Raw genomic sequence first — 72,089 nt, forward strand, 5'->3', positions numbered from 1 at the left:
CAGGTACAAGCAGATCCCCATGTTTTCGGAAATCAGTGGGCTTACAACCCAACGATGCAGGTCTGCCCGCACACAAATGTCTATCCCTTTTTTCTTGCGGCTTCCAAAATTATTATCCAATGTTTTAAGCTGCATGCTACTCCATGCTTATGCCCCCTGTTCACATTTTCTTCTTCACGGTCCATGCTTATGCCCCTGTTCTGATATGGAATTTCATCAATCAATGGACCTTTCAAATATATTTGGATTATTGGTAGCAAGACAAACGCACATGAGATAGGATATTTAATTTGGTCCCACTCGTTCAGGGATTCTCTTGCTCATTGTTTTCCAGCCTGATATATTATGATTTCCAACAAATGTGTACAATTATTAATCTCTGTAGCTTATCAAATGTTATTATTACACACATTGAACACCTAAAAAACTACTGTCCTCCCCGTTTTAGCATTTAAAGCTACTAGTGTATAATAAAATGACTGGTGTGACTATATTGCAGGATAATCCAATGCTAAGAACTCCTACGCGAAGAGCAGGGTAGAATATGTTCATTGCTCTAATGTGGCAGTAGAATTTTAGGTATGCTGTCTGTTCCTCCAAATCCATTGTATCAAGCTTTTGACATGTTCTTAATGTAGATGTGAACTTATGATCGTGTCGGGACATCTCTTTTTTTTGCTCCATCTGCTGACACTCAAGAGTTATTCTTGTTTCAGTGACCTACTTATTTCTTTCATGTTTGCTCATACCCATTTACTGTCAGGAATGTTATTTCTTATTTTACTTTGATATGTACATGTAATACTTGTCACCATCCATATATTTTCTTGATAGTGAGTATCTTTCTGTAGATACTAAGTTACATATTTGAAAGACCTTGATTATTGATTTTTGTGTCTGGCTTGGGATTGACAGGGTGGCGACTCTGATGTCTAGATCCCACGCACAATGGAGGTGAAGTGGGGAGCAGAGATGCTTTTAGAGTTTGTGCATCTTCGACTTAGGGTAACAAACTTTACATATTTGAAGGCGGAAGTTCTCCAGGCATAAATCTTGGAATAGCAGCAGGGAAAAAATACATCTGAGAATCAGCATATAACGTGGCAAATCTAGGGAAGTACTCCCTCCGTACCGAATTAGTTGATGTATCTAGACATGTTTTAGCGTTAGATTCATCCGTATCTTGACAAATCTAAGAAAACTAATTTGGGACGGAGGTAATACTACAGAGTACGTGGATACTGGTTAAAAGGAAAAAGAGTATGCGGATGCTAGCATACAACAAACACAACAGACGAGTAGCCGATATTGTGATGGGCACTTCACAGATCTTTTTATTATGTTGCTGTTGCTGCCAGTGCTATCTCTTCTGCTTGCTGGATGGGTTGCCAAGCCCGACCCGCCCTGCAGCGAATGCCACTACAGCTTCTTTCTTCCCAGGGTTGTCCAATACTAAAATCTGGCTCTCGTTTGGTGCTTGGCGTCGGGGTCTGTGATTTTTGTTTCCTTCGGTTGTGATCAAGCATGGTTGCGGTTCCCTTCGATCTTGTGGTCGCTGTGCCTGCTCTCCTTTCTTTGATGTGCCTGTGAATTTGAGTGGTTTCGGTTTTCATTTCGGCCAAAGGATCAAAATATTCACCTTTGCATTCAATAAAAAATCCAACCAAATGTTTCAGTTATTTGGGATATTGTTTTTAAATGTCTGAACTTGTGTGTACTACCGTAATGGCTGAAATATTTTGGTTGAAAGACCAACTGTCTAGGTATCTATTAAAATGACTGAAATTTCATTGAAAGTGATCCATATTCGTGTGCATGTGCAATTTTGGAAGCATTCTTCATTTAGGAGTCGATTGATATTTTTTAGAAACTTTTTTTTTGATGTGTTCAATTTTGTCAAGATTCACAGTTAGGACCTCTTGGGAACAAAAGAATTTTTGGAGGAAAAAGGGAATACCACAGTCCTAAAGAAATCGTACTACACCTGCCCTTTTTTTTTTGGATCCTACACATGCCCTTCGGATCCACGGGCGAATACTGGACAAGGTGGATATGGGCCGATGGCCTGTGGGACTGGGCCGGTAGCGTGGCTCCGCTAGTTAAGGGAGAGAGTGCCCCTCGAAAAAAAAAGCTAAGGAGAGCAGCTTGAGCCGAGCGAGGCATCGAACGAATGAATTGAAGAAATTCGGCTGTCTCCTGACTGCTTCTTCTACCTCTGAACATCTTCCTTTGCCTAAAGTTAAATTCTTGCTTTATGGACACGATTGAACCATCGTCGTTCATGTCCCATTTTATACATAGAATTATGGTTTCTCTCAATCCAAATGTCTTTTTTGCTGAGATCTACTCATATGTCTAAATGTTCTGAAATTTGAAGCGCACCTCACGCATCAAATTATCTATTATTTTTTTTAAATTTTTTGTGATTTTTTTCTTGACCAGGTGTGGATGAGCCTGGACTCAGAAATAGATATTCGATTAAGTTTGATCAAGTCTATTAAAAAAACAAAATCACTATGCAAAAAGTGCACAAAACCGTTAAAATGATTTTGTTTTTTTCTTTGTCCGAGCGAAATTTTGCAAAAGCCTCAACACTTACAAAGTTGAAAAGAGGGTATCAAACAAAATCCAAAAACCCTAGGTGTTTTTGATGTGTCTTTGGTCGCGACCGGTAGGCAGTATATACTAATACCAGAGACGGTATTGTGTCGCGACCACGATCTCCAACTGACTTGCTTTCGTATATCTACCCGACAAGAAACAATAAACTTTTCCGCCAAGACATAAAAAATAAAACGACAAAAGGAGGCCGCACCCCTGCAAGTCCAGGGACCGGATTTCGATGGACCATTCACGCGCCTGCCGCATGCCTGCTCTGCTAGCTAAGGGAGAGAGTGCCCCCCAAAAAAGCTAAGGGAGAGCAATGTCAACCGAGCGAGGCATCGAACGAATGAACTGAAGAAATTTATCTGCCTCCTCACTGCTTCTTCTACCTCTGAACATCTTCTTCCTTTGCCTAAAGTTAAATTATTGCTTTTGTGGACACCATCGAACCATCGCCGTTCTTGTCCCATTTCACATATAGAATTATGGATTCTCTACTCCTAATCATGAAAGCAAAAGTTATGAAAAATGTTATGTGTGACAGCTTCTCTCAATCCCTCCTTAGTCAACATATCACCAATTGTTCTTCATATCTTTCCTACTTACTCCCTCAGCTAAAAAATAATTGAAGTCTAGGTTTTTTCTTACTCACTGCTTCTTCTACCTCTGAACATCTTCTTCCTTTGCCTAAAGTTAAATTATTGCTTTTGTGGACACCATCGAACCATCGCCGTTCTTGTCCCATTTCACATATAGAATTATGGATTCTCTACTCCTAATCATGAAAGCAAAAGTTATGAAAAATGTTATGTGTGACAGCTTCTCTCAATCCCTCCTTAGTCAACATATCACCAATTGTTCTTCATATCTTTCCTACTTACTCCCTCAGCTAAAAAATAATTGAAGTCTAGGTTTTTTCTTACTCACCGCTTCTTCTACCTCTGAACATCTTCTTCCTTTGCCTAAAGTTAAATTATTGCTTTTGTGGACACCATCGAACCATCGCCGTTCTTGTCCCATTTCACATATAGAATTATGGATTCTCTACTCCTAATCATGAAAGCAAAAGTTATGAAAAATGTTATGTGTGACAGCTTCTCTCAATCCCTCCTTAGTAAACATATCACCAATTGTTCTTCATATCTTTCCTACTTACTCCCTCAGCTAAAAAATAATTGAAGTCTAGGTTTTTTCTTAGTCAAACTTGTTTTTTCTTCTCTGTATTATTACTTCTTTATTTCCTTTTCCTTCTGTTCTGCATCTAGTCTTTTGGAAAGAGGGCAAGGAGATAGAGAGGAGAGTGGAAAGGGATGGAGAATAATGGAGAAGGAATGCAGCCGGAAGGGAGAGATATACGAAGGACTGCAAACGTTTGCTACAATATATATTTGACATAGTGTTGTGGGTCTTCAAATATTAACCCAATAAAGTTTGGCAAGTTCTAGACTTAAGAATACTCCCTGTGTAAAGAAATATAAGACTTTTAGATCACTAAAGTAGTGATCTAAAACATCTTATATTTCTTTATAGAGGGAGTATATATTTGGGTTAATTATCCTTTTAATCTTAGTGGTGTTCATGTGCTCAGTTTTGCCCTCAGATGCGAATTGTGCTCAGTTTTGCCCCTAGTCCATGCGCAGCTACTATGACGAGGCCAAACGGCCAGATTTTAGTCCATTCCGTCCGCCGGCGTTAGTGGTTGTGGGTACAGAGCTTACACGTGGGACCGTGTGGACGTGGGTCCGGAGCTGACATGTGGGCCCATGCAACAAAATCCCCAAATCATTCATAGGGTTCTAGCCGACCAAATCAACGCCCACTCTGCCCATCCGCCGGCCGGCTGTCCTGCGCCGCCACTGCCGCCTGCGCCGCAGCTAGCACCTGCCCCGCCACCAGCTGCACGGCCTGCTCTGCCGCTACCGTCCCGCATCGACGTTCCACCGCTACCTGCTCTGCCCGCCACCTTCCTGCGATGCCACGGGTGGGGCGCCCACCACCTGCTCGACCCGCGGCGCGGCCTTCTTCCGTGCGCCCGGCTGGAGCGCTCAAAGGTGGGGGACTGGTGGAGCTGTTTGAACTAGGAGGAAGAACCCCAGGGCAAAATGGCGAGCAGCGGCGACCCCAGAGTATTTGGCGAGGCAGGCATCGGGCCGGAGATCCGCCGCGTCCACGACTAGGTTCCCGAGGGGTAAGTCACGCCTCCTGTTTAGATTGAGCTTAGTTGTGCATTTAAATAGTCGATTCGAGTAGGTTTGCCCGATTAGTGTGCTAATTGCGTCTCTGTTTTTCGTCGGTTAGGATGGAGTTGCGGTTTGCTTTCTTGGTGCACATTAGAAGGGACTGGTACATGTTCAATGCAAAGAATAAGAAGAAATTCCAAGGAGGTTTTGATTATCGGTTGCCAATGGCTAGCAATTGGAGTTTCACACAATTTGGGAAGGTAATTTGTAGCCAATACCCTTGGGGTTTGCTTGATGAAGTGGTATACAAATACTATGATGGGGAAAAGAAATGGGTGACAGTTAGTAATGATGAAGAGCTGGCTACCATGTTTGCTAGGCATAAAGGGAAAGAGAATTTTCATGTGAGGCTGCAAATTGATGTGCTTGAGCAGGCATTTGGACCTAGGATGGCGGGTGCAACATCTCGGGGAGAACCAAATCATCGTAATGGCATCTCTAGCCAAAACAGTTCAGTTAGCGCACGTCGACATGGTGGCTCGACAGGCGTGGACAACGGCAGTAGGGCCCCCCTTGAAGTGGAGCCTGATGATTACAATTCTGGGGTTGATGAAGAGAAGCTATATTATGATGTTGTTCAGAATTTACGATGGGCACCTCGGGCTGAAAACCAAGATGAGGCTCACAATGCAGTCCGTGTGGATGATGACACGGTGGGTGAGGACGAAGACCTTGCAGCTGTTGAATGGGACCCTTTGAACCCTCATATGGAAGAAAGTACCGTTTTTGCATCCATGACCGAGTGTAGAAATGCACTTGTGACATACTGCATCAAGGTAGAACGTACTTTCAAAGTTGACAAGAGCGATCAAGTACGTTACAGAGTGCACTGTCCGACTGAGGGTTGTCCATGGAGAATGCTCGCATCTAAAATGTGAAATAGCACTAATGTTCGGGTCAAAGTGAACCCTTTTAAGCACACATGCCAGGAATCAACCCTTAGGAAGGATACAATCAGTAGAGCCAAGTCAAGATGGGTGGCAGAAGAAGTAAAGAAGTGGGTGAAAGAAACCAGCAAGTGGGTCCAAAGGAATTGTAGAAGAACATCAAAGATAAGTTCAAGATAGATTTACCATACATGAGGTTGTTCAATGGTAAACAACATGCTATGGATTCTATTTATGGTAACTGGCAGGAAAGTTTTCAATTGTTGTATTCATTCAAAGGTGAAGTGGAGAGGACCAACCCAGGTAGTATTGTAGATATTGACCACCACACCGTGGAGTACACATTCAGGGGAGTGACAAAGACCAAGGAATGATTTAGGAGGGTTTTTGTCTGCTTTGAGGCTTGTCGCCGGGGTTTTTTAGCAGGCTGTAGGCCTTATTTGGCAATTGATGTCATTTTTCTCACAGGGAGGTTTAAAGGACAGTTAGTAGCAGCTTGTGCAGTTGATGCACACAATTTTGTATTTCCAGTTGCCTATGGTGTGCTAGACACAGAGTCTGAGGAGAGCCGGACTTGGTTTTTGCATAATCTGCGCCGGGCTATTGCACATCCCAATGGGTTGGTCATTCATACAGATGCCTGCAAAGGTTTAGAAGTGGCCGTGGACAATGTGCTCCCTGGAGTAGAGCATAGGGAATGCATGTGTCACCTTCCTGCAAATTTCATGAAGAAATTCAAAGGAAAGGTATATATCGACAATTTATGGCCAACATCTTTGACTTGCAGTGTGAAGAAGCACAACTACCACTTGAGGCAGTTATACATGAATCCAAAAGTGAAAGAATACTTGGAAACACACCACTCCAAGTTATGGGCCAGAAGCCAATTCAGTGAACTGAGCAAAGTTGACTATGTGCACAATAATCTAGCAGAGTCTTTCAACTCAACTATCCGGAAACTAAAGGGTCATTTTGTGGTGGATTTGCTTGACATGATAAGGATAGAATACATGCAGAAATTTCCTTATCGTGCAGGAATAGCCTTGGCAAAATTCATGGGCCACATTACCATCCCTGCCGTGATGAATGAACATGACTCTTTGCTCGGGTACCACGGCAGAGATATCATATTTGGATAAAGAGAAGAGGGAATGGAGATATCCAATGGATATAGAAGCTAGAACTTGTAGTTGTAGGCAATGGCAGATAACTGGATTGCCATGCATTCACTAGTAGAAAAAGGGCCTGCAGTCCCGGTTCATAAGGGCCTATAGTCCCGGTTCTTGAACCGGGACTAAAGGGTCGGTACTAATGCCCTGACCCTTTAGTCCCGGTTCAAACCAGAACCGGGACTAAAGGCCCTCCACGTGGCTGCTGCCTGGAGGTCCACCTTTAGTCCCGGTTGGTAACACCAACCGGTACTAAAGGTAATTTTCTGATTTTTTTTGAATTTTTTTTTGAAATTTTTTTATTTTCAAATTTCTGATTTATTTTAACCTCTAATCTCTAATCACCTCTCTCATCACTGCTCAATTTAATCTCTAATCACCCCTCATCATTCCAAATCATCTAACTTCCTGGACGGTCACCCATCCTCCCACTCCCCCAGCCTGAGCACGCTTAACTTCCAGGTTCTATTCTCCCTCGTTTCCAAGTCTGCACTCGTTGTTTTCCTGACAATAGTAAGAATGTTAATCCTATTAACCCTCAGGATTTTAGCTTGAGCATGAAGTCACACATTTCACTGTTTGAGTTTGAAACTATTGTTCTAAAAAACAATAATTATTTAGTAACACTAATATTTCTTGAATAAGTAGTTTGACCATTGTTTGACCATAGTTTGACCAGATTTGACCAAAATTCAAAAAAACTGAAATAATTATTTAATAACACTAATATTCTTGAATAATTATTTAGTAACACTAATACTTCTTGAATAAGTAGTTTGACCATAGTTTGACCAGATTTAATGAAAATTTAAAAAAAACTGAAATTTGAGCATAACTTTTTTTCCTTTTGGAATTTGAGGATTCTACAAATTTGCAAACAGGCCATAGGCGGTCTCCATCGGATGTAACTTTTCGAGTAGATGATTTTTCATATAAAAAACTTTTTAATCCAAGTTCGTATGCAAAAGTTATGCCCATTTTTCAAATTCCAGAGAGATTTTGTAAATAAAGTCGAAATTCATATTTGTAAATTTTCCCAACAACTAGACCACATATCACATGGAAAACTTATTTTATTTTATTTTTTTGACATTTCCATCATTTTATTTTGTTTTTTCTAAAACTGAAAAGGCAGTCCGGGGGGGGGGGTTTGAAAATTGGACCTTTAGTACCGGTTCGTGCCATGAACCGGTACTAATGCCTCAAAGGCCATTAGTCCCGGTTGGTGGCACCAACCGGTACTAAAGGTTAGACCTTTAGTCCCAGTTGGTGCCACCAACCGGGACTAATGGGCATCGCACCCTTTAGTCCCGGTTCGTGGCATGAACCGGGACTAAAGGGCCCAGGTGAACCGAGACTAATGCCTTAGCCGCACGAACCGGGACTAATGCACCCATTGGTCCCGGTTCTGGACTGAACCGGGACTAATGGGGTTACCCGGCCTGGACCAAAGCCCCCTTTTTCTACTAGTGATTCATGCCTTATTTTTCATCACTTCTCTCCCAGGTCCAGGAGGGAACCACTACTAGGGAAAAGCTTATAGGCAGATGCTTACTAGTAGCGAGGGTTTATAACCCTCGCTACTGCTACTTACTAGTAGCGCGGGTTTTTACCCCTCGCTACTACTAAGTTGATAGTATTAGCGCGGGTTTTTAACCCTCGCTACTACTAAGCTGTTTCTACCGTGCCCTCGGGGACATTGCCATAGTAGTAGCGAGGGGTATAAACCCGCGCTACTACTAAGTTGATAGTAGTAGAGTGGTTTTATACCCCTTGCTACTACTAAGTATGAGGTAGGTGAAGTCCCCATATCCTCGGCCGAATCCCTCCTCTCTCCCTCACTCTCCCCCCTTTCTCCATAGGCTCTCCCATGGTGCTGCACACCTCCTCCTCCATGGCACCCAACGAGTTCACCTCCTCGCGTCACGTGCCTCATCGTACATGGCGCCAAAAGAGGGAGGCCTCCTCGCGCGGCCGGCGTCCCGGAGCTCGCCGGTCTTCCCCGCATCTCCATGCCACCACGTCGGACCAGCTCACCGCCGGCGACGAGCCCCAGTGCGCCCTCCATCTCATTCCTTTCTTCCTTGTTTGTCCTTTTCCCTCTCCACGCCCCTCCGATTTTACTCACCTCCCATGCCCATGCCTGCGCAGGTCGTCGACATGGCCAACGAGGAGCTCTCTGCCTTGGCCATGAAGAGGACCCTCACACCGTCGTCTTTCTCTCCTCTGCACTGGATCTGGTCCCTCTACAACAGCCGTCGCTGGGTCTAGTCTCCGCTGCCCGTCCGCACCTCCGACGACCTTTGTCATCGCTGGATCGAACCATTGACACCATTGATAGCACGCACGGGGTTGAGAATTTTTTGGTTTTTGAAATTAATAGTAGTAGCGCGGGTCACAGTCACGCGCTACAGATAGTTAGTAGTAGCGCGTGTCGAACCCGCGCTACTACTAACACACGTACTAGTAGCGCGGGATGCACCGCGCTACTACTACTAGTTAGCTGTAGCGCCGTAATAGTAGCGCAGGCACCCGCGCTACCACTAGCTTTTAACCAGTGCTACTACTAGCTTTTAAGTCGCGCTACTACTAGGCTTTTTCCTAGTAGTGAACATACAACAGTATGTGCTTGATTACTACTCTATTGCAAGGTTCAAAGCCACATATGCGTATGCCTTTCCTGCTATGGAGGGAAAACAACAATGGGACATGGTGGACCCTGGATTCAAGCTTTGCGCTCCAGTTCTGAAGAGAGCAGAAGGTAGACCAAGGAAAAGTCGAATCAGACCTCGTTGCGAAGGAGCTGGACTTGGAGCGAGGAAGCGTAAGTGCACAAGGTGTGGTGGGTCTGGTTATTTTGGTAAGTATTTGTTGGAAATATGCCCTAGAGGCAATAATAAATTGGTTATTATTATATTTCCTTATTCATGATAATCGTTTATTATCCATGCTAGAATTGTATTGATAGGAAACTCAGATACATGTGTGGATACATAGACAACACCATGTCCCTAGTAAGCCTCTAGTTGACTAGCTCGTTGATCAATAGATGGTTACGGTTTCCTGACCATGGACATTGGATGTCGTTGATAACGGGATCACATCATTAGGAGAATGATGTGATGGACAAGACCCAATCCTAAGCATAGCACAAGATCGTGTAGTTCGTATGCTAAAGCTTTTCTAATGTCAAGTATCATTTCCTTAGACCATGAGATTGTGCAACTCCCGGATACCGTAGGAATACTTTGGGTGTGCCAAATGTCACAACGTAACTGGGTGACTATAAAGGTACACTACAGGTATCTCCGAAAGTGTCTGTTGGGTTGGCACGAATCGAGACTGGGATTTGTCACTCCGTGTGACGGAGAGGTATCTCTGGGCCCACTCGGTAGGACATCATCATAATGTGCACAATGTGATCAAGGAGTTGATCACGGGATGATGTGTTACGAAACGAGTAAAGAGACTTGCCGGTAACGAGATTGAACAAGGTATCGGGATACCGACGATCGAATCTCGGGCAAGTACAATACCGCTAGACAAAGGGAATTGTATACGGGATTGATCGAATCCTTGACATCGTGGTTCATCCGATGAGATCATCATGGAACATGTGGGAACCAACATGGGTATCCAGATCCCGCTGTTGGTTATTGACCGGAGAACGTCTCGGTCATGTCTGCATGGTTCCCGAACCCGTAGGGTCTACACACTTAAGGTTCGATGGCGCTAGGGTTATAAAGTAAGTTTGTATGTGGTTACCGAATGTTGTTAGGAGTCCCGGATGAGATCCCGGACGTCACGAGGAGTTCCGGAATGGTCCGGAGGTAAAGATTTATATATGGGAAGTCCTGTTTTGGTCACCGGAAAAGTTTCGGGGTTTATCGGTAACGTACCGGGACCACCGGGAGGGTCCCGGGGGTCCACCAAGTGGGGCCACCAGCCCCGGAGGGCTTCATGGGCCAAGTGTGGAAGGGGACCAGCCCCAGGTGGGCTGGTGCGCCCCCCCACAAGGGCCCAAGGCGCAAGGGAGAGGAGAAGGGGGCAAACCCTAGGGCAGATGGGCCCTAAGGCCCATCCTGGTGCGTCTCCCTCTCCCCCTCCCCCTTGGCCACCCCCCTTAGATGGGATCTAGGCTGGCCGCCACCCCTAGGGGTGGAAACCCTAAAGGGGGCGCAGCCCCTCCCCTTCCCCTATATATAGTTGAGGTTTGGGCTGCTCATAACACGCGAGTTCCTCTCCTCTATATGACGCAGCCCTGCATTTCTCCTTCCTCCTCTCCCGCGGTGCTTGGCGAAGCCCTGCGGGATAGCCACGCTCCTCCATCACCACCACGCCGTTGTGCTGCTGCTGGATGGAGTCTTCCTCAACCTCTCCCTCTCTCCTTGCTGGATCAAGGCATGGGAGACGTCGTCGGGCTGTACGTGTGTTGAACGCGGAGGTGCCGTCCGTTCGGCACTAGGATCTCCGGTGATTTGGATCACGACGAGTACGACTCCTTCAACCCCGTTCTCTTGAACGCTTCCGCATAGCGATCTACAAGGGTATGTAGATGCACTCTCCTTCCCCTCGTTGCTGGTTTCTCCATAGATAGATCTTGGTGACACGTAGGAAAATTTTGAATTTCTGCTACGTTACCCAACAGTATTGTGATAACACAGTAGATCCAGCGTCCGGAGAGAGTTTCGATGAAGGCTTTGATGAAAATGTTGGTCAGCAGCCGGTTTCCTCAACATATGATGAAAATTATGGTCAACAACCGGTTGCATCAGATGAGGATTTTGACGAGGTTCCAAATGATGATGGTCAAGAGCCACATGATTTTGACGATGATCCAAAATATCCTCCAAATGATGATTCAAGTGAGGCTCCAAATGGTGATCCAAGTGAGGCTCCAAATGGTGATCCAAGTGAGGCTCCAAATGGTGACCAACCTTCTGTTGTTGTGAGTTCTGCTAGGTATGTAAATCTTGCAAATACTATTGTACATTTATCACTTAACGTGATCTCATTATCTTTTATGTTTTGCATAGCTCTGTGGTAGGTTTGAAGAAGACGAGCAAGGTACCGATAACCAAGAGGAGAAGATAAGAAGCAATGAGCACAAGCTGCACGAGGAGCAAAATGATGGCAAGAAGCTCAAGGAACAGACAGAAGCCCCAACGCTATTTATGAATAATTATGAAACATTATGAATAATATTGTATTTCTGTTGAATGATGTTGGACCTATGTTAGAACTATGTTTGAATGATGTTGGACCTGTGTTAGAACTTCAAATTTGACATGCTATATGGATGTAGGAATTCCTTTTTTTGATTTTTTAAATTTGTTTTGCTCATTTGAATTCTGGTCAAACTTAACTTTGACCAAGATTTAAACAAGTCTAAAACATCAAAAATGAAAAACTAAGCCTGTATCCTTCTTAGTCACTCCAAAATGAAGCTGTGGTGAGGCTTTTGAATTTTTCACGAAAAATGTGCTAAAAAAGAGGGGTCCAAAGGTAGGGTAAACGTCCTCATTTCTAAGCAAGGTTTTTTTTCAACCTTGTCTAAATCAGCCAAATAACTTTCCTACACATATTCTATATATACAGACTAAGTGCAATGGTTTTTCCATTTTTTTGATTTTTTTAATTTGTTTTGGTCATTTGAATTCTAGTCAAACTTAACTTTGACCAAGATTTAAACAAGTCTAAAACATCAAAAATGAAAAACTAAGCCTGGATCCTTCTTAGTCACTCCAAAATGAAGCCATGGTGAGGTTTTTGAAATTTTCATGAAAAATGTGCTAAAAAAGAGGGGTCCAAAGGTAGGGTAAATGGCCTCATTTCTAAGCAAGGTTTTTTTCCGACCTTGTCTAAATCAGCCAAATAACTTTCCTACACATATATTCTATATATACAGACTATGTGCATTGGTTTTTCCATTTTTTGATTTTTTAAATTTGATTTGCTCATTTGAATTCGGGTCAAACTTAACTTTGACCAAGATTTAAACAAGTCTAAAATATCAAAATGAAAAATTAAGCCTGGATCCTTCTTAGTCACTCCAAAATGAAGCTGTGGTGAGTTTTTTGAAATTTTCATGTTCATTTCCTCAAGACACTTCTCTTCACTTCATACAAGAGAGTTTTAGATACTTGAGATATCACATATATAAGACACATGAAATTTTCATTTAAATGTATGTAAACCTTGTTATCAACTTAAATCATTAGTACATGATATAAGAAGACTATGTGCACAGGTTTTTCATTTTTCTGTTTTTTATTTAATTTATTATGCTCATTTCAAATCTGGTCAAACCTATCTTTGACTGCTCCAAACCCCTCCCAAACCCCGCTAACCCTTGCGCTGAACAAGGACTGTCCATCTAACCCTAGCGACGATCAAGGACCGTCGATCTAACCCTTCTAGAATGAATCTGCGGGGAGGAGGTGGCGATCCGCGAGATGCAATCTGATTGGCTGGGAGATTGTCTTTTCTCAACAAGTACCGGGCGCGCTGGATGGACCGTTGGGCTGTCTCGCTGCCCATCGGTCTGAGACTGCAGTTAATAGCCCGCCTCAGCCTTTCCAGGCCTGCATGCATGGGAAGGGCGGTGACGTGGGTTTGCATGCGCGGGAGGCGGACGTGCATGCATGCGAGCGAGGCGAGCTAGGCGAGCTAGGTGGCCATGCATGTATTGATTCAGAGTTAGGCCACTGTTTCAGATTACGGCAGTGGTTCAGATTACGGCAGCAAGTCAGATGCACGCGCCCAGTCAAAGAGCTTTCCTATGCAGTGATTTACACACGCACCCATGCATCGTTTCCGTGCAAAAATTTAAGGGTTCCAAAACGTAACGGATACACACACGTGTCCGGATTCACACACGCACTGTTTTCATCCCTTCTCTCTTCCTCTCCCACCCACAGGCCTATAAATGGGGTGCCTCTCTTTCTCTCCCACTCACCACCCAAAAGCCAGATCCATTCTCTCCAACTTCAAACACCCAAGCGACCGAGCCCTCTCCAAGCGACCAAGTGAAGATGCAGTACAACGGGCCGACCTTCCTTCGTCCGCCTGTCGTGCCGGAGCTGCGCTACCCACTGGGCGTGCTCGTGGAGAGGGAGCTCCGTGTGTGGGCGACTTCAAGGTGGAGGGGGTCCGTCAAGCTCACCCGCGCTTTTCTCAGAGCCGGCTATGCCCACCTCCCACGGGGCTTGCCTAGGATGTTCACCCTCAACGAGGTTCGTGACCGCGGCGGCATCCTCCTACTGCTCATGGTCACCTTCACCAACAAGTTTGACGCGCGCGAGCTTCTCGGCCAAGTCTTTTGGTGGGGCTGCGAGTCCATCTTCTTCACGGTGTACAACATCTTCACCAACTACGAGAGCATCTTCCCCACTCCAGGCCAGATGCACTCCCTTCCCTATGACGACGATGAGGAGGAGGAGATGTGAAGTTGAAGACGGTGTTGAAGGGGCGCGCGGCCAAGGTGGAAGAAGGAGGTCAACATGAAGATGTTCAAGAAGGGGTGCGATCCCGGAGTCAAGCTCGTCATGTTTTAGTTTTATCGTTTTTATTTTGTTGCTTTTCTATGTCGTGTGTGCCGTGCCGTGTCGTGTCGTGTCCGTGAGCTTATTTATGGGTACCCTTCTATGTAAGGGTACAGTGTGTTGCATCTTATCTATCCAAGTTATTATGTGTGTTTAAAAATGTCCATGCCCAAACATATCATTTCTTGCCTAAACCAAGTCATGAACTCATGCAAATTTATTCCCTTTAAATCCTAAACCAAGTGCCACTCTAACCAAAATCATGTGGCAGTGCAAACATACATTTTCAACCCTACAAAATTTCAGTGCAAAACAAAGGAAAACCACTCTCACGCGTGTGCAAACATTCAGTACAAACAAACGGTCTCACTATGTATACATTCCTTCCCTACCCATATCAAAGTCTTTCCATCTGTCCTAGTGGTTACCAGCGCAGCCCTGAACGCCACAAACCCACGCGGTCCTGGGTTTGAGTCCCCAGCCGCACCAAATTTTTGTGCATTTTCCACCCTTCATTTTTAGACAAATTATTTTTTTCTCAATGTAATGCCCTTAAAAAATGTTCATTAATTTTGGCACCAGGTGTAAACCTCTACCGGAGCTGAGGCACATTTTCCATGACATTTTGGTCTTTGATTTAAATCACGGTGTATTTGAATTGGAGTAATTAAATTGCTATTAAATATTTAACAGCTCCAAAAAAATTCTAAAATTAATTGTTTGGCTCTGGAATAATTCAATTACCTTCCACAAAAAGTTTCAACATTATGATTTACCGCCTAAATTAAACCAGAACAGAAAACAAAAAAACACGCAAGAGAACCACCGAATGGGCCTAATTGGATGCAGTTGGCCCATTAGTCTAGCCGACACTCGGCTCTACGCTCTGAATTTGGCCCACGGAGAAACCTTTTTTTGACAGAAAGGCAGAGAAGAGAGTTGCATTTCATTGATCAAAAGTTTCTGAATTCCTCATTTCTTCTCTTTTTTTCAACATATTTAATTGTTGGTCACTTCTTCTCTTTTTTTCAACATTTAAACAACTTTGACCAACATTTAAACTAGGTGAATTTCTCATACAATTTCAAGCTTACAAATTCCTTCATAATTCATGCATTTCCATACATTTTCAACATTACAACCAGTGCGATTACCATACCTACAAATGCCCAAAAGTAATTGCAAATGGGTATTGGTATTTGTGCTTGATCTTCAAGCTTCCTAACCTTCTTCTTCAACATCCTAAGCTCAACAACTAGCTCTCTGTCAGTGCGTGCTTCGCCCTCCATCTCTTCTTCCGAAGCTCGTGCTGCGGCCACTGCCGTTCGTGATAGCATGCGGAACCATTCTTCATGCTCTTCTTGCAGTTCATTCATCAGAGTCTTGGGCAGAGCATCGACCCAAATAAAGAAGCATTTCACCTGCATGAATGCCAAACAGATCAACCCATTGCTCAAAGATCCCGACCATGAAAATGGTGCAATTGCCCCGATTCTTACCCCATTCTCGCTGCACATGTAGAACGGACGATTCTGGTTCCTCGGTGTGTGAGAAACCCTCCGATCAACGCCCGCCCGACACCGCGGACAGACGAAGATAGACATGTCCACACACGCCCGGCTCTGCATCCGCGAGGTGGCGTGGGAGCTTGAGGAAGACATGGAGCTCGGAGCCGAAGGGGATCTCAACGCCGCCGCGCCCTCCACAGCTAGCTTCCCACCACCGTGCTGTCTTTCTCTCTCTCTCTCTCTCGCCGTGGTCACCGACGTGCTCTCTGTCGCCATGGTCACCGCCGCTGTCTTTCGCCCGCTTATATAGCACACCCGCAATGGCTCTCTGCTCAATGGCCCTCTGCTGGGTCCCACAAGCCACACGTGCAACGGTCTGATCGTCTAGGGCATCTCTGCCGCCTGGTCCCACCTGTAAGGGCCGAGTCAAAAGGTTGACCTGACGGAGACGACAGAGTTCACGAAACGAGTTGGTGCGCACGGACTAGGGGCAAAACTGAGCATGATTCGCATCTGAGGGCAAAACTGAGCACATGAACACCACTAAGGGTAAAAGGATAATTAACCCTATATATTTTGTGTGTACCACTTTAAGTTTATTTGCACACTAATCCAAAACATAACATTTATGTAACTTTAGCTTTCGTGATGACGAATGGGGAATCAATGATTCTATGCAGTGGCATGTCTCGAGCATGAGACGAGGTCAAAAGTTATAAAACACGATTGAGGAGGGTAATTAACACACCACCTTGGGTGTGTGCATCTTAGTTATGCAGAGGTCGGGTGAAATGCTTAATTTTTTTTAAGTAATAAAGTGCTCCTTCTCCAAAAAAATTAACAAATCAGCGGACATTCTCGTACCTTTACTACTTACTCCCTCAGATCCAAAATAATTTAATATATTTTTTTGAAAGGAGGATGACCCCCGGCAAATAATTGAATCTATAGGTTCTCTTAACTCAAACATGTTTCTTCTTCCATGTATTCTTTATTTCCTTTTCCTCTTCTTTTCTGTGTTCAGTCTTTTGGAGGAAGGGACGCAGCCGGAAGGGGGAGATTTGTGAAGGGTGAGTCTTTGAGTGAAAGGCAATAAGTTTGATCAAGTCTATTAAAAAACAAAATCGCTGCACAAAACATTTAAAAGCGATTGTGTTTTTTAGCTCCTCAGATGTTATTTTTGGATGGAATTTTGGAAGAGCCTCAAACACTTGATAGAGTTTGATATCGCAAAAATTCAGAGTTTTTGGATTTTGTTTGATACCCTTTTCTCAGCTTTTTTGCTAACTTGGGTGTAGTACACCTGAGAATAGAAAATCGAATCTCGTTAATTAGCCCCCTCAAAAGCGTTGTATGTCTTTTGACCCCATCTAAACTCATGCTCAAGACCTGCCACAACATAGAATCATGGATTCACTATTAGTCGTCTTGAAATCTAATGTTACAAGAAGTCTTATGTGCATTTAATGTTTGGATTAGTGTGCGTATAAACTGAAAGTGTTATACACACAATATATATGTTAGAATATTAGGCAATTTTGTGAATAATTCCAGTAAATAATTCATGACTAGAACACTAATTAGCAGGCAACACCGTAGCATACTAGATGAACATGAAAATATGCACAACATCGCACATGTAACAACAACTACAATTCTAGACATGACTAGATCACGACAGACACACTGTTTGTTAGTAGTGTAGTGTGGCCTAACGATCGGTTGTTGACAGTGTTGAACACAATGAGTAGTGTCGCATGACTTGGACGGAATACGACCCATGGTAATGAACTTGAGCAGTGGCACAGAGCGCTTTTCCTAATTCGTCCTGCAACAACATGCGACCTGGCAACATCTGCACCAGACGAGCTTAGGTCTTGCCGGCGAGGCTCACAGCACCACCTGCAGCTGTGGGCGATCAGATGTGCCTGAGACAAATCGAACCGCCGCCGCCATGGGGGCCCACAACCCAAAACCACCACGCTACCCACCGCTACCGACGCCACAAATGCTCCCACCCTTTCGCTGCAGCACTACTTAGGGGCAGCGTCCCATGCCACTGCCCACCAAACGGTGAGGAGAGGCTACCCCTGCGTAGCCATCACTTATCGGGTTTAGTAGCAACGGGAGGGGACGAGATCGCCGGTGGGTACACCCCCCTCCCGGCCCATCGCTCGTGGGAGCTAGCTGGGGGCGAGGGGGATTTTGTTTTTCCTTTCACCGTCCAATGATCCATATTCATTTTCTCATTTTTGGACCTAAATATAAAATTCTATTATTGTGGTCTACCAAAGATGCCCCCCACTCATGAAGCAAATCCCGATGGAGTACGATCTATTGAGCTCGGTAGTTTGCTACGTCTCTATTGGAGCAATAATTGCCTCCTTATGTTTTGGAGATTGTTGTCATAAACAGTGATGGACTAATGTGTTTGCTAGTGCACAGAGAGTAACAAGTCCCTAAAGTCATCAGGAGTTCAGTACAAACTCCAAAGATAATCTCCTGCCAGGCAGCAAAGATTATCACCAAAGATTATGTATGTCAAAAGTGAACCCCAAAATTGTTTATGTGAAGCAATTGGTTCGGTGCCTATCCAAAGAAATTGATTGCAGCCGGGAAGTTTTGAAGACGAAGCGAAGACGTAGTATCTGTTTCATAGTTCATCTTTCTCTTTCTTGAGTCATAGGACCACCGTATTATTGAGGGGTATAGCATCTGATGCTAAACCCAAATCCTATGTGAGATGAGAGATATCTCTTTGTGTTCCAAATAAATACTTGTCAGCAAAATACAGAGTTCTTCTTCACTACGAGAGATTTGATTCGGACCAAGGAGTTAGCATTACTTGCTCTGCAAGAAATGTTATCGTTGTGCTAAAAAATCCGACAGTTAGATATGTGTCGGTTGGAGATTGGCTTAGTGGTCATGTCCAAAATTCTTTTCCCATCGGAAAGACCGCGACTATAAATAGCCCACCCCATCCAACATGCACAGTTGGTTGCTCTGTGTGATTCTGAGAAGATTGAGTGAGCACCATCTCACCTGAGTGATTTGAGTTTAAAATCCACCGAGATAAAAACCCAGAGCCCAAAAAAATTAGATAGTGTTATAGCATCACTAGAATCTATGTCTAGTACGCTTCACCTATTACTCTTGAGAGTTGCGAACTCTCTAGATGGTTAGGTGTCAAATTCTTCAGTGACCAAGAGTAATTGTGGTTCACGAAGAAGTCTGTAAACATTCAGAGATCATGAGTGATCGACATTGATTGATGAATCAGTTGTCGAGGAGAATAGGACGAAGAGAGTTTATCTTGTTCAATCATGAACACCTTCAACTAGACATAGTCCTTTTGCAGAAGGGCGAACTGGCCTACCAAATTGTCTGTCGCCATCGAGCATCACCGGTTACCTCTAGACTCAATTTACATTTGACTACATGATGCATGTTAAGTTTCGGTTAAGTGTTTGCTTTTGATGCATGCCTCGGTTCTCACTCGCTAGTTAATATTCACTCTCTGTTTACTGTTTATCTGCTGCTGTGTTATGAGAGATTTGAAGTTTTCAAAAAAAAATTAAATCTCCCATTCACCCCCTCCCCATAGACATACTTCGTTCTTACACTCTCCTCCTTCCCTATATCTTTCATCCCTCTCCTCCGCAAGCTCGGTAGGTAGATATCTGTCTTTTCCTTTTCCTTTCCTTCTATATCCTCTCGTTATCTTGGTTTTTCTAATGGAGCAGCCGCCTCCTATATAGGTTATTTTCAGGCAACCACTAGAGGTTCATGTTGACATCTGAGCCGGTGGTATGTGGGGCAATATGTTAGGGCTAACAATTAGCCATGCCGTCGTTGCAAATTGGCACCGATGCTTATTTTGATAATTTTTTTGCGGCTGTGATAGGCAGCACCTTCATGTCCTCCTAATGGAACCCACATCCTAGTAAACTAAAGCAGAAAATCTGATTACATATCCCTAGGATAAAGACACTAACAGCTATACAAAAGTACCATATAAAAGAAAAATATCCGGAAGATTCTTACGGATACTAATTAACTTGATGATGTTTGCCATGGTGTGGTTTACTCTATGTGCTCCACTTAAATTATCTGCCCCGTGCGAAGCGACTTCGTGGATGCCAGCCAGCTAGACCAAAGAAGTAGAAGTCAAAAGCCACTTAAGAATCATCATAAGACCTCTACAATCCGCAGACAACTAATTAACTAATTGACTACAAACTCTCATTTCCTCAATCCCAGCCTGTATATAAAAGCATCCAAAGACCTCTACAATCCACAGACAACTAATTAACTACAACTCTAATAATCATAATGCTAGATTGCATATATAAGCATCCAAAGACCTCTACAATCACAGTAGTTGCACTTTGAGATATGGGCATTTTTGTTCCTCAATACATAGCTTTGTGTGGAGTTACACTTGTGATTGGATGGCTTGTACAGTGGGTATACAAATGGATTAACCCGGTTTGCAACGGGGTTCTTCCTCCTGGCTCCATGGGATTCCCTGTGATTGGTGAGACCTTGGACTTCTTAAAGGCAAGCCCTTCCCTAGACATCCCTGACTTCTACAAACTAAGGATGAAAAGGTACCGCTTGAATGGAGATCGATCCATGTTATACTATTGCTTGTCATGTTTTTTCATTGCAAGAAATCATATGCTCGAAAACAAGTAACTCTGTGGTTACTGCTTGCTCAGGTACGGCCCGATTTTCAAGACAAGCTTGCTGGGGCAGCGTGTGGTTATTTCAACCAACCCGGAGATGAATCGGTTTATCCTCCAGCAGGAAGACACATTGTTCCGTATTTGGTTCCCCCGGGCACTGGCAAAAATATTCGGGGAGAAGAGCCTGGAAGCCTTCCATGGCAAAACCCACAAGTTCATCCGAAGATGCGCCCACACGCTGTTGGGTATCCAGACTCTCAAAGATGTGCTCCTTCCTGAGATGGAGGCCGCTGTGAGAGAGCGCCTTGCCGCATGGGCCACCAAGCCGAGCGTCGATGTGCGCAGCGGTGCGCCCGACGTAAGTGCACACACACATGCCTTGGTTACCATCCCATTTCTTCTTCCTGCCCTACTTGCACGAAATTTTATAAGTTGCTCGATCCTGCATCTACATACCTTGTATGAGAGCAAGTTAATGCTAGCTAGATACTGTCGTCGTTGCAGCTTCTGTTTGAGCTGGTGATGAAGAAGTGCCTTGGTTTTGATTCCACCAAGTCGGGACAACTGCGGAGCACGTTTGATGTGCTTTTCACAGAGCTCTTATCCTTTCCGATATATTTTCCCGGGACATCATTTTACCGATGCATGCAGGTACATACATGCACAAATTAATTTTTGGATTTCGCTAAAAATCTTATGTCAGATTTTCAATCATGTCATGGCAAATTACATGGTCGTGGCATGGCGATTCCCTTCAGCAAGCATGCCAAATTCTTGCCATGTTCAGTTTTTGCTAGGATTTGCCATGCTCGCCGAAAGGAATTCTCATGCCGTAACAACATAATTTGTCATAGAAAATGTTCGATTTGCGATGTTTAAAAATCTGACATCTGAATTTTAACATTCTCATTTCCCCCCTTCCTTTTTCCAAGATCAAGGGCCGGGGCCATTGTCCCTTCACCATAAATTAGAGGGCGGATATATATTTTGAGTTTTGGTTTTGATTGACAAACGTGGATTAAACTGCCCCTAAAGGTAATTAACAGTTGATATGCTTTGCGCGTGCAGGCAAGGAAAATTGTGCAGAAGACAGTCCGGGACACGTTGGCAGAGAGGTTAAGTGCACCAAGGAATAAACATGGCGACCTCCTTGACATAATTATCGAAGAGCTGCGCGCTGAAAGAGACATCACTAAGTGAGAATTTGGCTGTTGATATTGTCTCAGCGTTGTTGTTCGGCAGCGTCTTCACGCTATCAGGAGTCATCGCTGTAGCATTCAAGTCACTCCATGACAACCCAGACGTTGTCCATGCCCTCGAGGTTCGTTGTGTTAATTTCATGGTAGTACTACTATATACTCATTCCGTCTCAAAATAAGTGCTGTATAAATTTATACTAAATCAGCGGCACTTACTTTGGGTCGGAGGGAGTATAATGCATTAGTTTTTGGTTAGCAGATGTAGATGAAAAAAGTTCATGCTATATGATAGCAATTAGCAACGATGATATATAATTTAACGTAAATATCTTTTATGGGAAGATCATGAGAGCAAAAGAATCGAGTGTACCTGGTCAAATCAGCCCACAAATCACAAGTCTAATAAACCAAAATAACATATTAGATTAGCAAGATGGCGTATGTGTTGGACCTGGTTTCAACATTTGTCATTAGTTTTTGGTTAGCAGATGTAGATGAAAAAAGTAGTGATACCATGCATGTGGGCTGCACTTGGCTGACGGCTTTCTTATACTACTGTACAGGCCTACTTTGCAAAGTGGGGACAAGATGGCATAGTTGACCTTAAACATGAACTCGAGCAGGTGCTCATGTTTATCTCAAGTCGGTGCCTACTTGGATATGAGGTTCGAGACATGATGCTGGAAGAAGGATACTCATTATTCCATGACCTTGCAAACGGATTGAACTTTCTCAGTTTCTTGTTCCCATATACTCCAACCCCGAGAAACCGCCGACGAGACTAGGCACACATCAGGCTGAAAGAAAGATTCACTGCAACCATCAGGTCACGTAGAAGCTCCGGCCGAGTCGAGGAGGATACACTGCAGAGGTTGATGAATTCCAAGTATAAAGACGGTCGCTTTACAACCGAAGCAGAAATTTCTGGCATGATCATGGGCCTTGTCGTTGCCGGACACATCTCAAGCACTAGCACTAGTACATGGACCGGAGCTTGCACGTTGAGCAACACCAAGTTCTTAATAGCTCCATGGAGGAGCAAAAACATATCATTAGCATGTACAAGAACCAAATAGGCTACGAAGCCTTGTCGGAGATGGATACCCTGCATAGATGCATCAAGGAGGCAATTAGAATGCACACATCAGCACCAGTTTTAGTTTGCAAGGCACATACGAAATTCGGGGTGCATACCAAGGAAGGCGAGGAATATGACATACCTAGGGGGCATAACATTCTAGTCCCTACTGCACTCAACAATAAGCTAACACACATTTACAGTGACCCTCATTTGTATGACCCGGATTGGTTTGGCCCTGGAAGAGAGGAGGACAAAGTTGGTGGCAAGTACTCTTTCACAACATTTGGTGGTGGAAGGCATGTTTGCCCTGGCATGGCCTTGGCATACCTACAAATTAAGGTGATATGGAGCCATTTGTTAAGAAATTTTGAGCTCAAGCTAATATCTTCATTCCCTAAGGCTGATGGGAGCAAGATGAACCAAGAGCCTAAAGGAAAAGTAATGATAAGTTATGAGCGACATCAGCTTATGTGATGCTAGTTGTTGTTAAAGTAGTAATGTTTATCTACCTATTTTTCTGTTTGCATTCAAGTATTTTTCATGTGCGAATTATGTGTAATCGTTCGCATATATTTTCATGTGTGGCGCCACATACCAGCGAGAGAGGAGACCAAATTTGACATCGCCAAGAGTCGATTGCCCCTAGTTAGTATTAATTTAAAGAATTTGGGTATGGAAAGGTTCGTCCCGAAGAAGGTTTTCCTGCTGTCTCCAAATTCAGTTAGAGTTGTTTCATTTTACTCCAAGTTGTAATTGCTTTATAAGCCATCCCTAGAGTTGTTTCTGATGTGCCCAGGGGAACCTATCCATGACCGGTCATAAATCGCAAATTGCAAATAGATGCGTGCAAGGCAAACTTCCACACCTCGCACGAGGTCCATGGAGAATTATAAGACATATCAAACCGCAAATTATATGAAGAGGTGCTTGGAAACTTATAAGACATTTTAAAATTATCGATAGTCTTTTTCTTTTCTTTTAGTAGCATTCTGACTGCACGGCCACTTGAACCAAATCACATAGGGCATATGTAAATAAACTTTTAGACCAAAGCAGTCTGAAATAGAGGAAGGGAGTAGTTAGTAGTAATATTATAGGGAGTAGATAAACTAGCGGCAGTAGTATTACTCCGAGCCTTTGTGAACAACTTTATGATAGTCTATTAGAAGAATGTATTTTTTTGCGAGAATATCAATGTTTCTTCACTGGCTCTCTGCGATTCACTTTTGCAAATGAATAAAGCTTGCATGGAATGTGCAGGTATCGTCCCAACATCTGCTAGATTTCCACTATTATCTATGGCTGTGTGCATCGTGTGATGCATAACCCGGGGGATACCATCCTTTTCGGAAAAAAGATTTCCACTATTATCTACAACCTAGCTAGGTGTGTGTACCTTGCTCGAATTGGTAACTATGTTCAGAAACCAAAATCATTAATCTATGTCTTCCAAACCTTTTTTCGGGGGAAGGGGAAGCTGGAGAAGTAGCCCATGACCACGACCGACGCCTGTGCCGGCTCCAGCTCCACCCTGAAACTGAGTTCCGCCCGCACGTTGAAGGCCCAGGACACCATGGGGCATCGGCCACCGCCATAAGCCGGAGAGGAAGGATGGCCGAGCTTTCGCCGCCGCCTAGAGACGTCACCAGGGGGATCCGCCCGAGCCGAGCGCCGCTGCCCAGCCGCGAGGGCCCGACTGGGTGGGAGCAGCCCACCACCTCCGCTGCCGCGCCGCCCCCACCAGAGAACCACGGCGAGAGGGCCGCCCGCGACCCGGTCAACCGTGACCCGCGATGCCGGAAGCACCGCCGCCAACGCCACCACCGGCCCGCACCACCACCATGCTGCCCGCCGCTCGGCGCCACGCCACCATCGCCGGCCTGCTCAAGAGCGGCGTCGCGCTGCCACGCCCTGCCGCGAGATCTGACCCGCGACTAACTCCACGTGCGGGGGACGAAGAGGCCCCGCCGCCGCCGGCGACGACCGAGGCGAAGGAGGAGGAGAGGGGGTGCGGCGGTGGCGATCTGAAGCCCTCCCCGACGCCTTCGCGGGTAGCGGCGGGGGAGGGGAGAAGGGGGGTTGTAGATTCCACCGCTATACAGGTATTCGATACTCCCTTTCCTAGATACATTCATTCGAGGGACATATTTTTTTAGACGAAGGAAGTAGTAAAATGTCTATACTTGGTTGATGGTACCGCTTGGGAATTCTTGCAGATTTTAGTTATATCACGCGTAGTTAAAACTTGCCTATTCACAATCCTTCAGCTGCCGCAGATGATGCATGTGTATTGCAATAAATAGGCCAACTATAAACTGAATTGTTGATTAGGTTTTGAGTTTTGAGTTTATTTTGGAACTACTCATTGTGAGGAAAAGGAAGAGAAAAACATGCCAGTTTCATCATGATTAGGCTCTTAGAGCATCTCCAACAGCCGCGCTAAACAAGCACCGCGCCGCAAATTTACTCATTTTAGCGCGCGCGCAACCCGGCGGGTGGCTCCAGCGGACGCGCAATAACTGCGCGCGCAGTATAAGGAGTTGGGCGCGCGGTCGGATTCGCTATCTCGCGAGGTGTATTTGGGGCGCCCGCTTCCGCGCGCCGCACACTCGAGCGCTCGCGCCGCACTCTCTATTCTCCGCCTCCTATGCTCCGCGCGTGCCGGCGCCGGTGAACTGCACCCATGGACGCACGCGCCAGCACCCCGCTCACCCCATCCTATAGCCGCGACCCCTCCACCGCCGCCGCCGCCGCAAACCCTAACCCGGGTGGCGGCCTTGCCTCCGCCGGAGCTCCTTCGACCATCAGCCTCGCGCGCGTCCTCTTCATGCCGTCGTGGATGAGCTTGGTGGCGGGTGTCGTCGCGCAGGCGCCGGCCAGAGCCGCCGCCCCCTCCTCGAAGCTCCCCAATGTGGCGCGGCCAAAGAAGGGCAAGACATCGGCGAAGAAGAACAAGGCGGCGGACGGCTCCGGCACCTCGAAGGCGAGGAGGAAGAAGCTTGTAGGGCGTGTGACGGGCGCGGCGGCTACCGAAGCGCCGGCGAGCTCACTCATTGAGCCAGCGGCCGACGCGCACAACATGTCCAACGAAATGCCCCCAAGGTAAAAAAATTCCAACTTTTCTTTTTTTGTTATTTTTTCAATGCATTCATATAGATAGCTTATTTGCATTGTTCAAAAAACTTTGTAGTCTCAATGATGATGCATACATGTCAACTATGGGTGTTGGCTCCAACAATTCGCATTGGTCTCAAACCAATGACATGCATTCCGAAGACCATGAGTTCGAGGTGGACGAGGAGGGTGAGGGCATTGTCGACGCACCGAAAGGAAGAGCGGGCAATTACACCAACGCCGATGACATCTTACTATGCAATACTTGGTTGCAAGTGTCGAGGGATCCATTCGTTGGAGGTGATCAAAGTAGAGATGCTTATTGGGGGCGGATGAAAGAACACTTTGATGTTCACAACGTGAGTGGAATTGACCGCTCCGAGAGATCACTTCGGTCCTGATGGTCGACAATCAACTCGGATTATCAAAGGTGGGCGGCTTGTCAAAAGGCGGTTGACAAGTTGAACCCAAGTGGCACAAATGAGGACGATAGAGTAAGTGGCATTTCATACATGTTCATCATACTTGTTGTTGGTGCTAACTTGCTTTGTTTTCATGTAGTACAACATTGCGCAAAACTTGTTCAAAGAAGAGGAGAGGAAAACCAAGAAGGGGAAGATCAAGAAAGGAAGGGTCTTTACCTTGCCCCGTTGCTATAACGTGTTGAAGGATGATGAGAAATGAAAGAAGCGTGAAGATTTGGATGATTTGCATTTGAGCAACAAAAGCAAGCGAACAATTGAGTTGGATGATGATGATGAGGAGGATGATGCATCAAGTGATGACGGCAAGAGAAGCCCCACACCCAACTCGGTTTTATACTCGAAGCCAAAGCGACCGGATGGGTGCAAGAAAGACAAAACCGAAAAGAAGAAGAGGAAAGGAGATGATGAGCTCAACAATGCTATGGAAGCTATAGTGAAGGCAAGAAAAGAAGCCAACGAGGTGAAGAAAATGGCAAGGGCCCAAGATGCCGCGACCGAGGAGAGGAGGTTGGCGGCCGAGGAGAGGAGGGTGGCGGCCGAGGAGAGGAATGTGGCTTCGGAGAAGAGGGAGGTGAGCAATGAGGAGCGAACAAGATTGTTGGAATGGGAGAAGCACTTGTTCTTCTTGGACACATCTATCCTCAATGAGGCGCAAAAGGACTTTGTCAATCTTTCTCGTAAAGAAGTCTTGATCCAAAAAAGAGCGATGGTTCGTGCAATGGGTGGCGGTGGCCTCGGCGCCATGGGTGGCATGGGTGGCTTCGGAGGTACCGTGGGTGGTTTAGGTGCCATGGGAGGCATGGTGGCTTTGGAGCACCCCCCGACGCTATGGCCGCCATGGGAGGCATGAGTTTTGCTTTTCTCATGGGAGGCATAGGTGCACCTCCGGCCGCCATGGGCGGAATGTCTTTCGATGTGCCTCCTCACACACATTCCCATGAAGATGCCGTTGAAGATTTTGCCAACACCGTCGGAGCTTCACGTGATGCGGTGCGCGATGAGGAGAGGGAGGAAGATTCATCTTCGGAGACGGAAGAATCGTCTTCTGAAGATGAGGACGAAGACGAGGACGAGGATTGATGTGTCTTTCATTTGTGTCTTGAACTTGGTTGGATGAACTTGTGGGCATGATTTTGAGTTTGTGGGCATGAACTTTTATTCATCAACTTGTTTGTGTGAAATTTTATATGTCATGTTCATTGCATTTTGAATGTTTCAAATTTATTTTGTGTCAAAAATGCCATATATGCAATGCCCCGGCGAGTCTCGCACGCTGCATTTTTTTACGCGCTGCATTTTAGCGCGGCTGTTGGAGGCAGCGCTGGCGGTCGTGCAAAACCAGACGAACGGCGCGCGGCAAACTAGTTTTTTATGCGCGCCGCGAAGCGCGGCTGTTGAAGATGCTCTTAGCGTGGTGAAATAGTTGGACATGTTGTCTAGTTAGGCTCCGTCGGTAATCGTTGACTATGTGGTAAACATTAACATGCCTGGTTTGGTCGTCGATTTTTCAAAAGCATATGACATAGATATACATATTTTGGGAGCTCTCTGCACACGCATCTTATTTGTTATTGTTGCTTCGATAAATAATGTACATGTATAAAAACCAATAAAATAAAATGCACTTTATTTCCTTACAACAGGAAAATTCGGATTTTTAATGGAGGACCATCCCGGCCTCTCCATCAAGTGATGCACACGACCATTCGTATTTGCCGAGTGTCGGCATCTTTGCGGAGTGCATTTCGTATTTGCCGAGTGTGGACGTCTTTGTGGACTGCATTTCGTCGGGCACTCAGACAAACAAGGTCTTTGCCTAGTACCATGCACGGGCTGTGCTCTTCTCGCTTACTCTCTTATACGTACAGTTTTTGGATTCACTCAACACGGGAAACGGAAAACGGAAAACGTACCGCTGTGCAGTAGGTGGAACTTATCACTTTACTGTATCACGCGTTGTTGCGTTGGAATTCAACCATGCTGCTGCTGCATGCATGCATGCATGCATCTCTCTCTCTCTCTCTCTCTCTCTCTCTCGGTTGTCCAGAAATCAGAAATCCGTCCGTTTTGGTGAAATAATTCATGCCGCAGGAGTAACTTAGCTGAAGGTGGATTGTCCGCACGGGCAGCCATCTTCGGGGTGTAGATCGAGAGCATTAGCTAGTTGCTAATCGACTAGCTACCTTAATTAGTTGATGCATGTTTGGTTGCTATATTCATTTTTTGGGCCTAAGGGCCTGTTCTGATTCTCTTCAGCTCTCAACTCTGCAAACTTCACACGAGAAGCTGACCCGAACGTATAAGCTGAGAGAAGCTAGATCTGAGAAGCTAAACCACCCCCTAGTGTAAAAAGGAGAAACAGGGTCGACTCAGCTCCACCAAAATGAGAAGCGTGGAGTTCGATCAATTTACACCCAACTGCCACAGCCAAAGATACCGCTTCGCTGCCTCTCCACTCGAAAATAAAACGAACGTCTCGAATCGTTACGCTCAGCCTCGCTCGAACGAGTACCCCCTCCTAATTGGGCTGGATCCACCCGGCCCAACCTATGCCTAACAGGCTAGAGCACTCCCAACCGGGCTGCAGTTGTGGGAGAAGTAGTGGATGGAGCCGAACACTCCTGGGATCGCTATGTGAAGTTAGAAGCGAGGAGAAGAAGTTGAATCTGTGGAGTTCTGTGAAGCTGGAGAGAATCAAAACATGCCCTAAATATTGGGTATTCGGGGAATACCCACAAAGACCCCAGCGCCGCCGCTGCTAATGTCCACTAGTCAAAGTTACTACCTTCATAGTGTAAAGTAATATAGTACCAGTGTCATAGATGGATTCATTTATTAGCTTGTAGACTCATCCTTTCTCGGGAAGCGCTATGTTACAGTAATATATTATGTTACTTTAAACACCTCTCGCCTCATTAACTATATGCCACATAAGTAAAATTTTCTTGGAATGCGCTATATTACTACCTAAATTACTCCCACTATGACTAGCCTTATGAAAACGCTAAATCAATCAGGCAATGTAAAGAGTTTTCTTTTTTTTAGACACCAGCACACTGGGCCTAGAGTAGAGAGGCCGCCACCTCATCCCTGGTCGCCAGTGGTTTGAAGTGTACGCGTGTGTGTGTCCTGTATGTGTGGCTGTCGTGTGTTCCTCGGCATATGTATGTGTGCGGGTTTTGTGCTTTTGTGTTTCTTGTTTTGTGTGCATGCACGTTATGTGCGCGTGGGCGTGCACGGTATGTGTTCATCCCCAAATTTAAAGACACGTTTGGTTACCTGCATTTTTTTTTACACTTTGCATACTTAGACCCATCTAAACCTGGTTGAGCTAATGCAGGCAAAAAAATAACATCTGCATGTTGATTGGTTGTCTGCATTGCATCAAGACCTAGATGGTGACCTGTCGTTTGGCTGCCTGCATTTATGCTTCAAGGGTGAGCAGATGCAAAACACAACTGTTTGGCTGCGTGCAAGTAGATGTTCTGCTCACCTCTTTCAAATGTGGTGGCCTTACCACCCCTTTTGCAGCACTTTATAGCCGACAACACACAATCAGATCACACAATAACAACAATAATAGCAAGAACAACATAGCAAGAACAGGCAGATCAGAATATACTACTACGCTTAAGTTTAAAACGGCGGGGCATCCCATGCCCCTGCTGGAACCCAGGTTTCTAAGCCCTCGGAAAAAATGTAGACAAGTTTAGCAACAAAAGAGACGATCAAAATTCAGTTCAGACCTAACCTAGTTCATACTTCAGACGATCTAGACAAAGAGAACCAAGAGGGCATGACAGATGTCGCCGACGCAGCTATGCTTCGAGCACTGGACCCTGTAGATGTTGGAGGTGTTGGCGTTGTAGATCTGCACCTTCAAGCCCAGCCCGGAGAGCTGAAGGACGAGCAGGTCATAGGGGACGATCCCGTGTCGTGGTCCCAGCCTCGCCCAAGCACCATGTGCCCCTTGAAGATCTTTACCTTGACCCGAAACTCGCACAACTTGTTGGCAAAGAGGCTGACGACGCGAGGAGGGTTGTCGACCATCCATTGCTTCATCCTCGGCCTAAAGGCAGCCGGGTTGACCAGCATGGCGATGTCCTCTTGGTCCTTGATCTGCACATAGAACCTGATCGGCACTCGTGCACCCTCCTCGTGGCCTATCCTCGGCCTCCTGCTAGTGCCCGGCGAGCTCATGGTGGCCACCCTGCCCGGAACCTCCTCCCTCCCCAGTTAGCAATTTGTGGGGATGAGGTCCTCGGCAGCCTCAGTGTCGACAACGACATGTGCTCCTCTGCCTGCATCCTACTTTGTCTTCATTGTCCTATTAGTTAAGTAGGCAACAGTTAGCAAAGTAGTGATGATGATTGGCATTGATCATTTGCAATTGTTGTTGATTAGTGGCAGTTACATTTGAGTGATGCTATGATCAGATCACAACACTTCACAAGTGCAAATGTCAATGATCAGTGCTACCATCAGATCATAACAGCTGTCAAATGCACATGCTCAAATTTGTCATGCTACTAATTTTGGCATTCAGGTTTGTCTGTCCTACTAGCATGCACATGCATTGTCCTACGCTGATCATGCAATCACGTAACACCTAATGATCATGCACACACACATCAATCTAGCAACATGCACAAAGAACACCACCAAAACAGCAAGAACACACTATGCAGTAGCATTGTAGCCAGTATCAATGTGACATGAACAGGCCAATCTACCATGAGTACCCTAGGCAGTATCAATGTGGCAAGAATAGCAACAAATGCATTAATCTGGCATGACTAAGGCAGCAACATTCTCATCTACGCAGTACCAACATCTGCATTGCTCTGATTCAACCAAAATGTAATAGATTCCAATCGAATCTGATCGAATCCAATCCAATCCAGTGTGAACAATCAAATCTAGCATTGCCCTAACCATTACTCAAAGTACTCTAAGAACCCTAATTACGAACTCATCTACAAGGGGAACAAGAGGAAGGGTTTTAATATTTCGCTTGTGGACGCATATATCGATTGATAAAATAGATGGTTACAACAATTCATAGGAGGACACGGGGAGTGAGTATTAAAAGTTGGGGAAGCAGAAGCATTACAACATTTCGCTTGTGGACACTTATGACCGTTAAAAGAGAGGGTTACAACACTTTGCTTGTGGACACAGATATCAACCGCTAAAAGAGAGGGTTACAAAATTCTGCAAGCAGACACATATATCATCCACCAAAAGAGAGGGTTATAACAATTCACAGATAGACACAGAGAGTGGGCCTGGGTGTTAAAAAAGTGGGAAGCGTAAGCGTTACAACATTCTGTTTGTAGACATAGAGATCGACCGTCAAAAGAGAGGGTTACAACAATCTGTAGGTGGACACAAAAGGTGAGCATTAAAAGAGAGGTGGAGTGGAAGGGTTTCAACATTTCTCTTGTGGACACAGATATTGACCATTAAAAGAGAGGGTTACAATAGTTCAAATGCGAACACAGAGAGTGGCCATAGAAAGAGGGGGAAGCAGAAGCATTACAAACTTTTGCTTGTGGACAAAGATATCGACCATTAAAGGATAGGGTTACAACAATTCACAGGCATTAAAACATTTCTCTGTGGATACAGAGATCGACTAGTAGAAGAGAGTGCTAGAACAATTAGTAGGCAAACAACGTGTGTTAAAAGAGGGGAGGTGGGAGGTTTTCAACATTTCACTTGTGGATGTAGATATTGACCGTGAAAAGAGAGGGTTACAACAGTTCACAGACGGACACAAAGAGTGGGCATTAAAAGTGGGCCAAGTAGAAGTGTTACAACATTTCGCTTGTGGACACAAATATTGACTATTAAAAAGAGAAGGTTACAACAATTCACATGCAGACATAAATATTGTCCAATTTAAAAGAGGGTTGCAACAATTCGGAGGTAGGCATAGAGTGGGCATTAAAGAGGGGGAAACATGAACGTTACAACATTTCACTTGTGGACACAAAGATCGATCGTTAAAAGAGAGGATTGCAAAAATCCACAGGCAGAGACAAAAAGCATGCGTAAAAAGGGAGTCGGAAGGGTTTCAACATTTCGCTTGTGGAGACAAAGATCGACTGTTAAAGAGAGAGGGTTACGACAATCCGCAGGCGGACACGGAGAGCGTGTGTTAAAAGAGGGGGAAGCAAAGGTGTTATGACATTTCTCTTGTGGATAGAGATACCGACCATTGAAATACAGGGTAAGTATAACATTTCATAGGCGTACACAGAGTGGGTGTTAAAAGAGGGAGAAGCAGAAGCGTTAGAACATTTCTCTTGTGGACAGAGATATCGACTGTTAAGAGAGAGGGTTACAAGAATTTGCAGGGGGAGACGGAGAGGTGGCGTTAAAAGAGGGGGAAGCAGAGGCATTACCACATTTCTCTTGTGGATAGAGATATCAACAGTTGAAAGAGAGGGTTAAAATAATTCATAGGCAGACAACGAGAGTTGGCGTTAAATGAAGGAAATATTCCCTAGAGGCAATAATAAAGTTGTTATTTATATTTCCTTATATCATGATAAATGTTTATTATTCATGCTAGAATTGTATTAACCGTAAACTTAATACATGTGTGAATACATAGACAAACAGAGTATCACTAGTTTGCCTCTACTTGACTAGCTCGTTGAATCAATGATGGTTATGTTTCCTAACCATAGACATGAGTTGTCATTTGACTAACGGGATCACATCATTAGAGAATGATGTGATTGACTTGACCCATCCGTTAGCTTAGCACGATGATCATTTAGTTTGTTGCTATTGCTTTCTCCATAACTATACATGTTCCTATGACTATGAGATCATGCAACTGAATACCGGAGGAACACTTTGTGTGCTACCAAATGTCACAACGTAACTGCGTGATTATAAAGGTGCTCTACAGGTGTCTCCGATGGTGTTTGTTGAGTTGGCATGGATCAAGATTAGGATTTGTCACTCCGATTGTCAGAGAGATATCTTTGGGCCCCCTCGGTAATGTACATCACTATGAGCCTTGCAAGCAATGTAGCTAATGAGTTAGTTACGGGATGTAGCATTACGGAACGAGTAAAAGAGACTTGCTGATAATGAGATTGAACTAGGTATTGAGATACCGACGATCGAATCTCGGACAAGTAACATACCGATGACAAAGGGAACAACGTATATCGTTATGCGGTTTGACCGATAAAGATCTTCCTAGAATATGTAGGAACCAATGCGAGCATCCAGGTTCCGCTATTGGTTATTGTCCGGAGACATGTCTTGGTCATGTCTACATAGTTCTCAAACCCGTAGGGTCTGCACGCTTAACGTTCGGTGACGATCGGTATTACAAGTTTATGTGTTTTGATGTACCGAAGGTAGTTCGGAGTCTCGGATTTGATCACGGACATGACGAGGAGTGATACGTCTCCAACGTATCTATAATTTTTGATTGCTCCATGCTATATTATCTTCTGTTTTGGACATTATTGGGCTTTATTATTCACTTTTATATTATTTTTGGGACTAACCTATTAACTGGAGGCCCAGCCCAGAATTGCTATTTTTTTTGCCTATTTTAGAGTTTCACAGAAAAATAATATCAAACGGAGTCCAAATGGAATGAAACCTTCAGGAACGTGATTTTCAGAACGAACATGATCCAGGAGACCTGGACCCTACGTCAAGCAACCAACAGGGAAGCCACGAGGTAGGGGGTGTTGGGGAACGTAGTAATTTCAAAAATTTCCTACGCACACACAAGATCATGGTGATTGATACGTCTCCAGCGTATCTATAATTTTTGATTGCTCCATGCTATATTATCTACTGTTTTGGACTATATTGGGCTTTATTTTCCACTTTTATATTATTTTTGGGAATAACCTATTAACCGGAGGCCCAGCCCAGAATTGCTGTTTTTTTTGCCTATTTCAGTGTTTCAAAGAAACGGAATATCAAACGGAGTCCAAACGGAATAAAACCTTCGGGAACGTGATTTTCTCATCGAACGTGATCCAGGAGACTTGGACCCTACTCCAAGGAGTCAAAGAGGCAGTCACGAGGGTGGGGGCGCCCCCCTAGGGCGCGCCCCCTGCCTCATGGGCCCCTCGGTGCTCCACCGACGTACTCCTTCCTCCTATATATACCTACGTACCCCTAAACGATCAAAAGAGGTGCCAAAAACCTAATTCCACTGCCGCAAATTTCTGTATCCACGAGATCCCATGTTGGGGCCTGTTCCGGAGCTCCGCCGGAGAGGGCCGTCATCACGGAGGGCTTCTACATCATCATAGCCCCTCCGATGAAGTGTGAGTAGTTTACCTCAGACCTTCAAGTCCATAGTTAGTAGCTAGATGGCTTCTTCTCTCTCTTTGGATCTCAATACAAAGTCCCCCCCTCTCTCGTGGAGATCTATTCGATGTAATCTTCTTCTTTTTGCGGTGTGTTTGTTGAGACCGATGAATTGTGGGTTTATGATCAAGTCTATCTATGAATAATATTTGAATCTTCTATGAATTCTTTTATGTATGATTGGTTATCTTTGCAAGTCTCTTCGAATTATCCGTTTGGTTTGGCCAACTAGATTGGTAATTCTTGCCATGGGAGAAGTGCTTAGCTTTGGGTTCGATCTTGCAGTGTCCTTTCCCAGTGACAGAACAGGCAGCAAGGCACGTATTGTATCGTTGCCATCGAGGATAACAAGATGGGGCTTATTTCATATTGCATGAATTTATCTCTCTACATCATGTCATCTTGCTTAAGGCGTCACTCTGTTTTTAACTTAATACTCTAGATGCATGCTGGATAGCGGTCGATGAGTGGAGTAATAGTAGTAGATGCAGAATCGTTTCAGTCTACTTGTCACGGACGTGATGCCTATATACATGATCATGCCTAGATATTCTCATAACTATGCTCAATTCTGTCAATTGCTCAACAGTAATTTGTTCACCCACCGTAGAATACTTATGCTCTTGAGAGAAGCCACTAGTGAAACCTATGGCCCCCGGGTCTATTCTCATCATATTAATCTGCATCACTTTAATCTTGCTTTTCTTTTTTACTTTGCCTTTACTTTTTACTTTGCATCTCTATACCAAAAATACCAAAAATATTATATCTATCAGATCTCACTCTCGTAAGTGACCGTGAAGGGATTGACAACCCCTAATCCCGTTGGTTGCGAGTAGCTATCATTTTGTGCAGGTACGAGGGACTTGAGCGTGGTCTCCTACTGGATTGATACCTTGGTTCTCAAAAACCGAGGGAAATACTTACACTACTCTGCTGCATCATCCCTTCCTCTTCGGGGAAATCCAACGCAAGCTCAAGAGGTAGCAAGAAGGATTTCTGGCGCCGTTGCCGGGAGTCTACGCAAAAAGTCAACATACCAAGTACCCATCACAATCCCTATCTCTCGCATTACATTATTTGCCATTTGCCTCTCGTTTTCCTCTCCCCCACTTCACCCTTGCCGTTTTATTTGCCCTCTCTCTCTCTATCCTCCCTCTCTATTTACCTCTTTTTGCCCGCTTGCCTTTTGTCTGCTCATGTGCTAGTTTGCTTGTTTGTCGCGATGGCTCAAGATACTACCAAATTGTGTGACTTCACCAATACCAATAATAATGATTTCCTTAGCACTCCGATTGCTCCTCTTGCCAATACTGAATCTTGTGAAATCAATACTGCTTTGTTGAATCTTGTTATGAAAGATCAATTCGCCGGCCTTCCTAGTGAAGATGTCGCTACTCATCTGAATAGCTTGGTTGATTTATGTGATATGCAAAAGAAAAAAGATGTCGATAATGATGTTGTTAAATTGAAGCTATTTCCTTTTTCGCTTAGAGATCGTGCTAAAGCTTGGTTTTCGTCTTTGCCTAAAAATAGTATTGATTCTTGGAACAAGTGCAAGGATGCTTTTATCTCTAAGTATTTCCCTCCAGCTAAGATCATCTCTCTTAGAAACGATATTATGAACTTTAAGCAACTTGATCATGAACATGTTGCACAAGCTTGGGAGAGAATGAAATTAATGATACGTAATTGCCCTACTCATGGTTTGAATTTGTGGATGATTATACAAAATTTTTATGCCGGATTGAATTTTGCTTCTAGAAATCTTTTAGATTTGGCCGCGGGAGGCACTTTTATGGAAATCACTTTAGGAGATGCTACTAAACTCCTAGATAATATTATGGTTAATTATTCTCAATGGCATACTCTATGGATGTGAATTTTGTTGGTAGGAATAATTTTGGTAACAACGCTTATAGAGGGAACTTTAATCCTAGGCCATATCCTAGTAATCCTTCTAATAATTATGGGAATTCCTACAACAACTCTTATGGAAATTATAATAAGATGCCCTCTGAATTTGAGAATAGTGTTAAAGAGTTTATGAATTCACAAAAGAATTTTAATGCTTTGCTTCAAGAGAAATTGTTTAAAGTTGATAATTTGGCTAGGAACGTTGATAGAATTTCTCTCGAGATTGATTCTTTAAAGCTTAGATCTATTCCTCCTAAGCATGATATCAATGAGTCTCTCAAAGCCATGAGAATTTCCATTGATGAGTGCAAGGAAAGAACCGCTAGGATGTGTGCTTCCAAAGATGCCTTTATTAAAGCGTGTTCTTCCAATTCCTATGAAACTCAAGATGAAGATCTAAAAGTTATTGATGTGTCACCTATTAAATCTTTGTTTTGCAATATGAATCTTGATGAAACTGAATATGATCTTCCTTTACCTAGAAGGCGTTCTAAAAATTCGGAGTATTTAGATCTTTATGATAAATTTGATGAAAGTGGGATTGAAAGAAATAAAAATCTAGATGTTGCTAAACCCACTATATTGGATTTCAAGAATTTAATTATGAAAGTTGCTCTTTAATTGATTGTATTTCCTTGTTACAACCCGTGCTAAATTCTCCACATGCTTATAGTCAACATAAAGCCTTCACCGAACATATTGTTGATGCCTTGATGCAATCTTATGAAGAAAAACTTGAGTTGAAAGTTTCTATCCCTAGAAAACTCTATGATGAGTGGGAACCAACTACTAAAATTAAAATTAAAGATCATGAGTTTTATGCTTTGTGTGATTTTGGTGCTAGTGTCTCCACTATTCCCAAGACTTTGTGTGATTTGCTAGATTACCGTAATTTTGATGATTGCTCTCTAAACTTGCATCTTGCGGATTCTACTATTAAGAAACCTATGGGAAGGATTAATGATGTTCTTATTGTTGCAAATAGGAATTATGTGCCCGTAGATTTGATTGTTCTTGATATAGATTGCAATCCTTCTTGCCCTATTATTCTTGGTAGACCTTTCCTTAGAACGGTTGGTGTGATTATTGATATGAAGGAAGGGAATATTAGATTTCAATTTCCATTAAAAAAGGGCATGGAAAACTTTCCTAGAAAGAAAATAAAATTGCCATATGAAACTATCATGAGAGCCACTTTTGGATTGCCTACCAAAGATGGCAATACCTAGATCTATCCTCGCTTTTATGCCTAGCTAGGGGCGTTAAACGATAGCGCTTGTTGGGAGGCAACCCAATTTTATTTTTATTCCTTTATTTTTGCTCCTGTTAGTAATAAATAAATTATCTAGCCTCTGTTTTGGTTGTGTTTTTTGTGTTTAATTTGTGTTTGTGCCAAGTAGAACCGTTGGGAAGACTTGGGGAAAGTCTTGTTGAACTTGCTGTAAAAAACATAAACTTTAGCGCTCACGAGAACTGCTTTAATTTTTATTTGAAGAGTGATATTTAGTTAATTATTTTTTCAGATGATTAATAGATAAATTCCTCACGTCCAGCAACTTATTTTAGAATTTTTGGGGTTCCAGATATTGCGCTAGCTACAGATTACTACAGGCTGTTCTGTTTTTGACAGATTCTGTTTTTCGTGTGTTGTTTGCTTATTTTGATGAATCTATGGCTAGTAAAATAGTTTATAATCCATAGAGAAGTTGGAATACAGTAGGTTTAACACCAATATAAATAAAGAATGAGTTAATTACAGTACCTTGAAGTGGTCTTTTGATTTCTTTCGCTAACGGAGCCCACGAGTTTTCTACTTTAAGTTTTGTGTTGTGAAGTTTTCAAGTTTTGGGTGAATTCTTTTGATGGATTATGGAACAAGGAGTGGCAAGAGACTAAGCTTGGGGATGCCCATGGCACCCCCAAGATAATCGAAGGACACCAAAAAGTCAAAGCTTGGGGATGCCCCAGAAGGCATCCCCTCTTTCGTCCACTTCCATCGGTAATTTACTTGGAGCTATATTTTTATTCACCAACATGATATATGGTTTGCTTGGAGCGTCTTGTATTATTTTTGTCTTTGTGTTTTAGTACGCCACAACCATCCTTGCTGTACACACCTTTTGAGAGAGCCATACATGAATTAAAATTTGATAGAATACTCTATGTGCTTCACTTATATCTTTTGAGCTATGTAGTTTTGCTCTATGTGCTTCACTTATATCTTTTAGCGTTATAATTTTGCTCTATGTGCTTCACTTAGATCTTTTAGAGCACGGTGGTGGATTTGTTTTAAAGAAACTATTGATCTCTCATGCTTCACTTAAATTATTTTGAGAGTCTTAATAGCATGGTAATTTGCTTAATAATAACATGCTTGGTATTCAAGATTTGTGAAACTTTCTTTTGAGTGTGTTGAATACTAAGAAAAGTTGGATGCTTGATAATTGTTTTGAGATATGGAGGTAGTAATATCAAAGTCATGCTAGTAGAGTAATTATGAATTTGAGAAGTGCTTGAGTTAAAGTTTGCAAGTCCCGTAGCATGCACGTATGGTAAACGTTATGCAACAAATTTGAAACATGAGGTGTTATTTGATTGTCCTCCTTATGAGTGGTGGTCGGGGACGAGCGATGGTCTTTTCCTACCAATCTACCCCCCCTAGGAGCATGCGCGTAATACTTTGGTTTTTGATGGCTTGTAGATTTTTGCAATAAGTATATGAGTTCTTTATGACTAATCTTGAGTCCATGGATTATACGCACTCTCACCCTTCCATCATTGCTAGCCTCTACGGTACCATGCATTGCCCTTTCTCACATCGAGAGTTGGTGCAAACTTCGCCGGTGCATCCAAATCCCGTGATATGATACGCTCTTTCACACATAAACCTCCTTATATCTTCCTCAAAACAGCCACCATACCTACCTATTATGGCATTTCCATAGCCATTCCGAGATATATTGCCATGCAACTTTCCACCATCCAGTTTATCATGACACATCCATCATTGTCATATTGCTTAGCATGATCATGTAGTTGACATAGTATTTGTGGCAAAGCCACCGTTCATAATTTTTCATACTTGTCACTCTTGATTCATTGCATATCCCGGTACACCGCCGGAGGCATCCATATAGAGTCATACTTTGTTCTAGAATCGAGTTGTAATCATTGAGTTGTAAATAAATAAAAGTGTGATGATCATCATTTAATAGAGCATAGGCCCAAAAAAAGAAAATAAAAGAAAATAAATAAAAAGGGGCAATGCTACTATTCCTTTTTTCCACACTTGTGCTTCAAAATAGCACCATGTTCTTCATATAGAGAGTCTCTTGAGTTTTCACTTTTATATACTAGTGGGAATTTTCATTATAGAACTTGGCTTGTATATTCCAACAATGGGCCTCCTCAAGTGCCCTAGGTCTTCGTGAGCAAGCAAGTTGGATGCACACCCACTTAGTTTCTTTTGTTGAGCTTTCATACATTTATAGCTCTAGTGCATCTATTGCATGGCAATCCCTACTCCTTGCATTAACATCAATCGATGGGCATCTCCATAGCCCATTGATTAGCCTTGTTGATGTGAGACTTTCTCCTTTTTTGTCTTCTCCACATAACCCCCACCATTATATTCTATTCCACCCATAGTGCTATATCCATGGCTCACGCTCATGTATTGCGTGAAAGTTTATAAGTTTGAAATTACTAAGGTATGAACAATTGCTTGGCTTGTCATCGGGGTTGTGCATGATGAGAGCATTCTTGTGTGACGAAAATGGAGTATGACTAAACTATATGATTTTGTAGGGATGAACTTTCTTTGGCCATGTTACTTTAGGAAAACATAATTGCGTTGTTGGTTTGCTTGAAGTATTATTATTCTCTATGTCAATATGAACTTTTGTCTTGAATCTTCCTAATCTGAATATTCATACCACAATTAAGAAGATTTGCATTGAAATTATGCCAAGTAGCACTCCGCATAAAAAATTCTCTTTTTATCATTTACCTACTCGAGGACGAGCAGGAATTAAGCTTGGGGATGCCTGATACGTCTCCAACATATCTATAATTTTTGATTGCTCCATGCTATATTATCTACTGTTTTGGACTATATTAGGCTTTACACTTTTATATTATTTTTGGGACTAACCTATTAACCGGAGGCCCAGCCCAGAATTGCTGTTTTTTTTGCCTATTTCAGTGTTTCGAAGAAACGGAATATCAAACGGAGTCCAAGTGGAATAAAACCTTCGGGAACGTGATTTTCTCACCGAACGTGATCCAGGAGACTTGGACCCTACTCCAAGGAGTCAAAGAGGCGGTCACGAGGGTGGGGGGCGCGCCCCCCTGCCTCGTGGGCCCCTCGGTGCTCCACCGACGTACTCCTTCCTCCTATATATACCTACGTACCCCCAAACAATCGATCAGAAGAGGAGCCAAAAACCTAATTCCACCGCCGTAACTTTCTGTATCCACGAGATCCCATCTTGGGGCCTGTCGGCGTCAAAACCGGCGGATCTCGGGTAGGGGGTCCCGAACTGTGCGTCTAGGCCAGATGGTAACAGGAGGTGGGGAACACGATGTTTTACCCAGGTTCGGGCCCTCTTGATGGAGGTAAAACCCTACGTCCTGCTTGATTGATATTGATGATATGGGTAGTACAAGAGTAGATCTACCACGAGATCAGAGAGGCTAAACCCTAGAAGCTAGCCTATGGTATGATTGTATGCTGTGGTTGTTGTCCTACGGACTAAAACCCTTCAGTTTATATAGACACCGGAGAGGGTTAGGGTTACACAATGTCGGTTACAAAGTAGGAGATATCCATATCCGTATTGCCTAGCTTGCCTTCCACGCCAAGTAGAGTCCCATCCGGACACGAGACGAAGTCTTCAATCTTGTATCTTCATAGTCTAACAGTCTGGCCAATGGAGATAGTCCGGCTGTCCGGAGACCCCCTAATCCAGGACTCCCTCAGGGCCTGTTCCGGAGCTCCGCCGGAGAGGGCCGTCATCACGGAGGGCTTCTACATCATCATAGCCCCTCCGATGAAGTGTGAGTAGTTTACCTCAGACCTTCGGGTCCATAGTTAGTAGCTAGATGGCTTCTTCTCTCTTTTTGGATCTCAATACAAAGTTCTCCTCCTCTCTCGTGGAGATCTATTCGATGTAATCTTCTTCTTTTTGCGGTGTGTTTGTTGAGACCGATGAATTGTGGGTTTATGATCAAGTCTATCTATGAATAATATTTGAATCTTCTCTGAATTCTTTTATGTATGATTGGTTATCTTTGCAAATCTCTTCGAATTATCTGTTTGGTTTGGCCAACTAGATTGGTAGTTCTTGCCATGGGAGAAGTGCTTAGCTTTGGGTTCGATCTTGCGGTGTCCTTTCGCAGTGACAGAAGGGGCAGCAAGGAAGGTATTGTATCGTTGTCATCGAGGATAACAAGATGGGGTTTATTTCATATTTCATGAATTTATCTCTCTACATCATGTCATCTTGCTTAAGGCGTCACTCTGTTTTTAACTTAATACTCTAGATGCATGCTGGATAGCGGTCGATGAGTGGAGTAATAGTAGTAGATGCAGAATCACTTCGGTCTACTTGTCACGGACGTGATGCCTATATACATGATCATGCCTAGATATTCTCATAACTATGCTCAATTCTGTCAATTGCTCAACAGTAATTTGTTCACCCACCGTAGAATACTTATGCTCTTGAGAGAAGCCACTAGTGAAACTTATGGCCCCCGGGTCTATTCTCATCGTATTAATCTCCATCACTTTAATCTTGCTTTGCTTTTTTACTTTGCCTTTACTTTTTACTTTGCATCTCTATACCAAAAATACCAAAAATATTATATCTATCAGATCTCACTCTCGTAAGTGACTGTGAAGGGATTGACAACCCCTAATCGCGTTGGTTGCGAGTAGCTATCATTTTGTGTAGGTACGAGGGACTTGAGCGTGGCCTCCTACTGGATTGATACCTTGGTTCTCAAAAACTGAGGGAAATACTTACGCTACTCTGCTGCATCATCCCTTCCTCTTCGGGGAAATCCAACACAAGCTCAAGAGGTAGCAGTGATGCATAGCAACGAGAGGGGATAGTGGTGTCCACGTACCCTCGTAGACCGAAAGCGGAAGCGTTAGCACAACGCGGTTGATGTAGTCGTACGTCTTCACGATCCGACCTATCAAGTACCGAACGCACGACACCTCCGAGTTCAGCACACGTTCAGCTCAATGACATCCCTCGAACTCCGATCCAGCCGAGCTTTGAAGGAGAGTTCCATCAGGACGACGGCGTGGTGACGATGATGATGTTCTACCGACGCAGGGCTTCGCCTAAGCACCGCTACGATATTATCGAGGTGGATTATGGTGGAGGGGGGCACCGCACACGGCTAAGAGATCAAGAGATCAATTGTTGTGTCTCCAAGGGGTGCCCCCCTCCCCGTATATAAAGGAGTGGAGGAGGGGGAGGGCCGGCCCTCTCTATGGCGCGCCCTAGGAGGAGTCCTACTCCCACCGGGAGTAGGATTCCTCCCTTCCAAGTAGTAGGAGTAGGAGTCAAGGAAAGGGGAGAGAGAAGAGAAGGAAGCAGGGGCGCAGCCCCTCCCCCTAGTCCAATTCGAACTAGGCCTTGGGGGGCGCCCAGCCTCTTCTCTCTCTTTCCCCTAAAGCCCAATAAGGCCCATATACTCCCCGGCGGATTCTCGTAACTCTCCGGTACTCCGAAAAATACCTGAATGACTCAGAACCTTTCCGATGTCCGAATATAGTTGTCCAGTATATCGATCTTTACGTCTTGACCATTTCGAGACTCCTCGTCACGTCCCCGATCTCATTCGGGACTCCGAACTACCTTCGGTACATCAAAACACATAAACTCATAATATAACCATCATTGAACTTTAAGCATGCGGACCCTACGAGTTCGAGAACAATGTAGACATGACCGAGACACGTCTCCGGTCAATAACCAATAGCAGAACCTGGATACTCATATTGGCTCCCACATATTCTACAAAGATCTTTACCAGTCAAACAGCATAACAACATACGTTGTTCCCTTTGTCATCGGTATGTTACTTTCCCGAGATTCGATCGTCGGTATCTCAATACCTAGTTCAATCTCGTTATCGGCAAGTCTCTTTACTCGTTCCGTAATACATCATCCCACAACTAACTCATTAGTTACAATGCTTGCAAGGCTTATAGTGATGTGCATTACTGAGTGGGCCTAGAGATACCTCTCCGACAATCGGAGTGACAAATCCTAATCTCGAAATACACCAACCCAACAAGTACCTTCGGAGACACCTGTAGAGCACCTTTATAATCACTCAGTTACGTTATGACGTTTGGTAGCACACAAAGTGTTCCTCCGGTAAACGGGAGTTGCATAATCTCATAGTCATAGGAACATGTATAAGTCATGAAGAAAGCAATAGCAGTATACTAAATGATCAAGTGCTAAGCTAACGGAATGGGTCAAGTCAATCACATCATTCTCCTAATGATGTGATCCCATTAATCAAATGACAACTCATGTCTATGGCTAGGAAACATAACCATCTTTGATCAACGAGCTAGTCAAGTAGAGGCATACTAGTGACACTCTGTTTGTCTATGTATTCACACAAGTATTATGTTTCCGATTAATACAATTCTAGCATGAATAATAAACATTTATCATGAAATAAGGAAATAAATAATAACTTTATTATTGCCTCTAGGGCATATTTCCTTCAGTCTCCCACTTGCACTAGAGTCAATAATCTAGATCACATCGCCATGTGATTTAACATAAATAGTTCACATCACCATGTGATTAACACCCATAGTTCACATCGTCATGTGACCAACACCCAAAGGGTTTACTAGAGTCAATAATCTAGTTCACATCGCTATGTGATTAACACCCAAAGAGTACTAAGGTGTGATCATGTTTTTCTTGTGAGAGAAGTTTAGTCAACGGGTCTGCCATATTCAGATATGTATGTATTTTGCAAATTTCTATGTCTACAATGCTCTGCACGGAGCTACTTTAGCTAATTGCTCCCACTTTGAATATGTATCCGGATGATGACTTAGAGTCATCTGGATCAGTGCCAAAACTTGTATCGACGTAACCCTTTACAACGAACCTTTTGTCACCTCCATAATCGCGAAACATATCCTTATTCCACTAAGGATAATTTTGACCGCTGTCCAGTGATCTACTCCTAGATCACTATTGTACTCCCTTGCTAAAATCAGTGTAGGGTATACAATAGATCTGGTACATAGCATGGCACACTTTATAGAACCTATGGCTGAGGCATAGGGAATGACTTTCATTCTCTTTCTATCTTCTGCCGTGGTCGGGCTTTGAGTCTTACTCAATTTCACATCGTGTAACACAGGCAAGAACTCTTTCTTTGACTGTTCCATTTTGAACTACTTCAAAATCTTGTCAAGGTATGTACTCATTGAAAAAACTTATCAAGCGTTTTGATCTATCTCTATAGATCTTGATGCTCAATATGTAACCAGCTTCACCGAGGTCTTCCTTTGAAAAACTCCTTTCAAACACTCCTTTATGCTTTGCAGAATAATTCTACATTATTTCCGATCAACAATATGTCATTCACATATACTTATCAGAAATGTTGTAGTGCTCTCATTCACTTTCTTGTAAATACAGGCTTCACCGCAAGTCTGTATAAAACTATATGCTTTGATCAACTCATCAAAGCATATATTCCAACTCCGAGATGCTTTCACCAGTCCATAGATGGATCGCTGGAGCTTGCACATTTTGTTAACACCTTTAGGGTCGACAAAACCTTCTGGTTGCATCATATACAACTCTTCTTTAATAAATCCATTAAGGAATGCAGTTTTGTTTATCCATTTGCCAGATTTCATAAAATGTGGCAATTGCTAACATGATTCGGACAGACTTAAGCATAGATACGAGTGAGAAACTCTCATCGTAGTCAACACCTTGAACTTGTCAAAAACCTTTTGCGACAATTCTAGCTTTGTAGATAGTAACACTACTATAAGCGTCCATCTTCCTCTTGAAGATCCATTTAATCTCAATGTCTCACCGATCATTGGGCAAGTCAATCAAAGTCCATACTTTGTTCTCATAGATGGATCCCATCTCAGATTTCATGGACTCAAACCATTTCACGGAATCTGGGCTCATCATCGCTTCCTCTTAGTTCATAGGTTCATCATGGTCAAGTAACATGACCTCCAGAACAGGATTACCATACCACTCTGGTGTGGAACGTACTCTGGTTGACCTACGTGGTTCGGTAGTAACTTGATCTGAAGTTTCATGATCATCATCATTAACTTCCTCACTAATTGGTGTAGGCATCACTGGAACAGATTTCTGTGATGATCTACTTTCCAATTCGGGAGAAGGTACAATTACCTCATCAAGTTCTACTTTCCTCCTACTCACTTCTTTCAAGAGAAACTCCTTCTCTAGAAAGGATCTATTCTTAGCAACGAATGTCTTGCCTTCGGATCTGTGATAGAAGGTGTACCCAACAGTATCCTTTGGGTATCCTATGAAGACACATTTCTCTGATTTTGGTTTGAGCTTATCAGGATGAAACTTTTTCACATAAGCATCGCAACCCCAATCTTTAATAAACGACAACTTGTGTTTCTTGCCAAACCACAGTTCATAAGGTGTCGTCTCAACAGATTTCGATGGTGCCCTATTTAACGTGAATGCAGCTATCTCTAATGCATAACCCCAAAACTATAGTGGTAAATCGGTAAGAAACATCATAGATTGCACTATATCCAATAAAGTACGGTTATGACTTTCGGGCACACCATTACGCTGTGGTGTTCCAGATGGCGTGAGTTGCGAAACTATTCCGCATTGTTTCAAATGAATACCAAACTCGTAACTCAAATATTTGTCTCCACGATCACATCGTAGAAACTTTATTTTCTTGTCACGATGATTTTCCACTTCACTATGAAATTCTTTGAACTTCTCAAATGTTTCAGACTTATGTTTCATCAAGTAGATATACCCATATCTGCTCAAATCATCTGTGAAGGTCAGAAAATAACGCTACCCGCCGCGAGCCTCAACACTCAATGGACCGCATACAACAGTATGTATTATTTCCAATAAGTCAGTTGCTCGCTCCATTGTTCTGGAGAATGGAGTCTTAGTCATCTTGCCCATGAGGCATGGTTCGCAAGCATCAAGTGATTCCAAAAACCCATCAGCATGGAGTTTCTTCATGCGCTTTACACCAATATGACCTAAACGGCAGTGCCACAAATAAGTTGCACTATCATTATTAACTTTGCATCTTTTAGCTTCAATATTATGAATATGTGTATCACTAGAATCGAGATCCAACAAACCATTTTCATCGGGTGTATGACCATAGAAGGTTTCATTCATGTAAACAGAACAACAATTATTCTCTAGCTTACGTGAATAACCGTATTGCAATAAACATGATCCAATCATATTCATGCTCAACGCAAACACTAAATAACATTTATTTTTAGGTTCAACACTAATCCCGAAAGTATAGGGAGTGTGCAATCATGATCATATCAATCTTGGAACCACTTCTAATACACATCGTCACTTCACCCTTAACTAGTCTCTGTTCATTCTGCAACTCCCGTTTCGAGTTACTACTCTTAGCAACTGAACCAGTATCAAATACTGAGGGGTTGCTATAAACACTAGTAAAGTACACATCAATAACATGTATATCAAATATACTTATGTTCACTTTGCCATCCTTCTTATCCGCCAATTACTTGGGGTAGTTCCGCTTCCAATGACCAGTCCCTTTGCAGTAGATGCACCTAGTCTCAGGCTTAGGTCCAGACTTGGGCTTCTTCACTCGAGCAGCAACTTGCTTGCCATTCTTCTTTAAGTTCCCCTTCTTCCCTTTGCCCCTTTTCTTGAAACTAGTGGTCTTGTTAATCATCAACACTTGATGATCTTTCTTGATTTCTACCTTCATCAATTTCATCATCATGAAAAGCTCAGGAATCTTTTTCGTCATCCCTTGCATACTATAGTTCATCACGAAGTTCTACTAACTTGGTGATGGTGACTAGAGAATTCTGTCAATCACTATTTTATCTGGAAGATTAACTCCCACTTGATTCAAGCGATTGTAGTATCCAGACAATCTGAGCACATGCTCACTGCTTGAGCTATTCTCCTCCATCTTTTAGCTATAGAACTTGTTGGAGACTTCATATCTCTCAACTCGGGTATTTGATTGAAATATTAACTTCAACTACTGGAACATCTCATATGGTCCATGACGTTCAAAACGTCTTTGAAGTCCCGATTCTAAGCCGTAAAGCATGGTACACTAAACTATCAAGTAGTCATCATATCGAGCTTGCCAAACATTCATAACGTCTGCATTTGCTCCTGCAATCGGTCTGTCGCCTAGTGGTGCATCAAGGACATAATTCTTCTGTGTAGCAATGAGGATAATCCTCAGAACACGGATCCAATCCGCATTATTGCTACTAACATCTTTCAACTTAGTTTTCTCTAGGAACATATCAAAATAAAACAGGGGAGCTAAACGCGAGCTATTGATCTACAACATAGATATGCTAATACTACCGGGACTAAGTTCATGATAAATTTAAGTTCAATTAATCATATTACTTAAGAACTCCCACTTAGATAGACATCCCTCTAATCCTCTAAGTGATCATGTGATCCAAATCAACTAAACCATGTCCGATCATCACGTGAGATGGAGTAGTTTCAATGGTGAACATCACTATGTTGATCATATCTACTATATGATTCACGCTCGACCTTTCGGTCTCAGTGTTCCAGGCCATATTTGTTATATGCTAGGCTCGTCAAGTTTAACCTGAGTATTCCGGTGTGCAACTGTTTTTCACCGGATCATCACGTGGTGTCTCAGCACGAAGAACTTTCGCAACGGTGCATACTCAGGGAGAACACTTATACCTTGATAATTTAGTGAGAGATCATCTTATAATGCTACAGTCAATCAAAGCAGGATAAGATGCATAAAAGATAAACATCACATGCAATCAATATAAGTGATATGATATGGCCATCATCATCTTGTGCTTGTGATCTCCATCTCCAAAGCACCGTCATGATCACCATCGTCACCGGCGCGATACCTTGATCTCCATCGTAGCATCGTTGTCGTCTCGCCAACTTATTGTTGGAAATATGCCCTAGAGGCAATAATAAAATGGTTATTATTATATTTCTTTGTTCATGATAATTGTCTATTATTCATGCTATAATTGTGTTATCCGGAAATCGAAATACATGTGTGAATACATAGACCACGACAAGTCCCTAGTGAGCCTCTAGTTGACTAGCTCGTTAATCAAAAGATAGTCATGGTTTCCTGACTATGAACATTGGATGTCATTGATAACGGGATCACATCATTAGGAGAATGATGTGATGGACAAGACCCAATCCTAAGCATAGCTCAAAGATCGTGTAGTTCATTTGTTGTAGCTTTTCCGAATGTCAAGTATCATTCCTTAGACCATGAGATTGTGCAACTCCCGGATATCGTAGGAGTGCTTCGGGTGTGCCAAACGTCACAACGTAACTGGATGACTATAAAGGCACACTACAGGTATCTTCGAAAGTGTCTGTTGGGTTGGCACGAATCGAGATTGGGATTTGTCACTCCGCATGACGGAGAGGTATCTCTGGGCCTACTCGGTAATGCATCATCATAATGAGCTCAATGTGACCAAGTGGTTGATCACGGGATCATGCATTACGGTACGAGTAAAGTGACTTGCCGGTAACGAGATTGAACGAGGTATTGGGATACCGACAATCGAGTCTCGGGCAAGTAACGTACCGATTGACAAAGGGAATTGTATACGGATTGATTGAATCCTCGACATCGTGGTTCATCCGATGAGATCATCGAGGAGCATGTGGGAGCCAACATGGGTATCCAGATCCCGCTGTTGGTTATTGACCGAAGAGTCGTCTCGGTCATGTCTGCATGTCTCCCGAACCCGTAGGGTCTACACACTTAAAGTTCAGTGACGCTAGGGTTGTTGAGATATTAGCATATGGTAACCCGAAATTTATTCGGAGTCCCGGATGAGATCCCGGACGTCACAGGAGTTCCGGAATGGTCCAGAGGTGAAGATTTATATATAGGAAGTCAAGTTTCGGCCATCGGGAAAGTTTCGGGGTAATCGGTATTGTACCGGGACCACCGGAAGGGTCCCGGGGGTCCACCGGGTGGGGCCACCTATCCCGGAGGGCCCCATGGGCTGAAGTGGGAGGGGAACCAGCCCCTAGTGGGCTGGTGCACCCCCCTTGGGCCTCCCCCTGCGCCTAGGGTTGGATACCCTAGGGGTGGGGGGCGCCACCCTTGCCTTGGGGGGCAAGGCACCCCCTTGGCCGCCGCCCGCCCTAGGAGATTGGATCTCCTAGGGCTGGCGCCCCCCTAGGGACCCTATATATAGTGGGCGGGAGGGAGGGCTGCCGCACCCAAGCCCCTGGCCTCTCCCTCTCCCTCCCGTGACACTCCTCTGTCTCCCTTCGCTTGGCGAAGCCCTGCCGAGATCACCGTTGCTTCCACCACCACGCCGTCGTGCTGCTGGATCTTCATCAACCTCTCCTTCCCCCTTGCTGGATCAAGAAGGAGGAGACATCTTCCCAACTCTAGGTGTGTTGAATGAGGAGGTGTTGTCCTTTCGGCACTTGGTCATCGGTGATTTGGATCACGACGAGTACGACTCCATCAACCCCGTTCTCTTGAACGCTTCCGCGCGCGATCTACAAGGGTATGTAGATGCACTCCTCTCTCCCTCGTTGCTAGATGACTCCATAGATTGATCTTGGTGATGCGTAGAAAATTTTAAAATTCTGCTACGTTCCCCAACAGTGGTATCAGAGCTAGGTCTATGCGTAGTTTCTATGCACGAGTAGAACACAAAGTAGTTGTGGGCGTCGATATTTTCAATTATCTTGCCATTACTAGTCTTTTCTTGATGAAGCGGCCCGGACCGACCTTACACGTACGCTTACGTGAGACTGGTTCACCGACTGACATGCACTAGTTGCATAAGGTGCCTGGCGGGTGTCTGTCTCTCCCACTTTAGTCGGATCGGATTCGATGAACAGGGTCCTTATGAAGGGTAAATAGAAATTGGCAATTCACGTTGTGGTCTTGGCATAGGTAAGAAACGTTCTTGCTAGAAACCTATAGCAGCCACGTAAAAACTTGCAACAACAATTAGAGGACGTCTAACTTGTTTTTGCAGCAAGTGTTTTGTGATGTGATATGGCCAAAGGATGTGATGAATGATATATGTGATGTATGAGATGATCATGTTCTTGTAATAGGAATCACGACTTGCATGTCGATGAATATGACAACCGACAGGAGCCATAGGAGTTGTCTTTATTTATTTATGACCTGCGTGTCAACATAAACGTCATGTAATTACTTTACTTTATTGCTAAAGCATTATCCATAGTAGTAGAAGTAATAGATGACGAGACAGCTTCAAGAAGACACGATGATGGAGATCATGATGATGGAGATCATGGTGTCATGCCGGTGACAACGATGATCATGGAGCCCCGAAGATGGAGATCAAAAGGAGCAAATGATATTGGCCATATCATGTCACTATTTGATTGCATGTGATGTTTATCACGTTTCACATCTTATTTGCTTAGAACGACGGTAGCTTAAATAAGATGATCCCTCGTAATAATTTCAAGAAAGTGTTCCCCCTAACTGTGCACCGTTGCGAAGGTTCGTTGTTTCGAAGCACCACGTGATGATCAGGTGTGATAGATTCTAACGTTCGAATACAACGGGTGTAAGCCAGATTTACACATGCAATACACTTAGGTTGACTTGACGAGCCTAGCATGTACATACATGGCCTCGGAACACAGAAGACCGAAAGGTCGAGCATGAGTCGTATAGAAGATATGATCAACATGAAGATGTTCACCGATGTTGACTAGTCCGTCTCACGTGATGATCGGACACGGCCTAGTTGACTCGGATCATGTTTCACTTAGATGACTAGAGGGATGTCTATCTGAGTGGGAGTTCATTGAGTAATTTGATTAGATGAACTTAATTATCATGAACTTAGTCTAAAATCTTTACAATATGCCTTGTAGATCAAATGGCCCACGTTGTCCTCAACTTCAACGCGTTCCTAGAGAAAACCAAGCTGAAAGATGATGGCAGCAACTATACGGACTGGGTCCGGAACCTAAGGATCATCCTCATAGCTGCCAAGAAAGATTATGTCCTAGAAGCACCGCTAGGTAACACACCTGTCCCAGAGAACCAAGACGTTATGAACTCTTGGCAGTCACGTGCCGATGATTACTCCCTCGTTCAGTGCGGCATGCTTTACAGCTTAGAACCGGGGCTCCAAAAGCGTTTTGAGAGACACGGAGCATATGAGATGTTCGAAGAGCTGAAAATGGTTTTCCAAGCTCATGCCCGGGTCGAGAGATATGAAGTCTCCGACAAGTTCTTCAGCTGTAAGATGGAGGAAAATAGTTCTGTCAGTGAGCACATACTCAAAATGTCTGGGTTGCATAACCGCTTGACTCAGTTGGGAGTTAATCTCCCGGATGACGCAGTCATTGACAGAATCCTTCAGTCGCTTCCACCGAGCTACAAGAGCTTTGTGATGAACTTCAATATGCAGGGGATGGAAAAGACCATTCCTGAGGTATATTCAATGCTGAAATCAGCGGAGGTAGAAATCAAAAAGGAACATCAAGTGTTGATGGTGAATAAAACCACTAAGTTCAAGAAAGGCAAGGGTAAAAAGAACTTTAAGAAGGACGGCAAGGGAGTTGCCGCGCCCGGTAAGCAAGCTGCCGGGAAGAAGCCAAAGAATGGACCCAAGCCCGAGACTAAGTGTTTTTATTGCAAGGGAAGTGGTCACTGGAAGCGGAACTACCCCAAATACTTAGCGGACAAGAAGGCCGGCAACACTAAAGGTATATGTGATATACATGTAATTGATGTGTACCTTACCAGTACTCGTAGTAGCTCCTGGGTATTTGATACCGGTGCGGTTGCTCACATTTGTAACTCAAAGCAGGAGCTGCGGAATAAACAGAGACTGGCGAAGGACGAGGTGACGATGCGCGTCGGGAATGGTTCCAAGGTCGATGTGATCGCCGTCAGCACGCTACCTCTACATTTACCTACGGGATTAGTTTTAAACCTCAATAATTGTTATTTAGTGCCAGCTTTGAGCATGAACATTGTATCAGGATCTCGTTTAATTCGAGATGGCTACTCATTTAAATCCGAGAATAATGGTTGTTCTATTTATATGAGAGATATGTTTTATGGTCATGCTCCGTTGGTGAATGGTTTATTCTTAATGAATCTCGAGCGTAATGTTACACATATTCATAGTGTGAATACCAAAAGATGTAAGGTTGATAATGATAGTCCCACATACTTGTGGCACTGCCGCCTTGGTCACATAGGTGTCAAATGCATGAAGAAGCTCCATGCAGATGGACTTTTGGAGTCTCTTGATTACGAATCATTTGACACGTGCGAACCATGCCTCATGGGTAAAATGACCAAGACTCTGTTCTCAGGAACAATGGAGCGAGCAACCAACTTATTGGAAATCATACATACTGATGTGTGCGGTCCAATGAGTGTTGAGGCTCGCGATGGCTATCGTTATGTTCTCACCCTCACAGATGACTTGAGTAGATATGGGTATGTCTACTTAATGAAACACAAGTCTAAGACCTTTGAAAAGTTCAAGGAATTTCAGAGTGAGGTTGAGAATCAACGTGACAAGAAAATCAAGTTCTTACGATCAGATCATGGGGGAGAATACTTGAGTCACGAATTTGGCACACACTTAAGAAAATGTGGAATAGTTTCACAACTCACGCCGCCTGGAACACCTCAGCGTAATGGTGTGTCCGAATGTCGTAATCGCACTCTATTGGATATGGTGCGATCTATGATGTCTCTTACCGATCTACCGCTATCATTTTGGGGCTATGCTTTAGAGATTGCCGCATTCACTTTAAATAGGGCTCCATCGAAATCCGTTGAGACGACACCGTATGAATTATGGTTTGGGAAGAAACCTAAGTTGTCATTTCTAAAAGTTTGGGGATGCGATGCTTATGTCAAGAAACTTCAACCTGAAAAGCTCGAACCCAAATCGGAAAAATGCGTCTTCATAGGATACCATAAAGAAACTATTGGGTATACCTTCTACCTTAGATCCGAAGGCAAGATCTTTGTTGCCAAGAATGGGTCCTTTCTAGAGAAAGAGTTTCTCTCGAAAGAAATAAGTGGGAGGAAAGTAGAACTTGATGAAGTATTACCTCTTGAACCGGTAAGTGATACTGCTCAAGAAAATGTTCCTGAGGTGCCTGCACCGACTAGAGAGGAAGTTAATGATGATGATCATGAAACTTCAGATCAAGTTGCTACTGAAATTCGTAGGTCCACAAGGACACGTTCCGCACCAGAGTGGTACGGCAACCCTGTCTTGGAAATCATGTTGTTAGACAACGGTGAACCTTCGAACTATGAAGAAGCGATGGCGGGGCCGGATTCCGACAAATGGCTGGAAGCCATGAAATCTGAGATAGGATGCATGTATGAGAACGAAGTATGGACTTTGACTGACTTGCCCGATGATCGGCGAGCCATAGAAAATAAATGGATCTTTAAGAAGAAGACAGACGCGGATGGTAATGTAACCATCTATAAAGCTCGGCTTGTCGCTAAGGGTTATCGACAAGTTCAAGGGGTTGACTACGATGAGACTTTCTCACCCGTAGCGAAGTTGAAGTCCGTCCGAATCATGTTAGCAATTTCCGCATTCTATGACTATGAGATATGGCAAATGGACGTCAAAACGGCATTCCTTAATGGTTTCCTTAAGGAAGAATTGTATATGATGCAGCCGGAAGGTTTTGTCGATCTTAAGAATGCTGACAAGGTGTGCAAGCTCCAATGCTCGATTTATGGACTGGTGCAAGCATCTCGGAGTTGGAACATTCGTTTTGATGAGATGATCAAAGCGTTTGGGTTTACGCAGACTTATGGAGAAGCCTGCATTTACAAGAAAGTGAGTGGGAGCTCTGTAGCATTTCTCATATTGTATGTGGATGACATACTGTTGATGGGAAATGATATAGAATTCTTGGAAAGCATAAAGGCCTACTTGAACAATTGTTTTTCAATGAAGGACCTTGGAGAAGCTGCTTATATATTAGGGATAAAGATCTATAGAGATAGATCGAGACGCCTCATTGGTCTTTCACAAAGTATGTACCTTGACAAGATATTGAAGAAGTTCAAAATGGATCAGTCAAAGAAGGGGTTCTTGCCTGTATTGCAAGGTACGAGATTGAGCACGGTTCAATGCCCGACCACGGCAGAAGATAGAGAAAGTATGAGTGTCGTCCCCTATGCCTCGGCCATAGGGTCTATCATGTATGCTATGCTGTGTACCAGACCTGATGTAAACCTTGCCGTAAGTTTGGTAGGAAGGTACCAAAGTAATCCCGGCATGGAACGCTGGACAGCGGTCAAGAATATCCTGAAATACCTGAAAAGGACTAAGGATATGTTTCTCGTTTATTGAGGTGACGAAGAGCTCATCGTAAAGGGTTATGTCGATGCTAGCTTCGACACAGATCTGAATGACTCTAAATCACAAACCGGATACGTGTATATTTTGAATGGTGGGGCAGTAAGCTGGTGCAGTTGCAAGCAAAGCGTTGTGGCGGGATCTACATGTGAAGCGGAGTACATGGCAGCCTCAGAGGCAGCACAAGAAGCAGTCTGGGTGAAGGAGTTCATTACCGACCTAGGAGTCATACCCAATGCGTCGGGCCCAATGACTCTCTTCTATGACAACACTGGAGCTATTGCCCTTGCCAAGGAGCCCAGGTTTCACAGGAAGACTAGGCATATCAAGCGTCGCTTCAACTCCATTCGTGAAAGTGTTCAAAATGGAGACATAGAGATTTGTAAAGTACATACGGACCTGAATGTGGCAGATCCGTTGACTAAACCTCTCCCTAGAGCAAAACATGATCAACACCAGAACTGCATGGGTGTTCGATTCATCACAATGTAACTGGACTATTGACTCTAGTGCAAGTGGGAGACTGTTGGAAATATGCCCTAGAGGCAATAATAAAATGGTTATTATTATATTTCTTTGTTCATGATAATTGTCTATTATTCATGCTATAATTGTGTTATCCGGAAATCGTAATACATGTGTGAATACATAGACCACGACAAGTCCCTAGTGAGCCTCTAGTTGACTAGCTCGTTGATCAAAAGATAGTCATGGTTTCTTGACTATGAACATTGGATGTCATTGATAGCGGGATCACATCATTTGGAGAATGATGTGATGGACAAGACCCAATCCTAAGCATAGCTCAAAGATCGTGTAGTTCGTTTGCTGTAGCTTTTCCAAATGTCAAGTATCATTCCTTAGACCATGAGATTGTGCAACTCCCGGATACCGTAGGAGTGCTTTGGGTGTGCCAAACGTCACAACATAACTGGGTGACTATAAAGGTACACTACAGGTATCTCCGAAAGTGTCTGTTGGGTTGGCACGAATCGAGACTGGGATTTGTCACTCCGCATGATGGAGAGGTATCTCTGGGCCCACTCGGTAATGCATCATCATAATGATCTCAATGTGACCAAGTGGTTTATCACGGGATCATGCATTACGGTACGAGTAAAGTGACTTGCCGGTAACGAGATTGAACGAGGTATTGGGATACCGACGATCGAGTCTCGGGCAAGTAACGTACCGATTGACAAAGGGAATTGTATACGGATTGATTGAATCCTTGACATCATGGTTCATCCGATGAGATCATCGAGGAGCATGTGGCAGCCAACATGGGTATCCAGATCTCGCTGTTGGTTATTGACCGGAGAGTCGTCTCGGTCATGTCTGCATGTCTCCCGAACCCGTAGGGTCTACACACTTAAGGTTCGGTGACGCTAGGGTTGTTGAGATATTAGCATACGGTAACCCAAAAGTTGTTTGGAGTCCCAGATGAGATCCCGGACGTCACGAGGAGTTCCGGAATGGTCCGGAGGTGAAGCTTTATATATAGGAAGTCAAGTTTCGGCCATCGGGAAAGTTTCGGGGGTAATCAGTATTATACCGGGACCACCGGAAGGGTCCCGGGGGTCCACCGGGTGGGGCCACCTATCCTGGAGGGCCCCATGGGCTGAAGTGGGAGGGGAACCAGCCCCTAGTGGGCTGGTGCGCCCCCCTTGGGCCTCCCCCTGCGCCTAGGGTTGGAAACCCTAGGGGTGGGGGGCGCCATCCTTGCCTTGGGGGGCAAGGCACCCCCTTGGCCGCCGCCCGCCCTAGGAGATTGGATCTCCTAGGGCCGGCGCCCCCTCTAGGGACCCTATATATAGTGGGGGGAGGGAGGGCTGCCGCACCCAAGCCCCTGGCCTCTCCCTCTCCCTCCCGTGACACTCCTCCGTCTCCCTTCGCTTGGCGAAGCCCTGCCGAGATCACCGTTGCTTCCACCGCCACGCCGTCGTGCTACTGGATCTTCATCAACCTCTCCTTCCCCCTTGCTGGATCAAGAAGGAGGAGACGTCTTCCCAACCGTACGTGTGTTGAACGCGGAGGTGCTGTCCGTTCGGCACTTGGTCATCGGTGATTTGGATCACGACGAGTACGACTCTATCAACCCCGTTCTCTTGAACGCTTCCGCACGTGATTTACAAGGGTATGTAGATGCACTCCTCTCTCCCTTGTTGCTAGATGACTCCATAGATTGATCTTGGTGATGCGTAGAAAATTTTAAAATTCTGCTACGTTCCCGAACACTTATGCTTCTACGACTATCGCTACCGTTTAGTGATAAAGTAAAGCATTACAGGGCGTTTGCATTGCATACAATAAAGTGACAACCATATGGCTCCTGACAGTTGCCGATAACTCGATTACAAAACATGATCATCTCATACAATAAAATATAGCATCATGCCTTGACCATATCACATCACAACATGTCATGCAAAAACAAGTTAGACATTCTCTACTTTGTTGTTGCAAGTTTTACGTGGCTGCTACGGGTTGAGCAAGAACCGTTCTTACGTACACAACAATACCACAACGATAGTTCGTCAAGTTAGTGCTATTTAAACCTTCTCAAGGAACGGGCGTAGCCACATCAGTTCAACTAAAGTTGGAGAAACTGACAGCCGCCAGCCATGTGTGTGCAAAGCACGTCGGTAGAACCAGTCTCGCGTAAGCGTACGCGTAATGTCGGTCCGGGCCGCTTCATCCAACAATACCACCGAACCAAAGTATGACATGCTGGTAAGCAGTATGACTTGTATCGCCCACAACTCACTTGTCTTCTACTCATGCAAATAACATCAACGCATAAAACCTGGCTCGGATGCCACTGTTCAGGAACATAGTAATTTCAAAAAATTCCTACGCACACACAAGATCATGGTGATGCATAGCAACAAGAGGGGAGAGTGTTGTCCACGTACCCTCGTAGACCGAAAGTGAAAGCGTTAGCACAACGCGGTTGATGTAGTCATACGTCTTCACGATCTGACTGATCAAGTACCAAACACACGACACCTCCGAGTTCAGCACACGTTCAGCTCGATGACGTCCCTCGAACTCCGAACCAGCCGAGCTTTGAGGGAGAGTTCCGTCAGCATGATGGCGTGGAGACGATGATGATGTTCTACGAACACAGGGCTTCGCCTAAGCACCGCTACAATATTATCGAGGTGGATTATGGTGGAGGGGGGCACCGCACACGGCTAATAGATCAAGAGATCAATTGTTGTGTCTCCAAGGGGTGCCCCCTCCCCGTATATAAAGGAGTGGACGAGGGGGAGGTCCGTCCCTCTCTATGGCGCGCCCTAGGAGGAGTCCTACTCCCACCGGGAGTAGGATTCCCCCCTTCCAAGTAGTAGGAGTAGGAGTGAAGGAAAGGGGAGAGAGAAGAGAAGGAAGGAGGGGGCGCAGCCCCTCCCCCGAGTCCAATTCGGACTAGGCCTTGGGGGGGCGCCGAGCCTCTCCTCTCTCTTTCCCCTAAAGCCCAATAAGGCCCATATACTCCCCGGCGAATTCCTGTAACTCTTCGGTACTCCGAAAAATACCCGAACCACTCGGAACCTTTCCGATGTCCGAATATAGTCATCCAGTATATCGATCTTTACGTCTTGACCATTTCGAGACTCCTCTTCATGTCTCCGATCTCATCCGGTACTCCGAACTACCTTCGGTACATCAAAACACATAAACTCATAATATAACCGTCATCGAACTTTAAGCGTTCGGACCCTACGGGTTCGAGAACAATGTAGACATGACCGAGCACGTCTCCAGTCAATAACCAATAGCGGAACCTGGATGCTCATATTGGCTCCCACATATTCTACGAAGATCTTTATCGGTCAAACCGCATAACAACATACATTGTTCCCTTTGTCATCGGTATGTTACTTGCCCGAGATTCGATCGTTGGTATCTCAATACCTAGTTCAATCTAGCTACCGGCAAGTCTCTTTACTCATTCCGTAATACATCATCCCGCAACTAACTCATTAGTTACAATGCTTGCAAGGCTTATAGTGATGTGCATTACTAAGTGGGCCCAGAGATAGCTCTCCGACAATCAGAGTGACAAATCCTAATCTCGAAATACGCCAACCCAACAAGTACCTTCAGAGACACCTGTAGAGCACCTTTATAATCACCCAGTTACGTTGTGATGTTTGGTAGCACACAAAGTGTTCCTCCGGTAAACGGGAGTTGCATAATCTCAGTCATAGGAACATGTATAAGTCATGAAGAAAGCAATAGCAGTATACTAAATGATCAAGTGCTAAGCTAACGGAATGGGTCAAGTCAATCACATCATTCTCCTAATGATTTGATCCCGTTAATCAAATGACAACTCATGTCTATGGCTAGGAAACATAACCATCTTTGATCAACGAGCTAGTCAAGTAGAGGCATACTAGTGACACTCTGTTTGTCTATGTATTCACACAAGTATTATGTTTCCGGTTAATACAATTCTAGCATGAATAATAAACATTTATCATGAAATAAGGAAATAAATAATAACTTTATTATTGCCTCTAGGGCATATTTCCTTCAGGGGCACGCCTATCCCCCACCCCCAGGCGCGCCCTCCACCCTCGTGGGCCCCTGTTGCTCCACCGACGTACTCCTTCCTCCTATATATACCTACGTACCCCCAAACGATCAGATACGGAGCCAAAACCCTAATTCCACCGCCGTAACTTTCTGTATCCACGAGATCCCATCTTGGGTCCTGTTCTGGAGCTCCGCCGGAGGGGGCATCAATCACGGAGGGCTTCTACATCAACACCATAGCCCTTCCGATGAAGTGTGAGTAGTTTACCTCAGACCTTCGGGTCCATAGTTATTAGCTAGATGGCTTCTTCTCTCTTTTTGGATCTCAATACAAAGTTCTCCCCCTCTCTCGTGGAGATCTATTCGACGTAATCTTCTTTTGCGGTATGTTTGTTGAGACTGATGAATTGTGGGTTTATGATCAAGTTTATCTATGAACAATATTTGAATCTTCTCTGAATTCTTTTATGTATGATTGGTTATCTTTGCAAGTCTCTTCGAATTATCAGTTTGGTTTGGCCTACTAGATTGATCTTTCTTGCAATGGGAGAAGTGCTTAGCTTTGGGTTCAATCTTGCGGTGTCCTTTCCCAGTGACAGTAGGGGCAGCAAGGCACGTATTGTATTGTTGCCATCGAGGATAACAAGATGGGGTTTTTATCATATTGCATGAATTTATCCCTCTACATCATGTCATCTTGCTTAAAGCGTTACTCTGTTCTTATGAACTTAATACTCTAGATGCATGCTGGATAGCGGTCGATGTGTGGAGTAATAGTAGTAGATGCAGGCAGGAGTCAGTCTACTTGTCTCAGACGTGATGCCTATATACATGATCATACCTAGATATTCTCATTACTATGCGCAATTCTGTCAATTGCTCAATAGTAATTTGTTCACCCACCGTAAAATACTCATGCTCTTGAGAGAAGCCACTAGTGAAACCTATGGCCCCCGGGTCTATCTTCCATCATGTTAATCTTCCAACACTTAGTTATTTTCATTGCCTTTTATTTTACTTTGCATCTTTATCATAAAAATACCAAAAATATTATCTTATCATATCTATCAGATCTCACTCTCGTCAGTGACTGTGTAGGGATTGACAACCCCTTACCGCGTTGGTTTCGAGGATTTATTTGTTTTGTGTAGGTGCGAGGGACTCACGCGTAGCCTCCTACTAGATTGATACCTTGATTCTCAAAAACTGAGGGAAATACTTACGCTACTTTGCTGCATCACCCTTTCCTCTTCAAGGGAAAACCAACACAGTGCTCAAGAGGTAGAAAGAAGGATTTCTGGCGCCGTTGCCGGGGAGGCTCACGCAAAGTCAAGTTATAATTTTATCTCCCGTCAACGAGCCATTTCTGGTGGCGTTGCCGGGGAGGTCTACGCAAAAGTCAATATACCAAGTACCCATCACAAACCCTTATCTCCCGCATTACATTATTTGCCATTTGCCTCTCATTTTCCTCTCCCCCACTTCACCCTTGCCAGTTTATTCGCCCTCTCTCTCTCTATCCTCCCTCTCTTTCTCTATTTGCCTCTTTTTTTGCCCGTTCCTCGTTTTCTTGTGTGTTGGATTGCTTGCTTGTCACAATGGCTCAAGATAACACTAAATTGTGTGACTTTACCAATACCAACAACAATGATTTTATTAGCACTCCGATTGCTCCTCTTACCGATGCTGAATCTTGTGAAATTAATGTTGCCTTGCTGAATCTTGTCATGAAAGATCCGTTTTCCGACCTTCCTAGTGAAGATGCCGCTACACATCTAAATAGCTTCGTTGATTTCTATGCTATGCAAAAGAAGAAAGATGTGGACAATGATATTTGGTTGCAGGGTTACTTGAGAGAGACCATCTTCATCCTACGCCTCCTACGGATTGATAAACCTTAGGTCATCCACTTGAGGGAAATTTGCTACTGTCCTACAAACCTCTGCACTTGGAGGCCCAACAACGTCTACAAGAAGAAGGTTGTGTAGTAGACATCAAGCTCTTTTCTGGCGCCGTTGCCGGGGAGGTGAGTGCTTGAAGGTATATCTTTAGATCTTGCAATCGAGTCTTTTAATTTCTTGTTTTATCACTAGTTTAGTTTATAAAAGAAAATTACAAAAAAAGTGGAATTGAGTTTGTCTCATATGCTTCACCTTTTTAATATGTTTCGTGAGTATGATGGAAAGGATAATTGTGCTCAAGTGCTAGAAGAAGAAATATATAAAATGCTTGGCACTAAATCTTTGAATGATGAGCATGATTGCAATGTTGTTAGTATGAATTCCTTGAATACCCATGATGCTAATGATATGCAAAGCCACAAGCTTGGGGAAGCTATGTTTGATGAAGATGATATTTTTTGTCCCCCAAATTTTGATGAGCAAATTTATTATGATGAAAGCATTCCTCCTATCTATGATGATTATTGTGATGACACGTATTCTTTAAACAATAATGATAACAATGAAACTTGTCATCTTTATTTCAATTTTCAATCCATTATAGTTACTTTGTTGAGTTTGCTCCCACTATTATTCATAAGAAGAATTTTGCTTGTGAGGAGAGTAATGAAATTTCTATGCTTGTAGATCATGAAAAGAATGCTTTAGGTGCTGGTTATATTGTTGAATTCATTCATGATGCTACTGAAAATTATTATGAGGGAGGAACATATGCTTGTAGGAATTGCAATAATATCAAGTTTCCTCTCTATGTGCTTAAAGTTTTGAAGTTATGCTTGTTTTGATTTCCTATGAAAGTTGATTATTGTTCCCATAAGTTGTTTGCTCACAAAATCCCTATGCATAGGAAGTATGTTAGACTTAAATGTGCTATTCATATTCTTCATGATGCTCTCTTTATGTTTCAATTCTTATCATTTATGTGAGCATCATTGAAATCATCATGCCTAGCTAGGGGCGTTAAACGATAGCGCTTGTTGGGAGGCAACCCAATTTTATTTTAGCTCCTTGCTTTTTGTTCCTGTTTAATAATAAATAATCCATCTAGTCTCTATTTATATGTGGTTTTATGCTTTTAATTAGTGTTTGTACCAAGTAGAACCTTTGGGAAGACTTGGGGAAAGTCTTGTTGATCATGCTGTAAAAAACAGAAACTTTATAAGAGCGTGTTCCTCTAGTTCCTTTGAAAATAAAGATGAAGATCTAAAATTTATTGAGGTGTCCCCTATTAAATCTTTGTTTTGCAATATAAATCTTGATAATGATGGGACTGAATATGATCCACCTTTACCTAGAAGGCGTTTCAAAAATTTGGAGTTTTTAGATCTTGATGCTAAATTTGATAAAAGTGGGATTGAAGAGATCAAAACTCTAGATGTTAATGAACCTACTATTTTGGATTTCAAGGAATTTAGTTATGATAGCTGCTGTTTGATAGATTGTATTTCCTTGTTGCAATCCGTGCTAAATTCTCCCCATGCTTATAGTCAAAATAAAGCTTTTACCAAACATATCGTTGATGCTTTGATGCAATCTTATGAAGAAAAACTTGAGTTGGAAGTTTCTATCCCTAGAAAACTTTATGATGAGTGGGAACCAACTATTAAAATTAAAATTAAAGATCATGAATGCTATGCTTTGTGTGATTTGGGTGCTAGTGTTTCCATGATTCCAAAGACTTTGTGTGATTTGTTAGATTTCCGCGATTTTGATGATTGCTCTTTAAACTTGCACCTTGAGGATTCCACTATTAAGAAACCTATGGGAAGAATTAATGATGTTCTTATTGTTGCAAATAGGAACTATGTGCTCATAGATTTTATTGTTCTTGACATAGATTGCAACCCTTCATGTCCTATTATTCTTGGTAGACCTTTCCTTAGAACGATTGGTGCAATTATTGATATGAAGGAAGGAAATATTAGATTACAATTTCGTTAAGGAAAGGCACGGAACACTTTCCTATAAAGAAAATTAAATTACCTTATGAATCTATTATGAGAGCCACTTATGGATTGCCTACCAAAGATGGCAATACCTAGATCTATCCTTGCTTTTTATGCCTAGCTAGGGGCGTTAAACGATAGCACTTGTTGGGAGGCAACCCAATTTTATTTGTATTCCTTTCCTTTTGCTCCTGTTTAGTAATAGATAATTTATCTAGCCTCTGTTTTGGTTGTGTTTTTTGTGTTTAATTAGTGTTTGTGCCAAGTAGAACCATTGGGAAGACTTGGGGAAAGTCTTGTTAATCTTGCTGTAAAAAACAGAAACTTAAGCGCTCACGAGAACTGCTGCCATTTTTATTTGGAAAGTGTTATTTAGTTAATTATTTTTTGCAGATTATTAATAGATAAATTACTCACGTCCAGCAATTTGTTTTAGAATTTTTGGGGTTCCAGATCTTGCGCTAGCTACAGATTACTACAGACTGTTCTGTTTTTGACAGATTCTGTTTTTCGTGTGTTGTTTGCTTATTTTGATGAATCTATGGCTAGTAAAATAGTTTATAAACCATAGAGAAGTTGGAATACAGTAGGTTTAACACCAATATAAATAAAGAATGAGTTCATTACAGTATCTTGAAGTGGTGTTTTGTTTTATTTTGCTAACGGAGCTCACGAGATTTTCTACTTTAAGTTTTGTGTTGTGAAGTTTTCAAGTTTTGGGTAAGGATTTGATGGATTATGGAACAAGGAGTGGCAAGAGCCTAAGATTGGGGATGCCCATGGCACCGCCAAGATAATCTAAGGACACCAAAAAGCCAAAGCTTGGGGATGCCCTGGAAGGCATCCCCTCTTTCGTCTACTTCCATCGGTAACTTTACTTGGAGCTATATTTTTATTCAGCACATGATATGTGTTTTGCTTGGAGCGTCTTGTATGATTTGAGTCCTTGATTTTTATTTTACCACAATCATCTTTGCTGTACACACCTTTTGAGAGAGACACACATGATTCAGAATTTATTAGAATACTCTATGTGCTTCACTTATATCTTTTGAGTTATATGGTTTTGCTCTAGTACTTCACTTATATCTTTTAGAGCACAGTGGTGGATTTGTTTTATAGGAACTATTGATCTCTCATGCTTCACTTAGATTATTTCGAGAGTCTTAAATAGCATGGTAATTTTCTCAAATAATCCTAATATGCTAGGTATTCAAGATTAGTAAAAACTTTCTTATGAGTGTTTTGAATACTAAGAGAAGTTTGATGCTTGATGATTGTTTTGAGATATGGAGATAGTGATATTAAAGTTGTGCTAGTTGAGTAGTTGTGAATTTGAGAAATACCTGTGTTGAAGTTTGCAAGTCCCGTAGCATGCACGTATGGTAAACATTATGTAACAAATTTGAAACATGAGGTGTTCTTTGATTGTCCTCCTTATGAGTGGCGGTCGGGGACGAGCGATGGTCTTTTCCTACCAATCTACCCCCCTAGGAGCATGTGCGTAGTGCTTGGTTTTTTATGACTTGTAGATTTTTGCAATAAGTATGTGAGTTCTTTATGACTAATGTTGAGTCCATGGATTATACGCACTCTCACCTTTCCATCATTGCTAGCCTCTTCGGTACCGTGCATTGCCCTTTCTCACACTGAGAGTTGGTGCAAACTTCACCGGTGCATCCAAACCCCGTGATATGATACGCTCTTTCACACATAAACTTCCTTATATCTTCCTCAAGACAGCCACCATACCTACCTATTATGGCATTTCCATATCCATTCCGAGATATATTGCCATGCAACTTTCCACCATCCTGTTTATCATGACACGTTCATCATTGTCATATTGTTTAGCATGATCATGTAGTTGACATAGTATTTGTGGCAAGGCCACCGTTCATAATTCTTTCATACATGTCACTCTTGGTTCATTGCATATCCCGGTACACCGCCGGAGGCATTCATATAGAGTCATACCTTGTTCTAGTATCGAGTTGTAAATAAATAGAAGTGTGACGATCATCATTTAATAGAGCATTGTCCCAATAAAAAAAGGCCAAATAAAAAAAGGCCCAAAAAAGGAAATGAAAAGGGACAATGCTACTATCCTTTTTTTTTTCCAAACTTGTGCTTCAAAGTAGCACCATGATCTTCATGATAGAGAGTCTCTTGTTTTGTCACTTTCATATACTAGTGGGAATTTTTCATTATAGAACTTGGCTTGTATATTCCAACAATGGGCCTCCTCAAATGCCCTAGTTCTTCGTGAGCAAGCAAGTTGGATGCACACCCACTAGTTTCTTTTGTTGAGCTTTCATACATTTATAGCTCTAGTGCATCTGTTGCATGGCAATCCCTACTCCTTGCATTAACATCAATCGATGGGCATCTCCATAGCTCATTGATTAGCCTCGTTGATGTGAGACTTTCTCTTTTTTTGTCTTCTCCACATAACCCCCATCATTATAATCTATTCCACTCATAGTGCTATATCCATGGCTCACGCTCATGTATTGCGTGAAGGTTTATAAAGTTTGAGATTACTAAAGTATGAAACAATTGCTTGGCTTGTCATCGGGGTTGTGCATGATGAGAGCATTCTTGTGTGACGAAAATGGAGCATGGCTAAACTATATGATTTTGTAGGGATGAAGTTTCTTTGGCCATGTTATTTTGAGAAGACATAATTGCTTAGTTAGTATGCTTGAAGTATTATTATTTCTATGTCAAAATTAAACTTTTATCTTGAATCTTTCGGATATGAATATTCATGCCACAATTAAGAAGAATTACATTGAAATTAGGCCTAGTAGCATTCCACATCAAAAATTCTGTTTTTATCATTTACCTACTCGAGGACGAGCAAGAATTAAGCTTGGGGATGCTTGATACGTCTCCAACGTATCTATAATTTTTGATTGCTCCATGCTATATTATCTTCTGTTTTGGACATTATTGGGCTTTATTATTCACTTTTATATTATTTTTGGGACTAACCTATTAACCGGAGGCCCAACCCAGAATTGTTGTTTTTTTTGCCTATTTCAGAGTTTCACAGAAAAAGAATATCAAATGGAGTCCAAATGGAATGAAACCTTCGGGAACGTGATTTTCGGAACGAACATGATCCAGGAGACTTGGACCCTGCGTCAAGAAATAGAGGAGGAGGCCACGAGGTAGGGGGCGTGCCTACCCCCCAGGCGCGCCCTCCACCCTCGTGGGCCCCCCTGTTGCTCCACCGACGTACTCCTTCCTCCTATATATACCTACGTACCCCAAACGATCAGATATGGAGCCAAAACCCTAATTCCACCGCTGTAACTTTCTGTATCCACAAGATCCCATCTTGGGGCCTGTTCCGGAGCTCCGCCGGAGGGGGCATCGATCACGGAGGGCTTCTACATCAACACCATAGCCCTTCTGATGAAGTGTGAGTAGTTTACCTCAGACCTTCGGGTCCATAGTTATTAGCTAGATGGCTTCTTCTCTCTTTTCGGATCTCAATACAAAGTTCTCCCCCTCTCTCGTGGAGATCTATTCGATGTAATCTTCTTTTGCAGTGTGTTTGTTGAGACCGATGAATTGTGGGTTTATGATAAAGTTTATCTATGAAGAATATTTGAATCTTCTCTGAATTCTTTTATGTATGATTGGTTATCTTTGCAAGTCTCTTTGAATTATCAGTTTGGTTTGGCCTACTAGATTGATCTTTCTTGCAATGGGAGAAGTGCTTAGCTTTGGGTTCAATCTTGCGGTGTCCTTTCCCAGTGACAGTAGGGGCAGCAAGGCACGTATTGTATTGTTGCCATCGAGGATAACAAGATGGGGTTTTTATCATATTGCATGAATTTATCCCTCTACATCATGTCATCTTGCTTAAAGCGTTACTCTGTTCTTATGAACTTAATACTCTAGATGCATGCTGAATAGCGGTCGATGTGTGGAGTAATAGTAGTAGATGCAGGCAGGAGTCGGTCTACTTGTCTCAGACGTGATGCCTATATATATGATCATACCTAGATATTCTCATAACTATGCGCAATTCTGTCAACTGCTCCACAGTAATTTGTTCACCCACCGTAAAATACTTATGCTCTTGAGAGAAGCCACTAGTGAAACCTATGGCCCCCGGTCTATCTTCCATCATATTAATCTTCCAACACTTAGTTATTTTCATTGCCTTTTATTTTACTTTGCATTTTTATCTTAAAAATACCAAAAATATTATCTTATCATATCTATCAGATCTCACTCTCGTAAGTGACCGTGTAGGGATTGACAACCCCTTACCATGTTGGTTGCGAGGATTTATTTGTTTTGTGTAGGTGCAAGGGACTCGCGCGTAGCCTCCTACTGGATTGATCCCTTGGTTCTCAAAAACTGAGGGAAATACTTACGCTACTTTGCTGCATCACCCTTTCCTCTTCAAGGGAAAACCAACGCAGTGCTTAAGAGGTAGCAAGGAGTCTCAAAATGGTCGAGACGTAAAGATCAATATATTGGAAGCCTATGTTTGGACATCGAAATGGTTCTGGGTGAAATTGGGAGTATAAAGGAGCACCGGGAGGTTACCGGAAACCCCTGATACGTCTCCGACGTATCTATAATTTTTGATTCCTCCATGCTATATTTTCTACTGTTTTGGGCAATATTGGGCTTTATTATCCACTTTTATATTATTTTTGGGACTAACCTATTAACCGGAGGCCCAGCCCAGATTTGTTGTTTTATGCCTATTTCAGTGTTTTGAAGAAAAGGAATATTAGACGGAGTCGAAACGGAACGAAGTCAACTCGAGAAGTTATTTTTGGAAGGAAACACACCTGATGGACTTGGACCCCACGTCAGAAGATACGGGAGCTGCCCACGAGGGTGGGGGCGCGCCCAGCTCCCTAGGGCGCGCCCCCTGTCTCGTGGGGCCCCCGTGGCTCCCCTGACGTGCTTCTTCTGCCTATATATCTCCATATACCCTAAAACTTCCAGAACGCACAATAGATCGGGAGTTCCGCCGCCAGAAGCCTCTGTAGCCACCGAAAACCAATCTAGACCCATTCCGGCACCCTGCCGGAGGGGGCAATCCCTCTCCGGTGGCCATCTTCATCATCCCGGTGCTCTCCATGACGAGGAGGGAGTAGTTCTCCCTCGGGGCTGAGGGTATGTACCAGTAGCTATGTGTTTGATCTCTCTCTCTCTCTCTCGTGTTCTTGAGATGATACGATCTTGATGTATCGCGAGCTTTGCTATTATATTTGGATGCTATGATGTTTCTTCCCCCCTCTACTCTCTTGTAATGAATCGAGTTTCCCCTTTGAAGTAATCTTATCAGATTGAGTCTTTAAAGACTTGAGAACACTTGATGTATGTCTTGTCGTGGATATCTGTGGTGACAATGGGATACCGCGTGCCACTTGATGTATGTTAAGGTGACGAACTTGCGGGTTCATGAACCTATGCATAGGGGTTGGCACACGTTTTCGTCGTGATTCTCCGGTAGATCTTTGGGGCACTCTTTGAGGTCCTTTGTGTTGGTTGAATAGATGAATCTGAGATTGTGTGATGCATATCGTATAATCATACCCACGGATACTTGAGGTGACATTGGAGTATCTAGGTGACATTAGGGTTTTGGTTGATTTGTATATTAAGGTGTTATTCTAGTACGAACTCTAGGGCTGTTTGTGACACTTATATGAATAGCCCAACGGATTGATTGGAAAGAATAACTTTGAGGTGGTTTTGTACCCTACCATAATCTCTTTGTTCGTTCTCCGCTATTAGTGACTTTGGAGTGACTCTTTGTTGCATGTTGAGGGATAGTTTTATGATCCAATTATGTTAGTATTGTTGAGAGGACTTGCACTAGCGAAACTATGAACCCTAGGCCTTATTTCCTATCATTGCAATACCGTTTACGCTCACTTTTATCATTAGTTACCTTGCTGTTTTTATAATTCCAGATTACAAATACCTTTATCTACTATCCATATACCACTTGTTTCACCATCTCTTCGCCGAACTAGTGCACCTATACAATTTACCATTGTATTGGGTGTGTTGGGGACACAAGAGACTCTTTGTTATTTGGTTGCAGGGTTGCTTGAGAGAGACCATCTTCATCCTACGCCTCCTACGGATTGATAAACCTTAGGTCATCCACTTGAGGGAAATTTGCTACTGTCCTACAAACCTCTGCACTTGGAGGCCCAACAACGTCTACAAGAAGAAGGTTGTGTAGTAGACATCAACCCCCGGGAAGTATATGGGCCTTATTGGGCCTTAGTGGAAGAGAGAGAAAAGCAGCAAAGGAGGGGGCGCCCCCCAAGCCCAATACGAATTGGGAAGGGCCCCCCCTTCCTTCTTCCTCCTCATTTCTTCTCTCCTGGAACCAACAAAGGGAAGGGGGGAATCCTACTCCCGGTGGGAGGACTCCCTTGGGGAACGCCTAGAGAGAACGGCCCCCTCCGCCTCCTCCACTCGTTTATATACGGGGGAGGGGGCACCCCATGGACACACAAGTTGATCATTGATCTTTAGCCGTGTGCAGTGCCCCCCTCCACCATAATCCACCTCGGTAATTGTCAGGACCCCAATTCTAAGTCACACCGATCTAGCCTGTAACACCTCATATCACTTTGCGGCCTCACGCACGGTATTCCCACGGGTGTCGCCTTACCATGGCCCGGGACCGTTTGCGCCTTTTGGCTCACGTATATGATAGTGTCGCTAGCATCCATATGACAGAGAACCCGGGCCAACATGACTAGTCGTGAACCCAAAGTGGCACTAACTTACGGGGACATGCATACATGAATCAACATCGAGCATGTCGGTCAGCAGCGTGTGAATCCGGGCTGTAGCACTGGGCTAACAGGACTCTGGATGTCACCGTGTGACATTTCCCCGAAGGGACAGACACAGGAACGAAGTGAATCACACGCCGGCCAGTCAAGTGCTCCGAAGCAGTAGTGCTGGGCTAGCAGGACTCCGGTGAACCGGGCTCTAGCGGATTACTATGGCTCATGGAAGCACAAGACTACATTTCCCCATAAGAGAGGCTACCAAGGATAAACAACTAGGTTGTCGGATCCCACGCATACCAAGCATTTCAATCATACACACAATATGCTCAATATGTGCAATACAACATGGCATCACAACAAGACTCTACGACTCAGAGTAATTATACATTAGGCTCCGAGGAGCGAGATATTACAAACATGGGTCTCATGACTGAACATTTAGAGCATACAAGTCAAAGCACATGCGGAAGCTTAACTTGTCTGAGTACAGATAACTAAAAATGAAGATAGCTGAGGAGCCTGACTATCTACAAGACCCTCCCAAGGGTACAAGATCGTAGCTGAGGTAACAAGCTAAACGTGGAAGTCCACGTGGAACTACTAGCGAGACTGAAGTCTCTCTACAAAACATAAATTAAGCAAACGTGAGTACAAATGTACCCAGCAAGACTTACATCAGAACTAACTACATATGCATCGGTATCAACAAAGGGGTGGTGGAGTTTAACTGCAGCAAGCCAGCTTTGACTCAGTGGCTATCCTGAACTACGACTGCAAGTAACACTTTTGAGGTGGCGCACACGAGTCCACAAATTCACCATACCAATACACCACTATGGATCCGCTCCCGTCTCCCTACGAGAACGCCAACCATAGCACTCACACTTATCTTGCGCATTTTAGAGTATCCACTTTCACTTGTCTATGAACTATGCAAGGGGTCCAAGTTTCCATATCCGAGGAATCCAGCTATTCGAATAAATAATGATAACCCTGCAGGGGTGTACTTCTTCACACACGCTCTCACCACTTACCACCATGTACACATCGTGTATCTCGGCAACCTTCAAGCGGAAGCCTGGCGAGGGAGTCAGCCACGACCTGACTAACCAACAAGTCTCTAGTCCAGGTTTATCGCCTATTCGGGTTCCATTCGCAAGGAGATCCGGCCGGGGTGTCGCTCACGGCCCCAAATGATGTGTGCAGGGTTCCCAAGCCCACCTCGACGGATGGATCTACGCTTGGTACAGCGTGCCATGGTGCCTAGTCTGTCCCAAGCCCACCTGTACCGGGTACCACTTGGTAGACTACTAACACAACCTACAAACACCAGAAACTAGTTGCAACAC

At 43.7% G+C, this 72,089-nt stretch overlaps 1 protein-coding gene and 2 pseudogenes across 1 annotated transcript in view; all 3 read left to right on the forward strand.

Annotated features, from left to right (window-relative positions):
* The window catches only part of LOC125511630 (protein FAR1-RELATED SEQUENCE 6-like), a 4,558-nt gene extending 3,201 nt beyond the window's left edge, over positions 1 to 1,357 (forward strand). Inside the window, exons 6-8 of the mRNA XM_048677055.1 lie at positions 4 to 60; positions 500 to 579; positions 916 to 1,357. Of these exons, the coding sequence (XP_048533012.1) occupies positions 4 to 60; positions 500 to 541 (99 nt within the window). The 3' untranslated portion in view covers positions 542 to 579; positions 916 to 1,357. The remainder of the gene's footprint in view (positions 1 to 3; positions 61 to 499; positions 580 to 915) is intronic.
* A 19,113-nt stretch (positions 1,358 to 20,470) lies between these two features.
* LOC125507637 lies at positions 20,471 to 22,333 on the forward strand (annotated as a pseudogene).
* Positions 22,334 to 22,393: 60 nt separating this feature from the next.
* LOC125507638 lies at positions 22,394 to 25,028 on the forward strand (annotated as a pseudogene).
* The last annotated feature ends 47,061 nt before the right edge of the window (positions 25,029 to 72,089 follow it).

The sequence above is a fragment of the Triticum urartu genome, chromosome 5 (genome assembly GCF_003073215.2).
Source record: "Triticum urartu cultivar G1812 chromosome 5, Tu2.1, whole genome shotgun sequence".
NCBI classification, from domain to species: Eukaryota; Viridiplantae; Streptophyta; class Magnoliopsida; order Poales; family Poaceae; genus Triticum; species Triticum urartu.